General features: G+C 38.3%; 4 protein-coding genes across 5 annotated transcripts in view; 3 read left to right on the forward strand and 1 right to left on the reverse strand.

Annotated features, from left to right (window-relative positions):
- The window catches only part of LOC139151489 (ubiquitin domain-containing protein UBFD1-like), a 10,198-nt gene extending 8,629 nt beyond the window's left edge, over positions 1–1,569 (forward strand). Inside the window, exon 7 of the mRNA XM_070724321.1 lies at positions 1–1,569. This exon is cut by the window's left edge and continues 2,685 nt beyond it. The gene's annotated coding sequence lies outside the window, so the exon portion shown is untranslated.
- Positions 1,570–17,945: 16,376 nt separating this feature from the next.
- On the forward strand, positions 17,946–30,706 carry LOC139151494 (methionine-R-sulfoxide reductase B1-like). The gene is made up of 4 exons (XM_070724332.1): positions 17,946–18,171; positions 19,380–19,522; positions 25,765–25,879; positions 28,074–30,706. The coding sequence occupies exons 1-4, from the start codon at positions 18,117–18,119 to the stop codon at positions 28,106–28,108; spliced, it is 348 nt and encodes a 115-aa protein (XP_070580433.1). The 5' UTR covers positions 17,946–18,116; the 3' UTR covers positions 28,109–30,706.
- Positions 30,707–30,926: 220 nt separating this feature from the next.
- Positions 30,927–43,847, reverse strand: LOC139151493 (THUMP domain-containing protein 1-like). 2 transcript variants are annotated; one of them, XM_070724327.1, is made up of 4 exons: positions 43,590–43,847; positions 41,960–42,253; positions 33,322–33,458; positions 30,927–32,216 (listed from the first exon to the last, which is right to left on the reverse strand). In XM_070724327.1, exons 2-4 carry the CDS (start codon positions 42,222–42,224, stop codon positions 31,488–31,490), a joined length of 1,131 nt encoding a protein of 376 aa, XP_070580428.1. In that variant the 5' UTR covers positions 42,225–42,253; positions 43,590–43,847; the 3' UTR covers positions 30,927–31,487. The 2 variants fall into 2 exon arrangements, with proteins under 2 accessions (XP_070580428.1, XP_070580429.1); XM_070724328.1 differs by having other exon boundaries at positions 41,960–42,256; positions 43,590–43,843.
- A 198-nt stretch (positions 43,848–44,045) lies between these two features.
- On the forward strand, positions 44,046–58,228 carry LOC139151492 (polymerase delta-interacting protein 3-like). The gene is made up of 7 exons (XM_070724326.1): positions 44,046–44,137; positions 45,843–46,185; positions 47,941–48,090; positions 49,271–49,495; positions 49,828–49,923; positions 53,056–53,279; positions 54,326–58,228. Exons 1-7 carry the CDS (start codon positions 44,070–44,072, stop codon positions 54,456–54,458), a joined length of 1,239 nt encoding a protein of 412 aa, XP_070580427.1. The 5' UTR covers positions 44,046–44,069; the 3' UTR covers positions 54,459–58,228.
- Positions 58,229–62,624: the final 4,396 nt, after the last annotated feature.

Consider the following 62,624-nt stretch of genomic DNA (forward strand, 5'->3'; position numbering starts at 1 on the left):
CCAGGGACTGGCTTGATAACTGTATTCAGACCAACTTGAGACTTCCAATATTTCAATCCAAGTTGAACTGGATGGTGCATCTGCAATGTCGCCCTCGTGGGTCATATCAAGTAAAAAGTTGGTTGTTTCACAGACGTGATGGCTGTTTCAAAATACAGTGCTTAATTTTTGTCCGTCTGAAATATATTTCCCCCTGTTATTTTGCCATTTTGTCTTCTCTATGTGATTATAAGTTATGCAAATTCTGTCAGCCAGATTTTTAAAAGGATAGTTCCATTTCCATTTGTTGGCCTCTGTGTTGATGTGTTAAAATTTCACATTTTGAAAAGTTGAAAAGTAGGCAGTTACAAGCAATGTAATTACAAACTAGGTGCAGCCACAGACAGTGGAAAAAGGACTGTCTACCTTTGGAAGTCATGACAGGATGCACACAAAGATACTATCATCAGTTCTCTCATAGATGTATAGTGTAATGTCAATGTGTCCTCTTTGAACTTGAGTATCTTATGCTTATTTTGATGTTCAGCAGTCTGACTCTTATAGTGGCAAGTTTTTTATGGGTAGCAAGAACCTAGATACATTGCAAATGATAGTTGCATTTCTACATCATCCTCTGTACCTGGAAATGTTTCCTGACCCATAGATCCAAGATTCAGACTCATAGTGTTTTGTATTTGCTTAAATGAGTCAGCCATACTGTCACTCAACTGTTCACAACCAGGGATGAGCAAAATGCATGTCAAATTCAATGGTCCCAAGGACCTGTCTCTAAGAAAATCTAAAGTTCCTGCAACATGATATCCTGTGTCAGAGTTCCTGCCACATGATGTCCTGTGTTACAGTTCCTGCCACATGATGTCCTGTGTCAGAGTTGCTGCCACATGATATCCTGTGTCAGAGTTCCTGCCACATGATGTCCTGTGTCAGAGTTCCTGCCACATGATGTCCTGTGTCAGAGTTCCTGCCACATGATGTCCTGTGTCAGAGTTGCTGCCACATGATGTCCTGTGTCAGAATTCCTGCCACATGATGTCCTGTGTCAGAGTTGCTGCCACTTGATGTCCTGTGTCAGAGTTCCTGCCACATGATGTCCTGTGTCAGAGTTCCTGCCACATGATATCCTGTGTTTAATTTTTCATAAGCAATCAATACAAACTGATCAATCAAAGTAGAATCATGAAATATTAGGTAGAGAAAAAGAAAAAGATCACCAAAGGAAGGCTTGAACTGCAGACCACTAGCTCTTGCTCACCCCTGCAACCACTTCTTCTAAAGAAGTTCAGTATTGTTTTGCAGTTGGCTGCATGTGTACCGCACACTTTTATATTTAAACGATCAATATCATCATAACAAGTCATCAGCACACCTCGACCATTTCAATGATATTGTAGAGTTTTATCATCTTTTCATCTCAGGCTTTACAACATTAGAGAGAATTATGGTTTCTTTTTTTACACTTTGTGATTTTCTTCTTCGGTGATAGTGACACATTTAGAGTATAAAACTTCAATGTATGTTGGTTGGTCTTGGTGAAATAAATGTTCAGCAATTTTATGATTCTGCAGGAAAGATTGATGTGTGCTATATCACATAGCCCCCTCCCCGCTTCATCACAACAAAGATTGCCAGGCCCAGGCCCAAGCTTTGGGTTGTAGATTCAGCATGCAAATTAATAACAATCCCTACATATGAATACAATCTCTACAAAGGGGAAAGGCTTGTTGTTCTCATGATATGCAAATTCATCGTCATATTTTATGTTTAACCCTTTGAGTGCCAATTAAGTCAATTTTTACTGCCTTTATAAAATATACCCCTGTCAATTTTTGTCAGATCTTTGCCAAATTTTGATAAAAAAACTAGTCGAAATGTTATATCAATTTGGTCCAAAATAAAATTGCAGAAAATTCATAAAAATCAGTAAAATGTTGCACCAAAATTTTGATGGGAAAAATTACAGCACTCCAAGGGTTAAGCAATAAATCAAATCTGGCAACGGTATCACCAAATTTTGTTGTGTTCACAACATGTAACATTGAATGATCTGGTCAAAACCAAATGGTATACCCATTTTCTGAGGTGGTTTAAGCTTATTGCTATTATATTACAACATTACTAGTTTTATTGAAATTCTGGCGCTAAATGTCATAACAGGAATTTTTCTCCAGCGGAGAGCTCGCACTTGTCCCAACATAACATACTATATGGAGAATATAGCACAGTTTTTTCATGCCCTGACTAAATCAGGTCGTTTTATTTGCACCATCAATACACTAGTATGATGATACCTTTTGCAAGCTGAGCTAGAACATTGTAAAGGTTTCTACATACCAGCATATACAGTCTACATGCAAGGTGACTCTGATTTCACCTTGGTTAAAATTAGGGACAATTGGATTGTTCAGCAGATAAACGACCCTCTTTGTTTTGTTTGTTTCATGGCCATTGGATCTCTATTAGTAGCATCCATCTGCCTTCACAAGTCAACAGGGTAATATCTCTCGATACAGACTTTACTGCATGTTGTTTTGAAGGAAGCATATGCCACAGGTACAACAGGTGTGAACAATCTAAGAAACACTGTATTAAAATCACAATTTTGAAATATTATTATAAGATCATTAATAATAAACTTGTTTCGGTTTTATACATTAGGGTTGAGCTTCTTTTTTGCTCTGCAATACTTGAAAAATCACTGAACAAATATGAATTATGCTTGATAAGGTAGTCGCAGTGCATTCAGTATAGCAATATATTATATAGTCTAAAATTACACATAGTTTCTATTCGCATGGTTGTTCACCTTTGTTAGAGGACATACTGTGACCTGAATTTGTCACAGGAATGATTTAAGGGTGCGCTGCACTTTGTTGTAAATATTCACTCAATTTTAATTAATTTGCTGACCCAAATTAAAATATTGGTTGGGTTCACCTTTTAGCCTGTAAAGCAGTCGTAAGTTGCATGATAAAAAAGTTAATTTATGCAAATGTATGCAAATTACCTGATTTTCCAGCTTGTCTTTTCTCCAAATTTCAATATTTCCAAAGAATTTACCTCCACTGTGGCTGGGTCAAATTTTCTGAAATTTTGACATTTTGTTCTTTAAATGCTATTTAACAAAAATGCTATTTTGTTTGGCAATGAATTTCATACATTTTGAATAAGAGACATTTTTTCTTGCTAATCTCCTTTTTGAGTATCAGTCTTTCAACCATGCCATTTTATAATGAGGATAGATAATGCAAACTAAATCGTCGATTTTTACTACATATACTCTCGTTTCAAGTGAAATGTCACATTTCAGAAAATAGTGTCAAATTTTTGACTTAAATTAATTTTTATCATATATACCAAATTGAGGTTTTTTAACCCAAATATACACCCACTTCATCCCTCGAGAAAACTATTGCGGCTACCATACTAAACGTTAGATTCTCTGCTTTTTAAAAATATTTAGTTTGAGGGGGTTTCCTTGTCATCTAAGATGAGAAATATTCCTTTGAAAAAAAACTGTGTTGGCAACATACAAACTACCAACTAATTATCATATTGTCGTTTTCTGAAACCCGTTCGCTGACGAGAGCCGTACTTCTGTGCGAGCGACCTCCAGTGCAAGGCATGCTGCACGACCAATCTCAACGGTGACACTGTTTAAAAGTTAGAGTTCATCTGGGTCTCTTCACGAAAAAATTTCACAATAAACCTCATGTATGGAAATATAAACTAATCTCGAGATCTCGAGATACTCAAGTTCGTTTGGCGTAATCTAAATTTTTTTATCTTGAGATCTCGATATATTCAAGTTTATTTGGAGTAATCTAAAATGTGTAATCGAGATAACAAGTATGGCAAATACTGCTCCAAACAATTATTCAGTTATTCTCAGTGGTTTATGCTATTACATTGTTATTCAATTGTCACCATATTACAGCTACTGAGTTTGATAAGAATAGTCATCAATGATATATATATATATATATGATATATATATATATATATATATATATATATATAATATATATATATATATATATATATGATATATATATATATATATGTTCTTTTTCAAGAGAAAGAATCATCTTTAAAGTTTATTTGCTCAGTTTCAACAGCGTTTACAAGGCGTTTTAACAACACGCACGGATATATTGATCTGATTAATCTGGACAACCCAAATATCAAATTACTTACATCATATTTATCCCGACCAGTTGGAAATTAAAGAAACGACCGAGGGTAAGAACTCGGCTTCATATCTCGATCTGTTCCTACAAGTAGGTACTTATGGGTTACACACTAAGCTGTGTGACAAAAGGGGTGATTTCGATTTTAAAATTATAAATTATCCCAACTTGTCAAGTAATATTCGGTCTGCATGCACCTACTTATGGTGTGTACGTGTCTCAACTTCTCAGATATTGTAGAGTTTGTGATTCCTACGTTGATTTTCAAATGAGACACAGCTTATTGGCATCAAAATTTGTGAGACAGGGGTACACACCAAAAAGACTAGTGAGGACTTTCAAAAGCTCTATGGTCGATATGACGACATTGTGGCCAAATAGGACACCTAGGTCACTCAAATGATTAGCGACAGCATTCCCGGCTTTACAATTGAATTATTACAGTGATTCATATGCTGCGTCACTTCATACAATTTAGATAATTTTTGACCAATCCTGACGGGTGTAGCATACTAGCAGGGTACACTTACCCATTCCGGACACCTGGTACCACTGCTAACTATCAGTGGTTCAGGATGGTCCTACTTAACTTTGTAATTCACAAAGTCCAATGGACCTTGTAATGAATTACCTTGGATGAAAGTAATTATTGGACCAGTTTAATGTCGTATTGTGAATGTAAATTGTAACGCTGAGGACTCAGATGCACCTATATATCAGCACCTATATATATATATATATATATATATATATAATATATATATATATATATATATATATATATATATATATATATATATATATATATATATATATATATATATATATATATATATATATTCATGATATTCTTGAAGAAAGAGATGTTTTCAACCATGTGAGAAGTTCATTCTTTCCTTAGAAAGTAAAGCAACTAATTAATCTGTGTATTTTTAGAGGAGCTGTATTTTTCGTATTCATATAATCATAATCATCTAGTAATAAACACCCCTCTTTCATTTTAAAGAACACAATATCATTTGAAATAGAGAGAGACCACAGGGCCCTCGATCTCCTATGATGATGATGATGATGATGATGATGATGATGATGATGGTAGTGATGATGATGATGATGATTAATGAAGAAAAATAAAAATATTTTTGGACTCAGTAAAGTTGTTATTGTTGTTGTTAATGATAGTTTTGCAGACAACAACAAAGTATGCATTGCAAAATTCTATACAGCCTAATTATACACATGCGCTTCAGAAATTGGCTTCAGATTTCCATTTTACATTATCTAACAATTTACAAAAAAGAACTCTGAAAACAGCTCAAAAGATTATTAAACAAAGGAATACAAGTACTAAACGCTGTCCTTTAAATGAATAAACAATATTCAAATTGAATAGTTTTGCCAGTTCAGCTGCAAAGACTTAATTTTCCAGGGACTGGCTTGATAACTATATTCAGAGCAACTTGAGACTTCCAATATTTCCATCCAAGTTGAACTCAGTGGAGCATCTGCAATTTCGCCCTCGTGAGTCATATCAAGGAAAAATTCGGTTGTTTCACAGGCATAACTGTTTCAAATTCTAAATACAGTGCTTAATTTTTTTCCATCTGAAATATTTCCCCCTTGTTATTTTGCCATTATATCTGCTCTATGTGATTATTAGTTAGGTGAATTCTGTCAGCCAGATTTTTAAAATGATAGCTCTATTTCCATTTGTTGGCTTCCGTGTTGATGTGTTAAAATTTCACATTTTGAAAAGCTGAAAAGTAGGCAGTTACAAGCAATGTAATTACAGACTGGGTGTGCAGCAACAGACAGTGGAAAAGGACTGTCTACCTTTGGAAGTCATGACAGGATGCACACAAAGATACTATCATCAGTTCTCTCATAAATGTATAGTGTAATGTCAATGTGCCCTCTTTGAACTTGAGTATGTTATGCTTATTTTGATGTTCAGCAGTCTGACTTTTGTTGTGGCAAGTTTTTTATGAGTAGCAAGAATCTAGATAAAATACAAATGATAGTTGAATTTCTACACCAGCCTCTGTACCTGGGAAATGTTTCCCGACCCATAGATCCAAGATTCAGACTCAGTTTTTTGTATCTGCTTAAATAACTCAGCCGTAGTGTCACTCAATTGTTCACAACCAGGGATGAGCAAAATGCATGTCAAATTCAATGGTCCAAAGTCAAGGACCTGTCTCCAAGAAAATCTAAAGTTCCAGCAACATGATGTCCTGTGTCAGAGTTCCTGCCAAATAATATCCTGTGTTAAAGTTCCTGCCACATGATATCCTGTGTTAAATTTTTCATAGGACCATCCAATCAATATAAACTGATCAATCAAAGTAGAATCGTGAAATATTAGGTAGAGCAAATCAAAAAGATCACCAAAGGAAGGCTTGAACTGCAGACCACAAGCTCTTGCTAACCCCTGCAACCACTTCTTCTAAAGAAGTTCAGTATTGTTTTGTAGTTGACTTTTTGATTTGATTTGATTTGTTTTATTTCACCAGGGGAAAGGTTACAAGACACATCATACAGTGAAAGAATAGAAATGAATAATGGTAATAGCAAGTTACAACAGTGTTTGTCATCAAAATGTTTTAACATCCCTGGTGAGGACCATGGAAATAGTTCTTACAAACTAGTCAAGTCCATGGCCCAAATATACTAATAATGAGGAATAATACAACATGACTTTAAAGTGACGAAGCATTTAAGATAAATAAATGAAACAAGCACACAACAGAAATACATCGAGTGGCAGGGAGAAAAAAAAATTTGCATAGTGTTACGTGCAGAGAAACGAACAAAAGGGTGAACTCAGCAGTTAACGTTTAAACAAAATTTATTACGAAAAAAACTAATTGCTAAGTCAGGGATAGAGTACAAGCTTTAAAAGTGTACAGACTACTTATCTCAGCTGGGACGGCAAAGCTCCAGTCTCAGAGTTGTAACAGTCAGTTGGATGAATGAACAGTCCTTGCAGGCTTGAAGCTGCACAAAGTCCACAGTATAAATCCAGCGTTGGCAGTGAAGGTCTTGAAAAGTCTTGAGAATGACTACTGCTGGAGTTTAGTAACACACAAGAGACACGATCCCCAAAAGTCTGACTGGAAGCTGAGCGCGTCCCTTTTATAAAGGCATATAAGAACAATCTAGAACTTTATTGACATGCTAATTACAGTTCTAAAATTATCTCCCTTACACAACTAATCAACTTTCCAGAACATTCCAAACATGACTAATTGAATTCAAGGTTGTGAGGTCATCAAGGGCAGTGACCTTGGGAATGTTCTAGACTATTGAACTCAGGTCATGATGAGTGTGGGGGAAATGACCTACATAACACACCCCCTCTTCAAAAAAAAGAAAATTTTTCAAAGAAAAATCTTTCTTTTACAAATGTAATCTTGAAAAGGATTTAAGTACTCAAATTTTGTTTTACTCTAAAGTAAAATTTCTTGAAAGTGAACAACAATAAACTCTAAATACGAGAGAGACAGTCTGCAATTAAATTGTCTCTGCCTTTGATATGTCTAATGTCAAGATTAAACTCCTGTAACATTAAACTCCATCTTAGCAATCTCTGATTTTTGCCTTTAATTTCTGCAGAAAAACAAGAGGGTTGTGATCAATATAAACCACTATTGGCTGATTTGAAGAAGTAACATAAACTTCAAAATGCTGTAAAGCTAATATCAAAGATAAACACTCTTTTTCAATTGTAGAGTAGTTTCTCTGGGATTTGTTAAATTTGCGTGAAAATAGCAAACAGGATGATCTACACCATGACTATCCTCTTGCAATAAAACAGCACCAGCAGCCGTATCACTAGCATCTACAGCTAATTTGAATGGCAAAGTGAAATCTGGTGCAGACAACACTGGGGCACTTTGCAGTATGGCTTTAAGTGTATCAAATGCCTGTTGGCATTGCTCTGACCAAACAAACTGTACTTTCTTTTTAAGTAAGTTAGTCAAAGGCTCAGTAATTGTGGAGAAATTTGGACAGAATTTTCTGTAGTAACCAGCCATACCGAGAAAGCGCATCAGTTGTCGTTTGCAGTTTGGTATGGGAAAACTTGAAATGGCACTGATTTTGGCATCAACAGGTTTTACCTCACCCTGTCCTACAGTATGTCCGAGGTAAGTTACCCTTGCCCAACCAAACTCAGATTTGGCAAGGTGACAGTCAACATTGCTTTCTCAGTCTCTCAAAGAACTTCCGCATGAGCTTGATGTGTTCCTCCCAGGTGTCACTATACAGAATGACGTCGTCAACGTAAGCTGCACACCCGTCTAGCCCGGATATGACGTCGTTGATCATCCATTGGAACGTTGCCGGAGAGTTCTTCATTCCAAATGGCATCACCTTGTACTGGAACAATCCGTCTGGCGTAACAAAGGCGGATATTTCACGAGCACGATCTGTCAGAGGGACTTGCCAAAATCCCTTCAGTAGGTCAAATTTCGTCACATACTTGGCTTTTCCCACTCGGTCGATGCAGTCATCAATCCTCGGGATTGGGAAAGTGTCTGTCTTTGTTAAAGTGTTGACCTTCCTAAAGTCCGTGCACATACGATAACTGTGATCTGATTGGGAACAAGTATGCACGGCGAACTCCAGTTACTTTTACTGGTTCAATAAAGTCATTGTCCAGCAGGTATTTGACTTCTTCCTGGAGATATTTTGCTTTTGTTGGATTCAGTCTGTATGGATGTTTTTTTACAGGCTTACTGTCCCCAACATCAACGTCGTGATAGATGACGTTTGTCCTCGTTGGAATATCTTGAAACAGGTGTTTATATTCGTGGAGCAGTTCTTTCACCTGTTGTTGTTGTTCTGGCTGGAGGTGTGCCAACTTTGTAGACTCCAGCTTCTCCAGGATTTCTGAGTTCTGAAGCTTGACCGAGCCCAGCTTTGAGTTTAGAGTATTTTCACTCAAGTCAGTTTCAGTATCACTATCTTCATAATGGCCAGAACTGACTGCTACTGACAGGCTGAGTTATAGTAGGATTATCCCTATCCAAATATGGCTTAAGCATATTTATGTGACATAGCTGCTTTTGTTTTCGCCTGTCAGGTGTTATTATGATGTAATTTAAATCACTCAATTTCTTATCGATTAGATATGGCCCAAAGTAACGAGCATGGAGTGGTTTGCCAGGAATTGGAAGTAGAACAAGAACTTTTTGACCTGGTTCAAACTTCCGTTTTGAGGTGCTTTTATCATATTTGATTTTCATTGACTGCTGAGATGACTCAAGATTTTCTCTGGCTAATTCACATGCTTTAGAGAGTTTTCGTACGAAAATCTGAGACATATTGCAAAATATTCAGACAATCATCATCGTCTGATAGGAATTTCTCTTTAACGAGCTTAAGTGGGCCACGGACTGTATGTCCAAATACAAGCTCAAATGGGCTAAAACCAAGAGACTCCTGAATTGACTCTCTAACAGCAAAGAGCAAAAATGAATTCCTTCATCCCACTGTTTCTCTGTGTCAAAACAGTAGGTCCTAATCATGTTTTTCAAAGTTTGATGAAATCGCTCAAGAGCACCCTGACTTTCTGGATGTAGGCGGATGACCTATACTGTTTAATGCCTAGCTGATCCATTACTTGTTGAAAAATACCAGACATAAAGTTGGAGCCTTGATCGGATCTGGACACATTTAGGGAGGCCAAATAAAGTGAAAAATTTGACTAAAGCTCTCACTATAGTCTTTGTCTTTATGTTTCTCAGTGGTATGGCTTCTGGGAACCGAGTTGATGTACACATAATTGTCAACATGTACTCATTTCCTGATCTTGTTTTTGGTAGGGGCCCAACACAGTCTATTAGAATCCTACTAAATGGTTCTTGAAATGCAGGAATTGGCTGTAAAGGGGCCTTTGGAATGGTCTGATTTGGCTTTCCTACCATTTGACATGTGTGACAGGTTTTACAGAAATGTGCTACATCCTGCCTGAGATTAGGCCAATAAAAGTGACTGAGAATTTTGTGATAAGTTTTCCTTACTCCCAAATGACCAGCCCAGGGGGTTTCATGGGCTAGGCGCAATATTTCAGCACGATAGGGCTTTGGAACAACAATTTGATGTTTTATAGCCCAATCGTCATCAACCAAGACATCTGGAGGTCTCCATTTACGCATGAGAATACCAGATTTTGTATAATAGGAAACAGAGCTATCTGAAGTTTTACCTTCATCATCTACCCTGTCAAACAAAGACAAAATATCTGGGTCTTTGTGTTGTTCTGCAATGAGATTTGATCTAGAAAATGTCTGACTTTGGTCAGCAGAAGTTTTACTGGAAGTTTCAAATCCACGAGGGATAACGGAATGATCCGTGTCAAACACCTGACTGAGAAAGGTGTCATTTAAGTCAACATCTGTGACATTATTTTTGAGAGTATTTTGATTCTCGGAAGTTTTCTTTGACATGGCTCGAGTAATGGCACATGAAGGAAATAAATCGGGTATCTCTTGTTCAATTGGCTCTGGATCCTGATCTAAACTAGGATTATCAGTCACAAGTGGATTAGTAATGACCTTGTCCCCAGCAAGGTCGTTTCCAAGAAGAAGGTGAATCCCTTCAAAAGGCAAAAAAGGCCTAATACCTAAAGCACAGGTCCAGAAACAAAGTCCGAAGACAAATAGACATTATGGAGAGGAACAGGAATGTAGTCATTACAATCTACCCCTTAATAAGAACTTTAGAACCTGAAAATGACTTTTCAGAAAACGGCAGGGTATCTGCCAACAAAAGAGACTGGGAAGCCCCGGTATCTCTTAAAATTTTGACAGGGGTAGCGGAAGAGAAATCACTAAAAAGTGATATAAAACCATTATGAATAAATGGCTCGAAAATACCCATAATGCTATCTTGAGAAGAATTGACCTTGACCTCATTAATTGGGGATGAGAGGGGTTTAACCTCAGAAAATGTGTTGCACACATTATTAGACTCTAATTGAGTTGATGAAGAAATAAAGCCGGTTGGCTTAGATCCACTTTGACCACTTTGACCTTCACGTTTTCTTTTCAATTTGAAACACTCTGACATTAAATGCCGTCTTTCTTACATAATTACAAGAAAGTGTACCAAACTGTTTGTCAGAAGGAGATTGAGACTTGGGATCTGATGATGTGGGAGTGTTACTTGAATTTTGTGAACTGTTGTCATTTGATTTTCTACTCTCCTTTGAAAAATTCTTGGATGAAAAGGAGGAGTTAAATTTACCTGCATTGTTTCTGTATGAAAAGGACTGGGATGGTTTGCTGAGAAATGAAGATTTGTGGGTCAATGAATAATCATCGGCCAAACGTGCAGCAACCTCCAATGTATCTGCCTTTTGTTCATTGATAAACGTCTTGATGTCACTCCGGATGCACCTTTTAAATTCCTCAATCAAACAAGCTGTCGTAATTTGTCATAATTCTGACTGACCTTTTCAGAAGAACACCAGCGATCAAACAGTTGTTCTTTTGTTCGAGCAAATTCAACATAAGTTTGATCCTTCACCTTCTCACAATCCCTAAATTTCTGACGGTAAGCTTCAGGCACCAACTCATAGCCCTTGAGAATTAATTCCTTCACAGAATCATAATTTGAAGCCTGCTCTACTGACAACTGAATGTAAATTTCTCTGGCTTTACCCACCAAAGCACTCTGCAAAAGCATAGACCAGGACTCCTTAGGCCAATTCAGACTCTGAGCAATTTTCTCAAATGAAGGAAATATTTATCAACATCCTTTTCTTGGAAAGGGGGAACTAACCTGAAATGCTTAGTGATGTCAAACTTGTCTGAAGGGAAGAATTTTCCTGATTGTCCAAGCTCTAAACGTCTCATTTCTAACTGTAGTCGATGTTCTTCCAATTCTCTCTCCTTTTCTCTCTGTCTTTCTTCCATTTGTAATTCTTTGTCTTTCATTTGTAATTCTTTGTCTTTCATTTGTAATTTTTCCTGCCTTTCCCTTTCTTCCATTTGCAATTTTTCCTTTTCTAATTCCAATTTCTTAAGCTCCAAATCTGCCTGTATTTCTAATTCTAATTTTTTGAGTTCGAAGGAAGACTCAGGCTCATAATCTTTAAGGCAGACTCCTCAAAATGGCCAGAATTAACTAAATGTTTTGCAATCTTGAACTGAATTTCTCGCTTGCGCATAGATCTTTTGACATCTACTTTAAGGAATTTGCCAGTGCTATGAGGTTGTCTTTTCTGAGGGAATTAAATGTGTCCTGATCAAGGTCATCCATAAATTCGTCTGGCTTGAATTCCGCCATGATTGAATTTCGCTGAGTTCACAGTATACAGTAGTTTTGAAAAGGCTGTCAAAATGTTGTCAAACGGCTCAAAATATTCGTATCCCGGACAAGCCCCCAATTTGTTACGTGCAGAGAAAACGAACAAAAGGTGAACTCAGCAGTTAACGTTTAAACAAAATTTATTACGAAAAAAACTAATTGCTAAGTCAGGGATAGAGTACAAGCTTTAAAAGTGTACAGACTACTTATCTCAGCTGGGACGGCAAGCTCCAGTCTCAGAGTTGTAACAGTCAGTTGGATGAATGAACAGTCCTTGCAGGCTTGAAGCTGCACAAAGTCCACAGTATAAATCCAGCGTTGGCAGTGAAGGTCTTGAAAAGTCTTGAGAATGACTACTGCTGGAGTTTAGTAACACACAAGAGACACGATCCCAAAAGTCTGACTGGAAGCTGAGCGCGTCCCTTTATAAAGGCATATAAGAACAATCTAGAACTTTTATTGACATGCTAATTACAGTTCTAAATTATCTCCCTTACACAACTAATCAACTTTCCAGAACATTCCAAACATGACTAATTGAATTCAAGGTTGTGAGGTCATCAAGGGCAGTGACCTTGGAATGTTCTAGACTAATTGAACTCAGGTCATGATGAGTGTGGGGGAAATGACCTACATAACAATAGAAATAAAAGTCAAGGTAAAGGAGTACAGAGTCGAAAATAAGTGAGACTATGTATTGTCAATTCATGTCTAGTAGATATTTCTTGAGTTGCGTCTTGAAGGAATGCCGATTTGTTAAGTTTTTGATGGTATGTGGAAGGGAATTCCAATGTTTTACTGCAGCATACTTGATATTATGTTGACTAATGGTAAGCTTCACTTTGGGTATAGGGAGATTTTCCTTAATCTTAGAGCGGGTATGATAGCTATGGGGTACCTGATCTTCAATATAATTATTTAAAGTACGAGCAAAACGGTTATTTTTAAGATCATAGAAAAAAATGCACATTTGATATTTACATAGTTTGAGAACATTTAGGATGTTGAATTGCTTGAAGAGAGGGGATGAGGGAGCATTATAAGTTGAAAAAGAAATAAGTCGGACAATTTTCTTTTGTAGACGAAGAAGGGGTTCAAGAATAGTGTAATAGGTGCTACCCAAGATTTCAATGCAATAGCTCAAATGAGGGAGAATTAAAGTATTGTAGAGCAAAAGAAGAACACATTTTGGCACATAGTGTCGTAGCCGCGAGATGATGCCAACCAATGGGCTAATCTTTTTGCATACTTTATCTATGTGCGATTTCCAAGTCAAAGAAGGGTCAATAGCAACCCCAAGATAAATAGCAGAAGACACTGCCTCTATAGGTGTGCTACCGACACCCAATCTGCCATCAACAGTAACAGATCTTTGGGGAGTTTTAATTATCATATAATTAGTTTTCTCTACGCTAATTGTAAGTTTGTTAGCATTACACCAATGACATACTTTTTCAAAGTCGTCATGTAAGTTATCAAGGTTTATATTATTAGTGTTAACGGATTTGAAAAGGTTCGTATCATCTGCAAAGAGGCGGAAATCAAATACATCAGTAGAATTGGTAATGTCGTTGATATAGAGAAGGAAAAGGATGGGTCCGAGTATGGATCCCTGAGGAACACCACATAAAACTCGTCTTGGATTTGATGAGGTGCCATCGATGCTGACTGCCTGTTGACGGTTATTGAGGTAGCTTTGGAACCACTGCAGGGGTAGTCCTCGAACACCATAATGCGACAATTTTTGTAACATAATACCATGGTCTATTGTATCGAACGCTTTTTTAAGATCTATAAAAATACCAAAGGTGATGAGACCCTGATCCATGTTATCGAAAAATGTGTACTGCACACTTTTATATTAAACGATCAATATCATCATAACAAGTCACCAATCCACTGGAGGTAAACGATATGTTATGTCCTTGTCTTTGTTATGATGATATTGATCGTTTAAATAAAATGTCACCAATCCACTGGTGGTATGCAAACCTGGAGGAATCGCGATTGAAATCTTGTTTTTTCAGATTCCCTTCAATACCCTCAAAAATTTTCAAGTCCCCCCATTTATATGATCAAGAAGTTCCAAGTCTTCCCCCACCCCCAATTATCACATAGCTGCATATATATTAGTGATGCACGTAAAGAAAAAATAAGCATGTATTTGGCGATTCTGCTTGCACATGTTTAACACTATCTCTTATTAGCAGTTTGTAGAGCCACATTACTAAGGCAAGTTCTTAAATTGATTCATTTTAAGACACATCAGTGGACATTTTTGATTTATGAGTTAAAAGCCAACTTGAGTTAATCAGTCTCGATCTGGCACGGCCAATTGGCACCTGCTGGAGATCACACAAAATGACGATCATGCATGAGAGAGTACGCAAATTGTGAATTCATGGCTACATTTTAAGTTTTACAAAATTTATTATACCGGAAGGTTAAAAGTTTCCATCAAATAAACGTTTTAACCTCTGAATTTTTGGTGTAATAATGGTAATTCTGAATTAGAATCTTTACTGTACAAAGTTTTACTTTTGCGTGTTATTATTTTACGATGAAAATGTGAAAATTTAGAAAATCAAGCATGGTCACCCCATCTTTTTTCTTTAATATTTGATTATCCTCATATGCCAGAATTAAAAAATCCCTGATAACTTTCAAGTCTACTGGTCTTCCATGTGTTGCTCTCTTGCCTGATCTTGTGTACAAGTATGTTTCACTGACATGAGTGTCACATCACCCGAACCCTTCAGCTACTTCATAGTCTGAGCTATCTCTGTCGCTGCCGGTATGCATTAACAGTAACACTGCCAGGGCTCGAAATTAACTTTTGACACTGGTAGTCCACTCGGGCTACCATTTTCTGAAGTTGGTAGCCCAGTGACAATGGCTGGTAGTCCATGAATGTTTTAGTTTAGGGATACTGTACTCGTCCGAGTACAAGCCCCGGTTCAGCAACACAAAATAGCAGTAAAACTAGGGGCTTCAACTCAAGAAACCCCATGTTATTTGTCACGAACGCTTAATTTATGCTAATTTATCTACATTTTAACACTTTCTATCACTTTCAATCGGCTTATATATCCAAAGAATTTGTAACTTGAGTAAAGAAAAACAGAAAAAAATATTCTCATGATCTTTATGAACTGGCATGGCTTGTTACACCCGTCTCTCTATACAGAACGTAATACATTGATACTGATCGACAACCATAGATAAAAGACAGCGAAACTCAGCCAAGCTTAACTGACACAGTGTTTTATATTACTATTTCAAATCAAATTGATTACACAATCTCTTGATATAGAAGTGAGTTTTGTGAAATTTCAGCATCAAAATCCCAAAACTTGACACAAGTACGTCTTGTATGCTGCCGATCAACAGCATAGATGAACTGGCATGCAAAGACTGCACACGGAAAAGCAACTCAACATTCTAACGCTCTGCATCTTGTGAAAACAACAACATAGCAGTGAAAATTGTAATAGTCACCCAAAAAAAATAACTCTTCACAGATGAAAGGATAATTGCTTGAAACAAATGAAACTGCATGTTGACTGCATTTAGCTCGTCCGAAAGTGACGGACATCGCACGCCACGTATTTCATGTCCCAGGCTTTGGTAGTCCGTGTGGGCTACCATTTCATGGACTTTGGTAGCCCAAGGGAAAAGTTGGTAGTCTGTGGACGCGGGACTACCGCTAATTTCGAGCCCTGACTGCCCATGGGCAGCAGCATGGCAGTAGCTGTATTAACTTTGATAATTTTGACAATAATTTTGTTCAGGTTTAGGCCTATACAACTGCATTCTTATTCTACTTAGGGCCTACTACAGCATGTTGAACTGTCCAGTATTCAGCTTGCCAACACAGCCAGCATTTGTATCATTGACAAATGACTTTCAGCCTTGACTCTTATTCGATTTTCACCCAATATTCATACATGCAAGCTTTTGTCGACGAACTGAATATTGTGTGTTTCAGCATGCTATAGGGAGACAGCAAGAAAACTGTATGAGATATAGGCCTACTGCATAGAAATATTGAAAAAAAAATATCAACAGTTGCAGCTTCTGCCCCGATACTGGGCCTCCTTGTTTGTTTATTTTTTTATCAAAATTCATACAGTTTTAGATTTTTTTGAGACAAAAGTAATGAAATGTGACAAAATGGTTCTAGATTTTGTTTAATTGTTAATAAAATTGCAACAATTGGATGACATTAAAATGTTATCAAATTTTCATTGAATTACCCCATCACAGCTTCGAATCGTAAAAAAGGGAACCAAAATATTTTCAGGTGCCCCCCATAGGCAGAGCAAAACTTTTAAGTCCCCCCCCTCTACTACCGCAGAAATTTTCAAATCCCCCTGAATTCCTCTACACCCCCGACTGTTTTTGTTGTGAACGCAGCCTAACCGTACGGACCCGTGCGAGCGGACGATGATTCACTACGATACTGAAGTTAGACTTGTTTTCGGATTCAAATTTAGTTTCGGATTCAAGTGACTGAAAGAAATTTTATATTTTCAGCCTATTTTGTAATACTGTCGAATAGTTTATTTTCACTTGGCATTTATTTACATTACTTTCGCTAGATCCTCTTTTCAGCGAAAATAAAATCCAATCAGACTAGACGAAGTGAAAATAATATCACAGTGAAGCAATGAAAATCTGTTTTCAGCTAAAATAAATTCCAGTGAAAATAAAATAGCCCACAGTACTTTAGTATGCAAATATAAATACTTGTCATCAAGAACAAGTTTTTACTGGGTTACCTGTCGGCATATGTAGTATAGCATAAATTGTGTGCATATATTCACAATTAAAAATTTAAAGAAATAGAAATTACAGAAAACTTCAAAGCACTGTAATTCGAAGTTGAAAGGAAGTGTCGATCAAGGAAAACAAAATTTATCAAAACATTTATACTTTAATTTGTTTATATGTCACAATGTGTGTCACATGGTGAAATGCTAATGTGTTGTATTACTTTGATGTTTTGGTTGATGTTGTTCTACAGGATTTCATTTTGAAAATACCATACTAAACTCCCTGACTAAAAATATGTTGTGTAATAAAGATTGCATTGAATGCATTTCTTTGAATTGTGCGTAGTACTGTTAGCTTGAATAGTCCGAACTGCATAATACCCATAATCCAGATGGACAGCTCATAAGTTGTAATTTTTGACTGATTTTTCAACAGTTTTGTCTTGTGTACTCATGCACCGTGACTAGTCTCTGCCTAAAGTGTTTTTTTTAACCGTATAAATTATGATTATGTGCGAAACATTTATGTCATGAAATACATGCTACATGTGCAGTAAGGTGGTCTAGTTAAAATATCTCCTTGTGCATCAGTAGTTATCGTATCCTTCGAAAAAATAATAATATAAGCTGGAAATATAAAACTATTCTCAGTTATTCGTACCCGTTCACGAATCCGAAAGCGAATCCGAAACTGAGTCCCACTTCAGCATCGTATATATTTACCTGAGCTGCTATTCAGACGCAAGTAGGTTCAGGACAGCACTGCGAGCTACTGCGACAACTTCGAAGATAATCAAGCACATATCAGTGACTGTGTGCCACCTTTTACCGCAGAAAGATGTCGTTCTGTTCATGGTTTGGAGGAGAGAAATATCGAGACCATTTTGAGTCGGGTATGTATCAAACTAACAGGCTGAGAATGTGGGCTACAGCCGAGGTTGGGCAAGTTGAAGGTCTGACTAAACACAGTGCGCTCTATGGGTTTGACGGTTTCATAATCTGTTATCTCGCTCGTACCAGCGGAAAAAAACAGGCTGTGAATATCGCTATGCATTGTCTTTTGCCATGGTATGTTCATAGATGTAGGCGAGTTTTGTCATAACATCTCGGTTGAAATTCAGATACGTTGTACTTTGTATGTGTTTTCTTTTTCATTTTCTGACTTTTTATGACTGACAGTAGTTAAAAAACAAACTTCGAATCGTTGATTTTGTACATTGCTGATATCTTATCCTACGAGAAGTCAAGCGTGGTTTCCATTAAAAATAGAGAGTGCAAGTGAGTCAGCATTACATATTTCCTGCAACTTCCTTGTACGTGATATTGTATAGATATTGCGTATTGTCAATCTTGAGACACGACTCGATTATTTTGTACCATACTACCAGGATATACAAATAACGACTTCCATTAAATTGCAGTATACATTTCTACTATTCGTTGAATTCTTTGTGACTTTAGTGCGGATCTCGATAAAGTCGTTAATCTCTGGGCCATTTACATTATAGAAAACAGATGCACGTCCGCCAAATTTGGAAAAAAACAAACAAAGGCCATTATTATAGCTTAAACTGAGAGTTTATATCTGTAACTAGCTGGTAAAAGGAATGGTACTGAGCTTTGTTGAACTAATGGCTCAGCCCAAAAGGTTATAAAAATAAACAAGCCAAATTTAATGTATTTCTTGAATTCTTACTGGTAAAAGGGGATGCAGGTAATATGCTGTGTTGCCACTGATCCTGGAACTCCGGGATCTAGTGTTTCACATTCTGAAAAATGGAGACATATAGTTTACATTATATAAATTCTGTATTGAGCCACATGTGTTTTGCCTTCTGGTGTCTTCACCAGCACTTTGACTTTCTTTCACTGACTTTAGGGTCTACTTCTTGTCAATAGGGTAATGGTTTTATCAACAGACGTGTATGGGATGCAATTTGTGATTCAAAGAAGTTTTATATCTGACGAGAATGCCCCTGTGACCAAAAATGTAAAGATCTATAATATCTACTATGTAAAGCCATTCCTCCTGCCTTGACTTGATTGTACTGAAATTTACATAATCTTTGTTTATTTGTTTTGTTTACCTGTGCGATTTCAGGAATGTACGTCTGTTCAAAATGTGGCTATGAGTTGTTCTCCAGCAAAACCAAGTACAATCACAACTCTCCTTGGCCAGCATTTACAGAGACTATCCACAAGGACAGTGTGTCCAGAAGACCGGAGAGTTCTACTGCTATTAAGGTAAACAACACTTCAGAGATTTCATGTAAGATTAAACACTGTGTCAGCCCCTTTGCTGACCAGTGAAGGCTTTTCTATGCTTGTGGTGTTGGTGAATGTATTCTAGGTAGCCAAATTATTGGCCATGAAATATCAGATGTAGAAAGTCATCATTCTCAGTCAGCTAAGATTTGCTCTAAGGGATGCTTCCAAAAATTCAAACTATGTTCAGCCATGGACCTAATTTTGTTTTAGTCCATGGTTCAGCTGCTCTATTGGAAAGGCAATGAATCACTTCTCTCTCTTTCAAAAAGGAAACTCACAGTGCCTTTATCCATGGACGTAAAAAAGAGGTCCATGCTTTATCGTACGTGTCCTTCATTTTCTAACACTACTGATATTACATGTAAACTGGTTTCAAATCAAAGGGTAGTTCCAACCTGGGGGATCACTACAGGCTCAAAGGTTACATTTGCATGCAGCTTATTTTGTTTTCTGCCGATAGGTCACATTTGCATGCAGTCCCTTTCCGGCCAATCATCTGCCTTTATTTTGTATTTTACATAAGTAAACACTAAGCTTGGCCTCAGCGGGATTTACAAATTACTGTAGCGTCATTCAGCACTTCTCTTGGCAAGCAGCAACAGCAGCCGCAAACTTTTCCCCACCCAGCCCTGCCTTTTCTCCTTGCCTTTAGCTTTATTATTGGGTTTGGGATAGCGATCCCTCTTGAGAATTTGTTCTTAGTAGACTTTGGCTTTGACTTGGTTTTGAATTTGTAATTTCTATTAAACAATTAAGACAACTCCGCTTTCGCTTTGCTATTTACCATTTGAGAGTCACTTTTGGTTTGACTTGTTTGTGAAAGCTGTTATTTAAAGGCAGAGCCTCCCTTCAAAAGGGCACGAAGCTATGGCGGCGTTCATTGTGTAAGTGGACACCAAACAGGCAACACGAGGGCACATGCTCCAGAAAATGCCATTTTTTAGTTTTTTCCGGTCACAAAAATGCAGACAGACTGCCAAGCAGTCAGCGCGAAGCTGCTGCCGATCAAACTCTGGTTATATTCAAATTTTAACACTACTGGAAGACGATTTTTCAGGAAATTTGAGCATTGGTGGTGGGGAATCAATGACCATTGGCGATTTGACCCAATCGTCAATCAAACACTTGTATAAACTCTGTTTGCAGGATTAGCAAAAAGTGCCAAAAGGTTGAGATCAGTTTGTGTAATTAATGTTATAGAAATCAAACATCGTACTGGCCAAGTGTTTGACTGGGAGGAGAACTCCACTAATGCGAGAACCTTGGATTGAAAATTGCACTTTAAAGTGCAGTGGTCGTCGTGCTGCGCATGCTCCTGAGGGGGTCCCCCCTTGTTGACAACATATCCGAGAATGCCGCATGATGTTACGGGTTGATTATTATGTTTGCGATATTACCGCTGATATGGCGGCTGATTTGTCACAAGCATAGCAACTTATCAAATCTAACACGCAATAAAAGGTCAATTAATCTAAGTTAAATATCTGCTGAATATTGAACAGTAATTACACGCTGGATTGAGATCACATTTGATCATGATTTTCTTGAATCAGTTGAATGGGGCTCGCTCGAGCCATGGAGCTAAACACTTGCCCTTACGCGTGTATATGCCAACATACTATCAATGTCTACGACATCGCTAGCAAGGACGAGAACTTTCATTTCAAGAGGCCCAACAGGAGTACAATTGACAAAAATGCAAGCTACAGAAATCTACAGCTCGCAGAGCAATGCCCGCTGCAGCAAGAAGCATCTATTCCGTGGTCTGCATGAACGTCGGTGTCAAGAGAACAACTCGGCTGTGGAGAATCCAACTCCACTACGAAGTTTACCCCGTTGGGGGTGCAAACGAGAATTCCGAGTACAGGTATCAAGTCAAGCGAAGGACCTTTCATAGGTCTTCTTGTTATGTAGGGTTAACTCATTTGAAAGAGGATTCAGACCTACCCGGCATGCGGCAATCAGGAGGTACAACAACGAAGTTTGCGTAGCACCGGTAGGCCTACACTAGCTAGCCGTTGGATCTCTGCCATGACCGTGCACAGGATCTCTCAATACGTCCCTATGTGTAGCCGTGCAATTTTCCTGCCAAATGCCGCGAAAACCCGCTCGTTTTGTCTATTGTGTCCTGTCATTTGACTATTTCTTGCCACGTATTACTAGAAGAAGTAAGAAATGGTGATCAACAGTGGGTCGTGGGCCAAGTCGTCGCGGGGCCGGTACGTTGTGCAGCTGGTTGTGGGACCGGATTCTCTTATATCCGTGTACGTCAACGCGGTGACCTTCTCCCTTATCGAAGCAACAGCATCTCCCGTGTCCTGCTCTGGCTTGCCGATCATGGTCTTGAGTGTAATTTTTGTGTTAGGCATTGTGCTTGTTGCTGGTCTACTTATATATATATACAATGTTGATCATTTTAGTGATGTATTTTTACTGTGCTGTACATAGCATTGTGTACAACCAGCGTGACCGCGCGCGATCAAACCCGTTTGTTCACTGTGACTGCATGCAGTAAACTCAGCGACATAATGTGCAGAGTGTCTCAATGTTCGTAGCCTTACATGAGTTTATAGAAAGAAATATACCGCTGAAGTTCGCTTCCGATCTTAATATTTTACTATTGCATGATGTTGAGTCTTACAAAGGCGTTAACAAAGTGAGGGACCGCTCCCATCTCACTCCGATTGAAGTTGAGAAGACTTATGTTTACAAACATTTATGTTTATCAACAAAAAAATCGCGCACGCGCAGCGCGACGACCACTGCGCTTTAAGTAAACTATTTAAACATCTCCACTTTGGCTTTGCTATTTTCTATTTGAGAGTCACTCTGTGCCGGTAATTTTACTTCAGTTACTTTGTACCTGTAATTTTAATGAGTCCCTAGTAACGCTTGTAATTTCCAGCGGTACTTTAGTCCTTAGTTAGTTTAGTTCTAGCATAGACTTTCAAGAAAAACTTGAGGGTCTATGGTTCTAGTTGTACTTTCTGTAGGTCACTAGTGTTTTCCCCATAAGCTAGCACTCTTCATTTACATAACAATATCCAGTCATTGCATTTCAATGGGGAAACATTGGACCTACAGTTTTTAGTAAATTTGTGATTAGTAATAAACAACCTCCCTACTGATCCAAGACACCTGTGAGTGAGTGAGTGTGCTTTGTTCTTGTCTGTGATCTCCCTCCTGTCAGCCGCCCTCCGTATACGTACCCATGATTTGAACCAGTAATACTGGAAATTCAAGTAAACTCCCTTTGTGTTTTTGTTCGCAAAACTATTTATTGGCACCTCTTCGAAAAGTCTGCCAGAAGCCAGTCATTTGCCTGTAAACCTCTCAAGTTTTTACACAGAAGTATGTAATTTCCACTTTTCCTACACAATATTTGGAAAGGCACTACAGCAATGTTTGTAGTGAGATGTGCAAATTTTTGCATATGTTGAAGAACTTGAAGTGATCACTTTTTTGTTTTGCGTCCCGGGTACATAGATGTTTGGAGGCTTTCATGAAAAAAACATCACAGTGTAGTTGAATAGGACTGTACCATGTAGTTTTTTCTGCCTTACATAACAATGCTTTGCTTACGTATTGTAAAATGTACACCTGCATGCTATTGCTTGCAGAATGTCACATTGTGGTGGAAATTATGGAGGTGATAAAGCAGTTGTAATTGCTCTGATTCTTGGATGGGCACTCATATTACTTGGAAACAATCAAGTTAATATATAACTTGAGAGTGTGAAATTCTCTGTGTCTGTTCTTGAACAGCTTACCCGCCTACTTTTCAAAATTTAGTGGATGCAAAACAAAGAATTTGATTACCGGTACTCTTGCTTTTGTCACCGTGACCCAAGAAAATATTCACATGAACTTGATGCATGAAGTGATCCCTCAGCCTAGTCCAGTTGGCAAATGAATGCTGACATTGATACCATGGTACTTCCGTGCCGCCACAATCATGGCTTCCTTCCATATTTGTGTTTTCCCTTTCCTCTCTACCCTACTTCCATGTGGTGAAGTCTAAACTTTGCCCATAATGCAGCTATGCTAAAGAAAAACACAATAGCAGCAATACCAGTTTTGTGCGGTGAACAGGCCTCCACAACGTCAATATTGTGAATAATGCTTTGACTATCACAAGGATTGATATCACTGTTACAGTCAACCATGCTTGTGCAGTTTCTTCTCTTTGACAGTGTGTCATGTTCACAGTGGTGAACAAGATTTTCATTCCTTTTCACAAAAAAATAGTAATATCTCGTTACATGTGTGGCTATTTTTTGCTGACTCACAGAGATTTCTAGAAATTTCTATCGATTGACTCAGAGAGGCCAGTTGTTTTCTTGCGGTTTAAGTACGTGCTGGTAATGTTTCACAGATCCTACATGATACAGTGTTTTGGTGTCCTCACATGACTCTGTGTGTATTCTGAGCACTGAGGTCAGGGTGTATCTGACGTGGCCAAATCAAAACACATGACGATACAGGAGTCTTTGAATTCTGATTGTATTCTGTGTTCTTGCGTTGTTTCTGAACCTCGTGATGAATAAATGAGTGCATTTACTGCGTACCGGTATGCAGTAGCAGAGGTGGATAGGTTTTGACTCACATCGTATATCATTGCTGCTTTTGTCTAGCGTCGCTAAAATTTAGAAAGTTTTAGACCACTGCAGAGGCACTCAGCTGAACAGGTGAATGGCATGTTTTGATCTGTGTGGTGACAGTGTCTTGTTGGCTACAGGTGACATAACTGTGTAGCTCTCCAGCAAAACCATTCTATATGTTGTTAAGACTTCTCCAAGCAACAAACAATCAGTGCAGCTCCTGAACAGCTTCATGTATCAAACTTTATGCCACAATGACCTATAAAGGTTTTTGGATTGTATACCACAGTATGTATATGCAATAATGGTTGATCTGTTATCTCACAGTGATATCTCAAACATTTGAAGTGGAGTCTGAATGGCATTGATAGAATCAGATTGCTGAGAAGTACCTTGACCCGTGAAATATGAGCTGGATGATATATATCAGTCATTCATTTGTTGACAGGAAATGGCAGATTTTAAGTACAACCAAAAGTTTTCAACTTTATTTCCTTTCATTTTCACAGTATCAGTAACATCATCCTAAGTGAACTCAATAAAGTAAATGAGACAAAGTCTCTTTTTGAGCTTTTTGCATGAATTTTGTTTTGATATGAAAAGTATAGTTTGTGTTATTTGAAACATCCTGCAATACTGGTCAACGGTGAACAACTAAACTCTGCTTACAGCAATGCAGCCAGACAAGATTACTCACTCAGTGGAATATTTTATAGTCGGTACAAAAAATTCGTGCAAAATCTGGTACTGATAAAACAAGTGACTGAATATTTACCGACACTTTGAAATTCAAAATGTCCACCATATCCCTGTGTTAACTCCGCAGGTGAAAATCAAATTTTTGAATTTCACAAAAACAAAGCAATGAAAATTCTATTTACTCCATGAGCTTCAAAAGGATTCCTCACATGTGGTTCATTTAAATTGTATTGTAAAGTTTGAGAGTCTAAATAACTGTCCCTGGGGTGCATTCCAGCTTAAAATCTGAGACAAAGGTAGTGTTTGATGAGTCATAGTTAGTTACTTGTCTTCCAGTTATCACAAATGAATGAATGAATCGATGGATGGATGAATTGCCTATATTAGCATGCAAGGAATTAAAATACAGTAGCTGCTTGCATCTTGTTTGTGCAATCATTACAGACTGTGTGTATAATAATCTTCCAAAATTTTATTTGATAACCATTTCAGTTAATGAAAGGTCTGTGGTTGTTTCAAATGGTAGAACATAAAGTAGTGCATTGTTTTTCAGCAAATAGCGCCGGAAATGTTGACTTTCCAAGTTCTGTAGCTGTCACAGCACACAAGTGGCTTGAATCTTGCTTTTGTTTCACTCCGTGGCAACTTTCCATCATGAGTAAGAATACCTAGAGCACATATTTTTACTGCATTTTTATTTACAGTGGCAAACAAAAGCCACTGAGTATCATTTGATGTTGTGTTAAAATGTTTCACAAAAAAAAAGATCATCTGAATGTCAGGTTTGTGTGCTAAAAGTAAAAATTTCACTCCGGGATTGGATTCTTGTGAAAATCACAAAGTCAGATTTCAAGCAGACATGTGTTCATACTTCAGTAGAAATTACTACCTCACATACCTCTTTTCTAATCTCTACAGGTGTCATGTGGAAAATGCGGTAACGGATTGGGACATGAATTCTTGGGTGATGGACCTAAAGCTGGCCAATCCAGATTTTGAATATTCTCTTCCTCATTGGAGTTCAAGGCCAAAGGTAATAGGACAAAAATTCACATCGAAATACTTCCTTAGATGATATGTAGACTTTCAAAGGGACAAAGTCACTGCCTTTTCAAACTATTTTGACTCTCTCTGTTTCATGTAAGAAGTTGTTTATGCTTTTCTTATCAATCCCCTGAGCTCTGGTAACACCTTGCATATACATGTGACATGTCAGTGTGATAATGACACTTTTTATTGACATCATTTCTAGTGTGTACTATACATGATGTAATTGAAGCAATTATTGTCAAATCTACATGCATGTAGGGAGAAGAGATCTTATGAATGACAGTTTAGCATATTTCAGTAAACAGAATGTCATGAGTGAAGCAAACATAAGCAAAATAACTTGAAAAGATAACGACTTTGTCCCTAAAATGATCCCAAGTACAAACACAATTAGTGTCAATAACAGTATAGTTGAATCTATAGGTGGGTTTACACGTGTATTTTTTTAAACCTGAGGGAATCTGATTAGTCGCTCTGTAAATATTCCTTATCAGCGATCTAAGCGATCTCACGTTTACACGTCATACACAAGGTATAAATCTAGTTCGGGTCAAGCGAAAGAAATAATGCCACCAACAATACAGTAGTCTTCATAACAACGTATAGCCCGTACATCGAAACGACAAAAATCAAGCAAGCCCTGACAAAAAACTGGAGTGAACTTGAAAAAGACAAAACACTAAAAAAACTGTTCCAAAATCAACCAATAATCGCATATAGAAGGAACAGAAATATAGGCGACACACTTATAAGCGCCAGACTTCACAAAAACTACAATAGCTCAAACTCAGGTTCACACGAACCTACACAAACACAACAAGACCACCTAGTAGACATTCTAGCTTCCCTACCAAACGTAAGTGTAATAACCTATTATAAAATAAAAACAATCAACCATTCAACACGTCTCACCAATCAAAAATGAATTTTAAGCGACTGATGAAAAAAACTCTGTTTTCGAAACGTAGCGCCCAAGGATCACAGTGTCAGTAGTCTCTCCGCTCCAGTGCGGATTAACACAAGACACGTAGATTACGGGTACTCTCGCCATGGCCAAGCAACATTTTACATAAAACAGTTAAACATGATATACACTTATATTATACACAATATCATACACAAAACGCAAACAACCCAAATATGAACGATGTGTGGAGTTGCTTTCCCTTTACTACCAGTTGCTTTCCCTTTACTACCTACAACTCATCGTAAACTGGCATCGGGCCACTACCACGGAACTGAGCTCGCAACCATTTGATTTTGTTGTGGCATTGTTCCCCTGTCCTCTCGAGTCCCTTCTCCCTGGCCTTGACAGCGACGACTTCATATAGTTGCCGATCCCTCGACGTGCTGTCCATCATAGGGATGACATTTTTGTCTCTCCAGATTGACATTAGTAGCCTGATCTCTTCCTGCGGCCAATTGTTGCCGCGATCGCGAGAGCTTACTTGAACACCGTCCATTGTGGTAATGACCGCAAGCCCGAAGACAGGATATAGTTCGGCGTTTAGTTCGGTGTTCTGGTCACACGTGTAAATAGGCCATTGTTTAGTACGGAGCACCGAACCTGGACCAGCCCTCCGACACCGAATTAATTTAGTTCTTTGTTAGTTCGGTGTTGTCTGTTCACACGTCCAACTGACACAGGTTTAAATTTATTCCGGTGTCAACTCCGGACTTAACTCACACGTGTAAACCCCCCTTATGTCTTCTATCATTAGTTTTTTTCATAACACCCTGTTTTAAAAAGTCTTAAACAAAGCACTTAAAACAAAGCCTGAAATTCATTTATGGATCTAACACAGACTAGACCACTGAATAGCGTGAGATGTTGGTACTTGAGCCACTGAATACAAATTAGTTAGCTTATCTGTGATGGCATAATTAAAAACCCTTGTGCTCTCTTTTAAACCATGCATGGCCACCGGACAGTACCAAAACCTATAAAACAGAAGTAGTGTAAAGTATGGAGACTCATTTGGCATTTTGACAAGTATTCAGCGTTGCAGTGCTTTGACCACAAAACAAGTATCTGAATACGTAAACTGCTTTGTTAGTAGAAGCTAGTACATTGTTTTCCTCCATGTATGTATTCACAAGAGGTCAGCTTTGCCTGTCACATGACTGTTAGATTCAGTGAATGCTAACTGTTTTTACGTCTCATGCTTGATTTGCAGGTACGGCCAATGGAACTATCAATGGGGCAAAGTAAAGAGTGAACTTTGCTACTACTCACAGCTGACATGAAACCAGAAAGAATACAATACCCGTTATTTTGAAGACAAGTGTGACTACAATCAACTGTAGAGGGCAGTCAACATTGTTCAGATTCACTTATCCACATCAGTAACCATTTATGTCTTCCATATAGATTAGGATCATTTAAGTTACTTGACTTGGCAAGACCTGGGAAATTTTTATAATACTTCTGATTTACGTGTCAGTTTTCATTCTAAGATTGTTTTAAGATTGTTTTTAAAAACCTATGGGTGTTATCTTTCTCAAGGCCCTCTTTATGCTAAACTAATTGGTGTAAACTTTGACCCTTGACCTCTGGCCTGGGTCTCTTCTATGGTGAAGTTCCCTTCATGTAACTTCGTAATTATGTAACTTCGTAATTATATTCCAACCATATATTGTAGAACTACATTCAACAGGGTAAAATCGAGAACTGTACAAAATAGATAGAGGGTTTACATGCTTGTCTTTGCTGCTATACGTTTGTTATCTAACATTTACAATATATTTCTTGGGGAAATTTTGGAGCCAAGTCAGACAGTATTTCAAGAAATTTATTTCAATTTTCATTAATTTTCCTTCCTGAGGTGTGTTCTCGAAAACGATCAAGTGGAGCCATGGTTTCATGTCAGCTGTGATTTTACTCTCTGTGTGTTTTGAGTTCATAGGCACTCAGTCGCAGCATACACAGTCTAGTCAATGAAGCATTCTGGCAAAAACCCAGCTGTAGGGAGGCCAGAATTGTGGATGGATATACCTGACATGCTGTGACAGACTTCCCATGGACTGTCATGACATACTATTACTATATTAATATATGTTGATTTCTTATTACACATACCCGTTTTAATTTAATATGACCTGGACATCATTCAAAAAATACAGGTATTTTAGCCATTTGAAATTCATGATTACCTATACTTTTCAGCCTGTCGACCTAAAGCAAGCAGTCCAGTAATTCTAGGTTATAAGGTGATTCTAAAGAATGCTGGATCCATTCTACATCATGAAATCAATAGGTTTTGTTAGTGGGCCTTCCCATGGCTTTGTGAAGCAGCTGGACCCCTTAGAATGATGTCAATGAGTAAAACTATTCAGGACAGATTCAGTATTCTTCAGTCGTGTCGATTATTTAATCTCACATCATGTAATGAAATGATCAGATTTATCTCAATTTTTTTTAAAACATACATTCCCAGGCTGAAATTTTACATCAAAAAAATTTGATGGGATCGGTATAAATAGAGGTTTACTTTGCCACATCTCAGTTTCAAGTAGTTGAGAAAGATGTTCAGAATCCAGTTGATGTGCTGCACTTTGCCTGTAAACATTGAATGACAAGAATGGACCACTGGATCTTTGATGGCAGTAGTCAAAATGGAAAAAATCTTGATGGCAGTAGTCAAAATGGAAAAAATATATACTGTAAAGAAATAAAAAAAAAAAGCCTGTACATGTGGCTTTTACAAAAGAGATACTGAATTGTATACACAGTCTCTCCAAAACAAAAACCTATATCAAAAAATTGTATGCATTATTCTGTGGTTCCATTCAAGATTCTGGTCCATCCTTATTGTTAGTCTCAATTTTATATTGTTTAGGTATCACAGCTACGAACAAATGAACTATGAGCATTGCAGGAAAATGTACACTGTGTGTCGGGTTGACTTTGTGAATATGTACTTGATGATGGTACGTAGGATGAGATGTTAGCAAGGATGAAATTTTCTTAGAGTGTGGGGGGTGGGGGTGAACAATTCAAAGCGATACAGTGTATCACAATGTATCAGCCAGTCTGTCTCTCTGTACTTGATTAGTATCAACTAAATGGAATAGAGGACAAAAATTCTGTAGGATACGTCAATAATTTGTTGTTATAGTGTTGGTGTAAAAAATTGTAAAATGCCAACAGGTATTTTTAACACAAGTAATGTCTTACAGCTATTCATAGTACTAGAATGGGAATGTAGTGCACACTGATGTGAATTGCATTTTTAAACAGAAATGATGAATTTATTGAGAAATTGTGTAATTTAAGCAAGGAATTAACATCAGAAGGCATACTAACGGCATTACACATGAATTTTACGCACAGAACTGTGAAATTTTTGAATAGCTTACAAAATATATGTACTCCACAAAATGTTTCTATTGTATAAGAAATTTATATATGAACCCCTTTGGCACGGCATAGTCTAAATTTAATATAATAGCGCAATTCTTGATTTTGACAAAGAGAATATGATGTACTTGTAGAAAAAATGGAAATATTTGAGCAAAAATTGTAGTAGTTTTTGACAAGTCCAAAGAGCAATGATGCTGAAATTATCAGAATCATGGACATTGTTTTGTAATTGTCTGTTAGATTGTAGTGTGCCACTCAATATGAGCAAACCAGTTTTACCGATAGTAACTTGCCAAATGTTATGCTGACCACAGTGTAATCCCTTTGTTGGAGAGACTGTTTGCCTACTGAGAGCATCATTTGGGGATCTTTGTATGTCAACGTCAGTGTTTTGATATGTAAATCTTTCAATTGTACAACAATAAAGTGTCTATACAGAAAGATGAACCAGGCGTATCTCGCTTCCCCTGTTTAACACAAATTTATCAACAGACCAGACTGGACACTGATCTTCTGCATAAAGCATATCATCTACGGTTGTTTCCCAGAACTGTTTCACTAGCACACTTGATCATCGAAACTGAAACCTGGTCAACTCAGAGATCCCAGTATGGCATATTCTTCCTAGTATTAGAATCATCAAGCAAGAACAATGATACAACCAGACTTTCTAATTTCAAAAAGATTTTTTATTGTAATGCATGATATTGATAAACTACTCCTGATTAAAATGTCCTGGACTTGCCATGTTGTATGAATAGTTGGGTTGTGAAAATAATTCCTATGATGTGAAATAAACAATGTATGTCAAAATCATCCATGAAGAAATTTGGCCATTTCTATATTTAAACCAAAAGAGAAATAACCAAGTCTTGTTCTGGGATATTTTGGGATAATATCCAGTGAAATGTTGTTTTGACCCAGAGCAACTTTTTTGTTGTACAATAGATATAGTTCATAGAGTTGACAGGCTGCAATGTAGAGTGTCTTCCAAACACTGCAGTGCATTCTGTATTTCCGCCTACATATCAGCCTATATGCTATTGTAAAATTTGAATTAATGAGTGTGGATTTAGCCTACGTAACATTGAATTCATGTGTGATCACATAGATCCCAAGGCTAAGGCCAAGGCTGATACATGGCCACTTAATACCTTGTGTAAAAAGCAGGGCAACACAAATGTGGTTAAACCTACTGCTTGAATCAAGGCATATGGTTTTGAAAGCATTACTGACGTTTGGTATAGACACTGCTGCATGCAACGTTCCAAATTTGATCATAAGACTTGTCGTCACTTGAACCGTGACCCTGTCCATCTTCTGATTTGGTCTGTTCGTCTTTGTCAGCATCATTGTCTGATGAGTATCCTGATATGGCTGCTAATGAACCAGCACCATCTACTGCTGGCTTCTCATTGTCAGCGTCTCTGACGACGTCCTCTGCGGTTTTCTGTACATCTTTGTTGTCACGGTTCCGCTGGTCCTTTTCCTCACTTTGTTTCTTCTCTTGCTTTTCAATCTCCCATTCAAAAGTATCTCTGTAACCTTCGGCGACCGCTTGGAGGTTGTACTTCCTCAGTTCATAAAAGTCCTTCACAACGCTCATGCAGCAGATCTTCTGAACAATTTCCACGACAATTGTCAGCTCTGGGCTGTTCAAATCGACCCAGTGATAATTTTGAGATTTCACAATCTTGACTATGTCTGGCAACACATCATCCCTGTGCAAATGGGTATTGTTCCTCGCCCTGAACGACACACAGAAGGATTTACCTGGTACGCCCTCAGCATGGAAATACGGAGGAAGCAATTTCTCGGCTAACTCATTGATATCTTCAGCGTATGCCTTGCAGGTTCCTCCCACTGGGATTAATCTATGGATGTGTCTAGCCACATTCATTTTCTTGTCGGCAACGTCTGAAAAGATGCTGTAGGCAAGATCACTTGGATTATCTACCTGTAATATCATCAGAGGAAAGCAGCAATTTAAAATGAAAACTTACAAAGAGTTGCAATATGCAGATGAAATAAGTACAAGAGATTCAACATGGGTTTGTTTCACTTCACTGTAGTCTGTGAATAGGATAGCCTCAGGCCCTGTGACAAGAAGCTATACCTTACCTTGTTTTGCATTCTCAGCACATTGTCTATTATCAATTATTGATTATTTATCTATTATTATTTGAGCAGGACTGATGTCAACTCACTTCAGATATGCACTGGTCATTGCAGTCTTTCATTTGACAAAGGTAGTGAGAAAGTACTGTAGACACGAAAATGTAGAAACCTATCATGAACAACTGTTCTGTATATAAATCACATTAATACATTTCTCTATAACAAATTATTTGGATTCCCATCACCCAGATGCTGGGCAACATTACTGATTTGATACGAGGTGATTAAAAGTCACACATATGTACTTGTCCATGACTGATTAACTGTTTACTTCATAGGTAATTAGTATTATATATTATGGCCCAAACAAGGGATTTTGAGCTTGAGGGTAAGTGACCATTTGTCCAAAGTCAGGAGGGAAAAAATGGTCTCCTGCCTCGAGGGTATACAGTCCTTTGTTTGGGCTATAATGTTTTTATTACACGCCTCCCTTACATAGTTATCACTCAAAATGTTTGGTTTTATTTGCAAATGACAATCGTATGCTTAATTTCCATGTTAGGTGATGATCCATTAAAAATAGAACAATTTCATTGTCACATGGCACATTAATATATTTAAACACTGTTGTGCAGTTTATTAATTTTTCATGCATAATTTTCTAACAACTGTATTTCCTGTGTAGAACATGTATTTTTGAACGTTTTCTAATCCCAAACTTGTCAAGCTGAAAATATTTCCGGTTCACTTTCAGTCAAATGATGACTATGTGTCCCGCAACCTCATCAACAAGTCACCATTGAGCATGTGACATTTGATGTACGAGGCATGTAATAAATGTACTTGTGCATGACTGATTACTTGTTGACTTCATAGTTGATTAGTATCTTGAGTTACCGCATGATACCGACTGAATTGAGCAATCACAGCTTTTTCAATCTTACCCAGGATTTGATGAACACAAGTTTGTGAACTCCAGTGTGCAGAGCTTGGAATCTCCTCCCTTTTTTCTCTTCAACATCTTTCAAGGCTTGTGTTTCCTTCTTCAAGGATGTTTCAATGTCTTCATCACCGCTACCATCTGAAAGATAAAATATAAGGCGTGCATTTGATGCAAAGACATTGTTACAAGGCCACTAGGAAAGAATTAGATGATGAGCTACAGCTATATATTGGGTAATTGGTAGATTAGGTGTGGTACTTTGTTACTGGCTTGACCCCATTAGTCGCAGACATCACCGAATCAGTCACTCTCGGAACCAGAGTTCTTATTGCGCGTACGCTAATAAGTATCTCTGGCACAGGCAGATTAATATTCATATGACCCCAAGGTCATTGGAACATCAATGAATTACTTTTTTACCTGTCTCGCACTGTAGCTATGGTATTGCCACAGTAACGCCCGGCAGTTCGAATTCGTTCCAGCACGCGCGCACAGTTATCTACAAATTCAAATAAAAACGCCATTTTCTCTTTTCAGTGTTTATTTATTGTTCTTTCTTGAGTATTCATATATACGGCCTTGGTAAATAACTTCGAGTGCAGGAGGGGTCACAATTCAAGAAAATACATCATCAGCAGACGATACACAGGGGATTTGCCCAAAGGTCAGAACAAGTCAAAGCCTTGTTTCTTCCCGAATAATTACACTACTTAAAAGTAGTTCCAATGTAATTATATTTTTCCAGTTCGTGTTTTGCTATAAACTTATCTTATAGTAATTAGTTTTCAAACCGATGAACATTTTTGCATCGAGGATGGACTTTGTATTTTCGGCAAGTTTGTCTCGGTGTCGGTTTTCGAGCTGACTTCCGGTTTGCGGATCGGTATGTGGTGATTTACCACGTAAACAAGACACCTGTGGCAGAGTCATTATCGGCGACAGCGCAAGGAATTGTGGGAAAGACACGCCGATAAGAACTCTGCGGTGGAGATTGTGAATCAGTGTCACTGTCTCAGTCTAAAACAGCCACAGAATCATATTGATGTCTGGATGCTTTGCCTAATCAGTCACAGACATCACTGAATCAGTGTCACTGTCTCAGTCTAAAGCAGCCACAGAATCATATTGATGTCTGGATGCTTTGCCTAATCAGTCGCAGACATCACTGAATCAGTGTCACTGTCTCAGTCTAAAACAGCCACAGAATCATATTGATGTCTGGATGCTTTGCCTAATCAGCACTAAAATTCAGCCTCATTGGTGAAATGATTCACACACTGAGAATAATGCAGAGCAGCCACAAGATGAATCAGCAGTGGCAGTTTGTTGACATAAATTACACAGAAAATGTTATTTACCAGGGATAGAAATACTTTTTTATTTCTTGTGGCAAAAGTTTGCCACCGGATTTAAAATCAGGTGGCAATTATGAAAAATCTGGTGGCAGTTTGTGATCGGTATACTACAACATTTTGTCATTGCCACATACTCATTCTAATTTATAAATTCTTGAAAATATGGTGAGTACACATCACAAAAAATCAACCCATACTGCAGGCCTCGAAAAAAATTTTCAAACTTACCAACCGTGGGACACGTGAATTTCATTTTTACTTGCCCGACAGGAAAAATTACTTGCCCTAAATTTCTAATAACTGTACTAGTAATTTGAACAGAAAGCAAGAGTTTGGCCATATGAAGTGAATTCAAAGAGGGAAAAAACAGATTCAAACATGAACTACATTCTTGTTAAAATGAAGAACTATTACCATATCTGAAATGTCGCAGAAGTAATGTGAGAATACTTTAGTTTTTTTCTGTAGATTTGGCCATCTAGAAAACATCTTTGAATTTGGAATTTTTCCACAACCTAATCCAAATTAAAATCTTTGCATAAGAGTAATTAGATTGTGTGATTTACAATGTGCATAGCTGGCTGCTGCTCTTTATTATCAAGCTGAGATCACAAACAACTGCTCTGCTAGTGTTTATCTGCCAATGCATACGCACATGTACATCTGCAAGCCTTTTTGTTTACATGTTTACTCACTGAGCACAGCCGTCTTTCAAAGTTTTATTTTGATAAATGTATTCGTCAAGAGAGCAGATTAAAGTTTCGTTTTCGTTACTCTTCAGTGCAGATTTGTTTTCTGTAACTGAGAGCCGATCCCTAACAACCAAGGTCACGTAATTTGAAACTGTCTGCATCTCACGCACTACGTAGCTGCAATATGTGGCCTCCTTGGTTGACTGAGCCCGTTTCGACTACGATGTAAACTTGTACTTTTTCATTTGGGTGTTGATTTACGTTGAACAGTAAGCATTGCCGAGATCCATGGCTTCGAATAAGTTTACATCCATTTACCAAGCACAGGGTGCAATTACACTATCGCGTGAAGCCGATCGACTGTCATACAACTCATGCTGCACTTGCACAAAGAGAATGGCAACCACTGTCAAGAGCATACCACTTTACGGCACACATACAAAACAGTGAGTTCACTCCGTGTCGTCGGAGAGAACATGTCGCAAAACTGTATTTTTACGACTTTTTGTGTTTTACAACAGCAAGAACGATTATTTTGCGATGTCTGGCGGATTTTCAAGGGTTTTCAGAAAAAACTTTTGAGAGTTGAAGGACTTACAATGATTGTAGGCGTGTACAGACCTAATGAAATACGTTTTCAAGCTTGAATTGTCCAGAGCTTAGTAATTAGTTAATTCAACCGCTGGTGCACTTGCCCATCGGACGGGAAGCATATTGATTTTACTTGCCCGAACGCAAAATTCACTAGCCACGGGCGTTGGGCGATAGGAATTTTTGAGCCCTGTACTGACTAATGAATTGCAAGTATTTATTGTTATTTAATTCATGCAGGCTGCAGTTTGGCTTTGTTTTCAAAATGTCACAACATGCTTTTATCTTGTGTCGTATGACTGCATATGCGGCTATCACAGAGGGCAACAACATGTCCAGTGTACAAAAGCTGCTGTCATCGATATGGAGATTAGCCAATCACAAGTTTGGATTCACGCTGTGTTTTCATTCATGCCAAAATGTCGCAATTAGTTTGGGTTTTTTTTTGGCTAATGAGTTTTTCCACTGTCAGACAACGCGTGTTCCTTCAGACTAGTGTTCCTTCATTCAAGCTGTAGGATCGATGACAAGATGACCCAAAATTTAGTGGCAGAAAAATACCACCAGGAAAAAATTTTGGTGGCAGATTGACAGTTTTTGGTGGCAAATGCCACCATTGCCACCGATTATTTCGATCACTGTATTTACTGATAAAATTACATCAAAACATAGAAATGATTGAATGAGACTGCTGTACTTCACATGTAATCACTTTTAAAATGACAATCCACTTCAGAAATCTGCACTGTTCATGTAATACAATTGAATGTCAAGTTCATTTACAGACTTACACACACACATGAAATAACATTTACCTTCAATTTTCTAGCAAGTGCATGTTACTATTAATCACATTAATGTCATCTTGAACAAGTCATTGACAATGACATAGTCCCCACTTGTAATAGGAGTATTAGTCTTGATGGGGCAGGGAAATGTGGTCATTAAGAAGTATCACTGGAGTGTATAGGTTGAGATCTATGGGTACATAGGTCTATGTCGTTGTTCCCAATTTGAAACACATGAGGCATGTCTAAGTTATGGTTCTAAATTGAGAACAAGCGACCTAGCGGCCGATATAGCTCCGCTGTGTTTATATAGAGAATAACTATTTTTGACACATGTTGATGAAGAAGGTGGAAATCTTTGATAGCTCAATGCAGTGGCCAGAAAAAATGGCTAAAATAAGCTGCAAAAATATACAATAGAAGATTTCATCATACTTTGAATGTATCACATAGGATCATCCCTAAGAATATGTCAACCAAAGCTATCTGATGAGTAATTTTTGAGAATAAATTTTTTGACAAAAATGGGAAAAATTGCCCCAAAAATTCAAAATTGCAGATTTCATCATTATTTCAATAAATATCATTTAGTTCATCAGAAATTCTATATATATTACTTAGCTCATCTTTAGAAACCTGTATACCAAATTTCAAAGCTATCAGACCAGTACTTTTTGAGAAACACATGTTTTGACCAAAAATGGCAAAAATTGCCCCAAAATTACAAAATTGCAGATTTCATCATAATTTCAATAACTATCATTTAGTTCATCTGTAGAAACCTGTACACCAAATTTCAAAGCTATCAGATGAGTAGTTTTGGAAATACACATTTTTTGACCAAAAATGGCAAAAATTGCCCCAAAAATACAAAATTACAGATTTCATCAGAAATTCAATACATATTACTTGGTTTATCAATAGAAACCTGTGTACCAAATTTCAAAAATATCAGACCAGTACTTTTAGAGAAATACATTTTTTGACCAAAAATGGCAAAAATTGCCTTAAAAATGCAAATTTGCATATTTCTGCACAATTTGAACAAATTTGAAATAGATCATCCCTAGGGACCTATGTACCAAATATCAAAGCTATCTGACCGGTAGTTTTGAAGAAGAAGATTTTTAAAGATTTTTTTACCAAAAATGACAAAAATTGCCTTAAAAATACAAATATGCAAATTTCACCACAATTTGAACAAATCTGACTGAAGTCACCCTAAGCAAACTGCATATCAAATTTCAAAGCAATCGGACGAGCGATTTCAGAGAAGAAGATTTTTTTTACCAAAAACACCAAAAAATGCCCCAAAAATACAAATATGCAAATTTCACCACAATTCGCACAAACTGAAGTGAGGTCACCTCAAGTGAACTGCACATAAAATTTCACAGCAATTGGACTTGCGGTTTTAGAGGAGAAGGCAATTGTTGACGGACGACGGACGACGACGACGACGACGACGACGGAAAATCAACCTATTTGATAAGCTCCGCGTCGCTGACAGCGGAGCTAAAATCAGACCTCTAGCTCGTATTGGCTCGCTCAAAATAGATATGCACTAATTAATGAGGTACAATATGTGGCGTCATAAGGTGTCCTATCATACCAATATGAAGGGTGTAGCACTTGTGGTTACTGAGTATGGACAAATATGTATATTTGAGGTCAAAGGTCATCGAGGTTACGTGACATTTTGGGAAAAAATTGTATTGCTAATTAATCCCTATATGCCAAAAATCAGACCTCTAGCTCTATTCGCTTGCCCAGAATTAGATATGTGCATAATTAATTAGGTAAAGCGTGGTTTGTCATAAGGTCTCCCATCCTACTAAATTTAACCCTTTTCCTGCCAAGTCGGTGAAAATCCGCTTGAAATTCGGTGTAGCCAGAATCTAAGCACTGGTGACCGTTATTCTCCCAACCCGGTGGAAATAGGGCCCTTTTTGGGTACCCCCTTTCCTGCCAAGTCGACGGCACTACGTTTTGCTATCCCCTGTGCGTTTAGGGGTCATCCAAGGACAGGTTTTCTGACAAGGAACGCCTTTTCCCCTCGAAATGGGTTCGCAGGGAGTCGATAGACAGGGAAAGGTGCAGAAACCTGTCCGCCAGTCCCCCACACCCGAGGGGGGCAGGTTTTTTTTTTACCGCTTTTAAGCGGACTTGGCAGGATAGCATGGTGACGTTTTCTGGCGGAGTTGGACGTACTTGGCTGCCTGGCACTATAGAGATTGCTGCCGAACTTGACCAACTCGGCAATGCTAATCTAGAAGGCTACCTCTTGCAAACGACTTGGCAGATATGCCGATGGTGCGAGACGAAAGTCACTTATTCAGTTGTGCGTGACTGAAAATGAGAACGTATTTTTGACGGGACGGCTCGACTTGTTCCTCCGATGGAACGGATATGAACGACTCGGAAATACCATTACAAACTGGTGTCCGACGTACTAAGCTGGGCTTCAGCTCTGCAAGTTCAAGCCAGCAACGTCCTTCACCGCCTTGGCCGTGCCATTCAATGGACGTAGCTTTGGATTTTTTATTTATTCCATCGTCGAAGTATTGGCTCTGGTTTGCAGGCAAACGTATCCTCTTGCCGACGCATTAGTAACTACGTACGCTGTTTGCGTACAGAGAATTCAAAAGGTGACATAAGGTCAATATGCTACGGGGATACCGTCTGCAGTTAGCAGGGACTGCTTTTGTTATGCAAACCAGCTAGCAGTACAATATGGCTGCCAGGCATGTGGACACGTCGATGGCTAGAACAATGGAAGCATATTGCGTTGCACACCGTGCATCGCAAAAGTGAACTGAAGACTTGGGGGTAGTGACTGGTTATCACTGGTTAGCTGCAGCCCAAGCCATGTCGGTACAAACCCGTACCTGACTGAGACACTCGATTAAGTCAGTAATGAACGGTAACACTCGTAAGCCAACTCCCAACTGAGCTGGCAAAACTACGTAAAGCTGTGCTTCAATGGCTCAGCCATGTCGTTAATACAACGGCAAAAACGTAGTTTTTTGTGCTACACTGCCAAGTCGTTGGAGGTACGTATTCAATTGACCCTACCCTGGGGAAACAGGACAGGTTTGACGGTGCTGCTGCACCCCTAGCACGACCCTCAGGGTCTCTGACTAACAGACGAGTGAGGTGATGTTTGTGCCTAGCGGACGTACGTAATACTGAAGGAGTTTATTTCCGAAAAAATAAACATGAAACGGCAATAAAATGACGCACTCCCAGGGGCAAACAAAGCCGGTGACCTCAATTTTTTTCTGCAGCAACCCTTGAGCTCCTTCCCCTGTCTACGGGCATGTAGAAATTATTGAAGTCTAACACGTATAAGTACGGCTAAAACTACCCTGAAAATGGGCGATTTCTGCCAAAATGCCTGGCAGGATAACATGCAGGAGAGCCAATCTTTTGCAGGCACATATTATGGGGCGGTTTTCTACTGACTTGGGAGAATAACGGACAAGGGCCCTCGGCAGGAAAAGGGATAAAGGACATAGCACTTGTGGTTACTTATTTATGCCCATAAACGTATATTTTAGGTAAAAGGTCATCGAGGTCACATGGACATTTGGTCAAAAAATTTCTATCCTATAGTTATCCCTATTAACCAAAAATCAGATATTCAGCTCTATTGGCTTGCTCAGAATTAGATATGCACATAATTAATGATGTTCAGTATGTGGCGTCATAAGGTATTCCATCATACCAAATATGAAGGGTGTACCACTTGTGGTTACTGAGTTATGGACAAATATGTATATTTCAGGTCAAAGGTCATTGAGGTCATGTGACATTTGTACAAAAAATTGTATTGCTAAGTTATCCCTATATTCCAAAAATCAGCCCTCTAGCTCTATTGGCTCGCTCAAAATTAGATATGTGCATAATTAATGAGGTACAATATGTGGCTTCATAAGGGGTTCCATTATACTATACATGAAGGGTGTAGCACTTGTGGTTACTAAGTTATGGACAAATATGTATATTTGAGGTCAAAGGTCACCGAGGTCACGTGACATTTGGTCAAAAAAATTGTATTGCTAAGTTATCCCTATATACCAAAAATCAGACCTCTAGCTCTATTGGCTCACTCAAAATTAGATATGCACATAATTAATGAGGTACAATATGTGGCGTCATAAGGTGTCCCATCATACCAAACATGAAGGGTGTAACACTTGTGGTTACTGAGTTATGGACAAATATGTATATTTGAGGTCAAAGGTCACTGAGGTCACGTGACATTTTGTCAAAATATCTGAGATATCTGCGTGAAGGGACGGACATGACCCAATCTATAAGCCCCCTGGACTTCATCCGTGGGAACTAAAAACTGTGTCACTGCATCCTTTTTGCAATATGAATACGATGAGAAACTAAATTTTTATTTTTCTTGGCCTTATACATGGGAGTCTATGGAGAACTGACTTATACATGGGAGTCTATGGAGAACTGCCTTATACATTGGAGTCTATGGAGAACTGCCTTATACATGGGAGTCTATGGAGGTGTAAACTAAAAAGTACTCTAACACGGCCAAATTTGATCGCATTGTGAAACAAATCGACATGCATCTGTATGAGGTAGGGTACTATCCTTGTGCAAAGTTTGAAAGAAATTGACCTGGGCATGTCTGAGATATCTGCGTGAACGGATGGATGCACGCACAGACGCACGCACGGACATGACCAAACCTATAAGTCCCCCTGGACGGTGTCCGTGGGGACTAACAATCTCTGTTGTTGCCATATTGTAGTGGAAAGGTGACCTTTCCAAAGGTTTTACTCTAGGGGTGTGACTACTGGCATTATGATCACTGTCATTATCATTACTTCCACGTCACATAGTATAGCATGTTTATAATTTCTGGCCATACGAGGAATTATTAACTTGACTTTGGCTTTGGCTCAGAAACATAGGCACAAAGCTTACCAAACAGAGATGAATGCTCTTGGAACCCTGGTGCTATTTCTGTTATCTCTGTACAGTATGTGATGGCATAACATACTAAGGGTAAACCCCAGTCATATGACTGGGTAGACTGGAAGATCTGTCGCTTGAGGGCGCACTCCATGGGGAGGGGAGCTTAGGAAGCGTCCTTGAGGGACGGATCTTTCAGTCTATTATTAAATGACCGGGGAACCCTGAAAAAATTTTGCCAACTGACCACCCTCAAAGCGAATGCATCTTACCATTTGAAGGATCTGCTTGGCTCTGAGCATCACCATCTGGTTTACACTCAGGTCCGTACAACTCATCTGCATACTGTGTCAGCAACTTGTATCCCTCCAAGACGCACTGTCTCTCATCTTTGTTGCAACTCAACAGGAAACCTTTCATTCCGGCTTCTACCAAGCCATGGCCGAATTTTGGTTTCTTGTTCGTTGATCTCACATAGTATCCTTTCTTCCTCTTCTTTCCTCTGAAAGATTCCTTTTTGGATCGTGGCGAGGACATGACCTTGGGAATCAACTTGTCTTTCTCTGCTGCTGAAAAAGAATTCAGATGTTTTTACTAAAATCATGGAGGTGGTACATGTAGCAGGGTAGTCACAACAAACTCAATATCAACAGGATGATAACAGCTGTTTGACCAAAATTAACAATAATCTGTAGATTTTAGTTTTTGCATGCTTTTGCTGGTGCATGGTTTCGAAAGCTCATGATTTGGCAATGGGGTGGTAACAAAGGAATTAAATTATTTTGAAACAAAAAAGTTTCAAGAAGAGACGTTGGTTTGGTTCCTTGCACCTCCCTCTCCATGGTACTAGTACAACAATTGCCTCAGAATCTGCTGGCTTTTCTTACTGGCGATGCTGACAACTCTTTAGCCGCAAACAAAGTCTCAACGAGTAACAATATGATGCCTTATTTATCACAACAAAGGATGCATTGATATAACAGGAGCAGGTCACCTCGACCCCTGTCCGTTTCTACCCCACTAATTCACATTGGTTGTAGTCACCTCAACCCCGGTACCCAAATCATTTTGAACTGGTCATGCTTTTCATGTTATATGACCAAAAGTCGCATTTTACTGAATATCTAATGCAACTTGCCTGCAACAAATGATGGTGTTTCTGTGAGAAATCTGCATTCTTTGAAATAATTTTTGCCATTTTGATATGCAAAATGAAGGCACCACGCCCAAGCACCTGTGCATACACTGCGATGATTGGCTGTGTACACCTATACAATGCATCTGCAAACTTTTGGCCATGGAGGTTTTTGGTATAGTGTCCCTGGCTTTACTAGCTTCCACTAAAGCCCTTCAAAGTGATATGAACATGAAATAAAACTGACGACATGCTTTTGAGGTAATAATAATAGTTTGTCTCCTCAATATTGAAGGAAAGGTATGAGGGGGTTGAGGTGACTTAGGTTGAGGGTTCAAGGCAACAAGGGCTGATGGGGCCGAAAGGGTCAGGAGTCGAAGTGACTAGAAGCCGATATAACTGCTATTGATAGTATGTCACCCTTTACAAAACTGTTATAATGAAATATTCCTGATAAATAGTTTGTCATTCAGTATTATTTATTGCTAAAAGCTAGTAACACCCGGTACATGGATATAGATACTAAGTTTGATGTATCCTTGAACATTATAACACTTTCAAACTTCAAAGTGGTACATTTAAGGAATGCGGTAAATGTACTTCTAAGGCCTGTGTACAGTGTAGGTTCATTTTCTGAGTAACATAAAATCTTGTTATGAACCAATACATAAAGCTTGCGCCAATATAACCTTTACTATTACAGTATTAGGAACACAAGTTTGCTTTAATTCCGGGTGCTATCTGAGCTAGGAACAGTGAGAGTGTACCTGTGGTTATTTGAGGGCGCTCTCTCCGCCGACGTCCTAAATGCTTGATCCAGCTCGCATGCAGCCCTCGGTATTAACGAATAACGTATTACAGCTTGCAAAAACACGGTATTAGCAGGATCGAGGCAAAAGTAAATGCTAATGAGAGTTCGAATTCCGGCACCAAAAACGCTGAACAATACGTCGGTTCGCACACTATCTAAAAATCTCTCTGGACGGTACTACAAGCACATAATGACTTGTGTAGGTTGTTTGTATTCAGTTCCTCCAGTAACAATTTGAAATTGAAGCGTATAAATCATCGGAATTTAGGAGCGCTTTTTGTCCTATTTGAAAAAAACATTGGCTAAATTTTTTACAGGTCTGTTAAATATGCCAGAAATTGAATAGATGAAATGAAATCGAGCAGAAATCGATAAAAAGATGATTAAATGTTTTGGAGTAAAGTTTGTGGAAGCTAACAATCAATTCAGCATCAAAATGGCGGACTTTTCTTTGGACGAAGTCATAGCTCGTCGTCAACTGAAGTGGTCTGGCGGTCGTGGAAGGTAAGCTAAACGGTGCAATCACTGTATTTCAGTCGTCGAATGAGCAAGTATACAGAGATTGGTGCGTTTAGATATCGCACGTGCACACACAAAAATTAAAGCCGGGGCAGTGACAGCCCCTCTGCAGATATCCATACCCCGTTTTCATCACTACACAGTACACAGTATAGCTTCCGTCCTCGAAACCGAAAGTTACTCATTTTGCTACGTACGACCATGGACCTTTATATATAGGTCCTTATACAACAAAATTCAGTGTCTTGGAATTCTTTTTTGGCAGACAATAATGACGCGCAAGAACAAACTGTCAGGTAATGAATATATCGATATGCATATGGCTGAGGTCAATTTTGGCGTAGTTGTTATGTAATGACTGATGTATCACCTCAAGGCAGAGATGGGCCGAATAATAAAATTAGCTCAGATGTGAAAGTAGACACTGTGACTTATAGTATCTCCCTCCCCTCTAATATTTAGTACATTGGGAACGACGGTAAGGATAAAGATAATTGTAAACAGTAGTAGAGACTCAGAAAGTCATCAGAGTGAAGGCAAGGAGGTAGGAAGGGACTACCTCCTTTGTTAGGGCATCTTTTTATCCCATGGTGAGGGATGGAGCCAGCGTACAAACCAGATGCCCAAGGAAACCTTTCACAATTTGTATCAAAATATTTGTATCCAGTTGCACCTTTTATTCTTGTGCTGGAAAGACTTCCTTGAGACCCCCTCCCAAACCTGCTTTTTCTGATAGGGTTCACTGTTTTTATTACTATAAAAGGGCTTTTCGCAAATTACGTCATTGTTCTTTCATTAATATGTTAACAGAAATATTTTTTCCGCATATTTAGAATACACTTTTGGAGTTACTCATTCAAGAACAGCAAAAATACAACTTAAGGCGACAGCTAATATTACAACAACATACACTTCACTACATATTGACACAGCTGAGACTATAAGCTGCAACACTGACAAAATTTGTCCGCATTTCAAGCATCAGTGTCTGATGTATTGCACATGAAGCTGAATCTAATAACAAACCTGATCAGTGCTATGAGCAAACAGCACTACTGCCATGCATAGAATAGTAATATTGCAATGGTAATATAAACTACAAACTAGTAACGATATACATCACCTTTAATGCCGTCCAACTCTAATTTTAAGCGTTGACAACCACAAATGTTTCATCATGAATTTCTATATCAGTTAACATGTTGCAAAAATGCTTCAGCATGCTTGACAATATATGACATTAAAACTCAAGGAAATTCGAATCATTTGTACTGGTTCTGCATTGTGAACATTTAAGCTTTTGGCTTTATGCAAGCTCGTGTTGACATCAACGGAAGTGTGCAACATGTTGGCAATGGAGTTTAGGTGGAGATAATATGATATACTAAAAAAATGGTCAGTTCTTGTTTTTGTCAAATATGATGTGGATAGCTCACTTTTTGTGTTAGTTACTATGTTTCCTTTGCAGCAAATTGAATCATCTTTATCAATTCTTGATTTTAGGGGGATTTGAAAGAGGAAGGGGAGAGGTTAAGAGGGGAGAGGGCATTACCTAATAATATGAACAGCATTGTACTGTCAGGGAACCTTGTTGCCAAATACGATATTCATAGCTCCTGTACTTTCTGTGATAGTTACCTCATCTCTTTTGAAGCAAAGTGAATCATCTTTATCTGTTCTTGATTTTCAGGGGAATCGGAAGAGGAAGGGGGAGAGGTCGAGGGAGGGGGAGAGGGCAACCTCAAAATGTAAACTACAATGTACCGTCACGGAACCTTGTCACCAGAACATTTGCCCCAAGAGGCAGACCTGGTCCCCAGCAGTACGGACAGGTCAGAATAGCAGACGCCAGACAAAAAATTGGCATGACAGATGCTAGGCAGAGGATTTTGCAAAATATGAGAAGGACTGATGCCAGGGAAAGGCTGAACCAAAAAGCAAGAAAGACAGATGCCAGGTTAAAGTTAAATGCCAAAAGAAATGTGGAAGATCAAACTGATCAGACTCAGCAAGGAGGTACAATCAATATGGATGTGAGTATGAATACCTGTGGTTTGTCTTCACATGTATACATTAAACACAGATACACATGTATGGACAAGTGCATACATTTAAACATAGCATAAGTTATAGATACTACTGAATAACACGTAACAAGTTTTTTTTGCAGCAGTAAGTGCAGCTTTGTCATGACACTAAAAGGCATGCATTACTGAGTGCAAGCTAGCATGACACATACATGATATGTCTGTGAGGTAGTGTTGTAGCAAAAACTATCATTTGGTTTGAAATTGCCAAGGTGGGTTTGAAATTGCTAAGGTGGTCCAAAGATAACATTACTGGAAGCTGAATAATTAACGTAAGAGAACAGTGCTATGGACTCTAGTGGTTGTTTCAGGTTTTTGTTGAGGAAAAAGCCTGTTCAAGCCCTGATTGTTTCAAATGAAGACTAAAATGTTCATAAAATGTTATTTCTTTGTCACTTATGTTTTTGACCATTTAGGTAGTATGTGCCTTGAAAGTGAAAGACTTACACTTTTATTTAAACTTTCCTTAATAGAATTTCCAACCATACTCTTACCAAATCAAGAATAAAAATCAGGGATCACCTTGCAAAGTATATTACTAGATAAACACATTACCTACCGGTAGTATTTACGGATATTTGAAATTCAAAATTACCGCCATGTGTCTATCGGGAAACAAAATTAGCCGATTTTCGAAAGTTTAAAACAGTGTAAATTATTCAAACTCCAAGTTTTAAAATGAGACCCCACACGGGGTAGATCAGCAAAGAATTCTGAGTCTGAATATCTGTCCCTATTCTTAAAGGAGAATTCTGCCTCAATGACCACTGCTCTTCATGAATTATTTAAATAATAACACATGAGAGCTAGGGCAATATCACGATTTATTGCCTGCCCAAGGGATGGTGGTCATGATTGATGATGCCCGAGCTGTAGGCAAGGGCATCATCAATATTTCGATCATGACCACCAGCCTGAGGGCAGGCAAAAAATCGTGATATTGCCCTAGCTCTCATATGTTATTATTTTTATTACACCGAACAAGCAAACATGCAAAGAAACAAAAACACAATGACTTCTTCGAGTACAGTTTGCCTTCTGAGTCCGGACCTCCGCGTAAAATGTTGTCAGTGCCGAGTCTAGGGTTGCCGCTAAAGTTTGCAGATCTCCTCGGCGGCGTATCCAAATTTGTTGCTTGCATAGTCGCTGAACACAGAAATTGCATTCCTTGTTGCCATTTTTGTTCGTTTGCTGTTTACTTGCATCAAAATATCGTCTAACTGTGCCGGTGACAGCTCTGCATGACGTTTCGCAGCCATAAGTTGCCGACTGCAAAGTACAACAAGCGAACGACAATTTGTTTTGCGCAGAAAGGATGCGCAGTACGTAAAATGCCGTCATCCATGTAATATCAAATGCAGAGGGCATCATCACATTCGCAGAGGGCATCATCACGTTCTTTTACATGTCACGTGAGTCGTGTTTAACCAATGGCAGTGCACGCTGAATGAGTGAGGTGTAATAATGGAACAATAATTCATATCGTTCATCTCTCATACCATCGACAAGATTTTACTTAGTAACCTTTTTTCACCACAATATTACCTCACGAAATTAGTTACGAAGGTATTTTATCAAATCACAAATGTGACCTTTCAAGTGTTTTAAAGCCAGTGGTTTTGATAAAACAATCTTTTGAGAAGTAGTTTTTGTAGCTTCTGCATTTCTAACCATCATACTTGGTTTTTTCTTCTCCGGTAGGCTGGCACACCAAAGGTGACGATACAGAATCCACAGGCAACAGTGCTTGAAGTCAACAATGCCCAGTCTGTTGTGAAAAGACTCAGTAACAAAGTCACTACCAACAGTGGTGACTTGAAAATTACAACTGTCAATGACATGGCCAGAAAGGTACGTGTATGTACATGTGGATCATTATTCTATGTGAGCCAGTATGATATGGCATTCATGTACGAGAGTTTTCCCAATATAATCAAATTTGGCTGTGGGTTGATGAGAAGTTTCTGGAAGTATTTAAATGGAATCACGGAATGAAGAACTCATGTGAGTTAGCAGGCATAAAGATATGGTTAACCAGTCCTGTGTCAATCATGTATTCATCAGCCTAAGCCTCCAGTTTCCACTTTTAAATTTGTATGTACACATTCACACTTTCACTCTGTTTCCATGTACATAGTACAACTTAACCCATTGCAAACAGTGAAAGTGTACCTTAGAATCTCCAGTGTTTTCTCGGCATGTTCATTGAAAGGGGCACTTTGTGCCCCATTCATCAAAATAAGGAGGCAGGCTTGGTAATTTAGGGGGCAGTCACTATGCTAACGCTGTAATTTTCCATAATTCAATCATAGATACAGTATTTGAAGTTCTGCTTTCAAACTTTATTACTATCAAAATATGAACATCTAATTGTACTCGTATCCATGGAGACAGAACCGCAACTACGTCGTTGGCTGTTACTTTTCAATGCATACCATGTCATGCACGTCACCAAAGCTGAATGACAGGTGATATTTTGTCATTCAGAGAGAGTATCATGAGAAACAACAGTAAATGCACAGGTCTCTACACTGTGTGCTTTGTACACAGTAATATATTGGACTCTTTGCTTGCTGTGTTTTATGCGCAGTTTCCGCGCTGTCAGTAACTTTTTAAGGGCAGACAATGGCTTGAAATGTGCAATTTGCGCAATTGCGCAGTCGCAAGAAAACCCTCAATCTCGTGAATAAGTTAAACAGAGACTTATATTTACTAGATATTATCTGTATGGTTGTTACACTGTGAGGGTGACATTTTGCATTTTTAGGACAGCACCCTACGTGTCCATTTACAGTAGTTAAAAAATACTTCTCTGCAAAGGGATTTGAGGTTTCCATTCATATGTTAATTTCCACATGCAAAAACACATTTCCACAACAAAAGAATATGTAAAATTAGCCATACCTCGGTTTTTACAAGCTGTTGAAAACACTTGGTATATCAGTGAGTCATTCTGATATTTGTGAGTGCATATACTTTTGTAGGTTGCATGTAAATACATTGCAAATTTTTGTTCTGCTATGGCTTGCAGAGAAAGCAAAGCCCAGCACAGAGTCTATCATCAACACCACAGTACAGTACATTTATCCTTGGTCGAGGGTTTGTTGAAGAAGTGGAAGAAGACAACCCAGAAGAATTCGATGAGTTCTTTGAAGAAAAAGCCGAATATCAACAGTTTTCTTATGAACCGCCACCTCAAAAAATAACGAGAATATTACAGAAACCAGTGGCAGCACCAAAGCCAAGAGCAAATGAGGTACAGTCAATGCTCAAAGCACTTCCTGTTTAAATAGTATTATTACAGTAAGTGCCTTGTGTCAGGGTTCATATGTATGTGATTTACTCTAAGATTTTTGTTATTTTGCAAAGTAGTGAAAGAGGTTGCTCAAAAGAATATGTAATTACAAAAAGATGAGATACTGTAAACATTTATTTATGAATTAGTTCTCTTAATTTCATTACAATGCATACTTTTTCCTATTCATTGTGTGTTTTGGTTTGTGTCTTGTCTTTTGCATTCTCTGTTGTAATTGAGTGAGTTACGATCAGAAATTAGAATTAATACAAAATTCAAATTTCTTTTTTCAGTTACTAACAGCCACAGGGAGTGGTATCAGTCCCTTACAAGGTACCAGGATGCACATTACCAACCTACATCCAACTGTCACAGAAGAAGATATTGAGGTAAGTATAGCGATTTATATGCTCGTACAAAGGATCTTTGGACTCTACAGGGTTTTCAGTAGAAATTTGCCCAGGCGGAGAAATGTAAATTATAGGTGGAGAAGGAAGCCGAGGTTGGGGTGGGGACGTCGTGTCGCGGCGGCGGCAGCATAACATTGGCAAGGTATTTTGAACAGCAATTTATCCAGTGTAAAAAAGTCTGTATTTTAAAAACAAAAACTGTTGTGGTTTTTTGTGTTAAGTAGAAACAATGTACCATCTTACTCATATCATTTGTTTTGTTTGTCCTTTCTTCACTGTGTCACTGTCTGATGACATTTTCCATGAGAACACAAACAGTTACAGAGATGGTCAGTGCCCTAAGTTATCATCCTATGTGTTGATATTACACTGTACTAGAATACAGGGAAGCAACAGTAACTTTTGTTATATTCAATAAAGAGTACTACAACTACTGGCAGATATTCCATGAATTTGGCGAAAAACTTTTTTGTGATTAATGCCAAACTGAATGTAGTATCGAATTTACATTTCAATTAAAAGAATATGTTGTTCATATTAAAACATGTCACACTAAATTATACAGGAGTCATTAGAAAATCCCAGGTAAGTAGTTCCTTTTCTCTTTCAGTTTAAAGGGACAAAGTCAGTTTTTACTTTTTTGATATCAAGAATACAGGGAATACTTGCATAATAATTACACTCAGTATGCACAATGATGTCAATGCAGAAACTCAAAGTGATGAAAAGTGTGAGATACAACCCCTTTATTTACCAATTCAATGAAACAAAAAAGTTAGCTGCTCTAGCAGTAAAACAACTTGACGTACAGCCTCAGGGTTGGCATTGGAGTTTGTTTTTTATTTTTCACCTGCAGTTCACAAAAGGCCTCTAAAAAGTTTGTGAATACACATTTCAGTTAGATGCAACAAAATGACAATAGAAAAGTGTTTGCAGTATCAGTAACAACTATAATGGGCTTCCTACCTCTATGACTGACCTTTTAAGTGCAGTACACTGAAACTTGTGAAAGAAAAATATTCTCTTTTTTCCATAAGCATATGCTGTGTCAAAGAAAATACACAAGTCCTGAAAAATATTGTGTTGCTTTCTTTTCCCCCAGCAGTCACGCACTAGTACATGTATCAATAGCAAAAAAGAAAAACATTGCATCGCCACCAAAACAAATGAGGGGAAGTCTCCAGCTGGCTGTGATGTATCTAATGAACTACGTGAATAATATTTACATATATTATAAATTTGCCTACCGTCTGCAAATGCTACAAAATTGGATATTTTTTACAGAGAAAATTAACAGAGTTCACGCGGGGCAAAACACGTTATTTATTACTAGATTCAAAACTTAGTCGATAAAATTCAGACACTTTTTCCAGCATTGAAAGGTTTCATGATCGGGCCATTTACCTACAAATGTACATGAAAGCATGGATCGCGTGCTAAATTTAGAGCAGGCGACAGATACAGTAGAGCGTGCCCATTCCACTTTCCTTTGAGTTGAAATCACAAGAAATATACGTGAAAAGCCAGCCCTGAGACGTACAATATTTCTCAAAATTTTGTACAACGCCAAATTACCGTTTTCGGGGGTAAAATATCGAATTGCAACCACAACCGCGAGTTCATAACTGACCACTCTCAGGATTTTAGCATTTTAACGTAGATGGTTGATCACGTAATTCTACTTTCTAGAACAGTGCTACTGCTATAAACAAATCCCTTGCTCTGGCGTCATAGTCGCGTACGCGTACTTAGCGCACGTAATACAACATGTTGGCGATGCATGATTTTGATTTCGCTCTCTGAAGAACACCTCACCAAAATACTGAAAAAATTATATTGATACATTCATTGGACGGCTGCACTCGGCTCATTACCACATCAAAACGTGATCGCTGACAGCTACACGCTTTCCTATGGCCCGTCGCTATTGTTTTGACTCGTAGCAGAATATTAATGAGGTCAGGGAAATATACCCAATGATATTGCCGCTTACAGAGGACAGGCGTACTTTCACTCAATGATATAAGATATTAGAACAGTACACTGACCTAGTCTGACCTCGCGTAAAAAGACGTTGTATGTATACATAGCCCAAGTTGTACACTATGCGTACGGAGCCTGGCCTACTATACGTGTGCACGTTCGTCCTTTTTTGGCTCGTTTGTCGCACCAAGCCCAAACGTCGTGTACTTTTGTCACTCAGTCGATGGTCATAATTTGTGAAGTATTAACCATTTTATAATATTTTCCCCCAAATTACAGCCGGCGAAAGTGCTGTCACAGACGTACAATTTCGCCGGCTGCCGGCTTCTAATGAAAACACTGCTCTAAGAGTAAAATGCAACCCGTTATCTCTGTTTTGATTTTAGCTTTCCCAATACAAGAGTCTTTCATGAATCTGGAGATCCCACTTTCAAATTAAAAAATTCCAAAAGATAAACAGGGTCTGTACGCTCCTTGAAAGTCCATGAATTTTAAAGCTCCTTGAAGAATCCTTGAAGATGAAATTAAGTCCTGGAAAATGATGAGTCACCTAGAATTTTGAAAAGTGACAAGATGATCTGTTGTTGTATTGTAAAAATGTTATGTTAAATGTAATGATGTAAAAGTGATACCTTGAAAATGGTATTTTGGAAAGTTGTTGAAATTCCTTGAAATTTTAGTGACCTTGAGTGTATGGATGGGCTTCAATCAGGTTTATAAATCAGGTTTATAATAAACCTGAAAGACCACCATGCACAATATCGTATTTATTCATACACACATGGATAAACACATTCTATTAACATGTTTACGTTTGAGCATTTAGATGTCCACTGGCCTTACATCCAATATTATGTACATGTATGTCATTTACCTTCATCTGATAACTAATTACACTAGCATGTACACATACAGATGATAGATAAGCAAATAGCACTTCTGTCCATAACTACTCATGGCCAAAATAATTATGCTGAAACATTGTGTTCTGGATGCAGACATGTTCATACGTACACATAGCTACACTTGTACACAGTGGCATGCATGTATTACCAAGACTGTCATACCATTGTCATGACTTTTGTGGACTTTTTTCAAGAAGCATGAAGAGTTTGCCTGTCATTGCAGGAATTGTTTGGCGCGGTGGGTGCACTGAAGAGGGCGCGGCTCTTGAAGCAGGGTACAGCAGAGGTCGTGTTCGTGCGACACGAGGATGCGTGCGAAGCCTTCAAAGCCTATAACAACAGAGAGCTGGACGGCCAACCAATGCAGTGTAAGCTAGAATCCATAGGGACATCACCAGCCACAGTGTCGTCCAGGCCGGTGTCGTCAGCTTCATTGCTGGCATCCAGGTGAGTGGATATCATAGTAGTGGTAATCATGGATGGGTTCATGGCAAACTTACATGGAATCTATCAAAGATTAATGATGAAAGATGCCTAGCATTTCTGTGTTAAGGTAGTTCAGGCCTTTTTGCTCTAACTTTCTGTAAGCAAACTTTAACCCATTCCCTTTTGAAATCGAGAATAAAATTGGGGGATCACCATGCAAAATTTGCTGCTAGAGAAACAAATTACTGAATATTTGCTGACACTTGAAATTCAAAACAGCTGCCAGCCCTGTGTTAACTCTATGGGAAAAATTAAATTGTCGATTTTCACAAAAATAAGCATGTGAAAACTTTACAAACTTCAAGAGGTTCAAAATGTGCCCCCCCCCCCCACAAGTGGTAGACCAAAACAGGATTGCAAAAGTTTTAGAGCCTGAATACCTGTCCCCATGGTGCATTCACCTTAATTAAATTTCTTGTGGAATTCAGGTGATCTATTAAATTCTACTCTTTCATTTTACAACAGTGAGATTACTTCTCTTCTCCAAAAACAAAATGTTTCATCAGTTTCATTAATCCATATGTGTAGCAATTAATCTTGTTGTTTGCGGTTCAAATGAAAACGATCACATATTGACAAGTGTTTTATCAAACAACACTTGGTCCAGACAATTGTATCAAAGTTTACTACAAATTTGTTTCTTCACAGTTGCAATTGTCCTCACAAATTTACGAGAACTGATGATAGCGAAAGAGTTGGGTGGTAAAAGCATGTGATAGTGGGAAAGTACACCATACACATTAAATTACAGTATGTATCTGTGCAGAAAGAAAGTTTGTCTGATTTTTGCCACAGCACAAGAAAAATACAGTGCAACAACTGGTACTGTCAATTTCAGGACAACCTCCCTAATAATATAATTGTATTAGTTAGATAAAATTAACTTGTAAAACAAATTTTGGATTTTAAAATAAACGGGACTAAGTTTCTTTTATTATTATTGCATAAAGATATGTAGCAACAGTGATTTTCATATTGTTCAACTTCATATTCTTTTTCCAATGCAGAGTGAAGCAAGAAATTGGCAAGAAGGGACCAGGACCAGATATAGACCCATCTCTCATCCAAAGGGCACTCTTCAAAAGTACACCTGTCAGTGGTGCACCAGCGAGGCCAGTCACTTTCACTGTCAAGTTGTAGTGACAAGCTCACAGGACACTGCCCTCTTACGTTTGATTAGAAACATTCTTTTGTTTAAAGCTACCCGGTTACAGTTGCCATGTAGCAACTACATTGTTTATGCCCTTGATTTGAATATATCCAACATCTGTCATTGCTCCAGGTCTTTTTGAAAACCTGTATGAAAGTACTCAATTTCCGGACTGTACTTGAAGACAATAAGCTGGTATTGGATGGACTAACACGTAGTCAACTTTTCAGATAATGTGTGTACGGAGATATACACAGTAAGGTTGTATTTCCCCTGTTAGGCAACACATGTCTCTGGTACACAGAGTATTCTGTGGTGTAAGAACAATTTTCCCAGCTTGTGTCATTTGCTTCTATCAGTTCACGTATTGATTTTATAAAAAACATATTTTTTTCAGAAATTCCGAAAGTCACTGAAAGAGCTCAGAAATTTTGTGTGACATCCTGTTTGGTTCATTGGTGAATACTTGACTGGTGACACCAAACATGCTACGTTGTATGTGCATAGACAGGTGATCTAGTCAAATGCCGAGAGTTTCCAGTACTACTTAATTAGGCCATTTAAATAAAATTCTTCGTTTGCCGTCCTTGGATTTTTGAAAAACCTACCAGCCAGCCAGGGAAAAAACAAACACAGAGAAAAAACACAATGTATTAACATTAGCTCAATTTTTATTTGGTTTCTTTTGGAAAAATAATATTTTTGTTTGTAATAGTGTTAACGCTGTGTTTGTTTTCTTAATTTATTCTGGAAACCTACCAGCACGAGGACGGCAAACAAAGAATTTTATTTAAAGCGCCTTATGAAACAAGCATGGTGTGTCTTTGAACTTTAATGATTTCTGAACTCTGATTTCTGAACTCTTTCGTATAAGATTTAGGATTTCCCAAAAATTGTTTTTCATCAGTCCTACATCAATACACAAAACATGTGCCAGTGCCTGGGATCAAAGGTGAATCTCTGAACAGTTTGAGGTCAAAGGGTTCTAGAAATGTCACTGCACAGCAGCTTTCTTCATTTGAAGGATACAGCTTCTTGAAGCCATTTTCTTGACATTTGTTGCATGACCTTAACGCCTTATATGTCCTTCATTAATATGATTGTTTTACTTAATTGCTATTTTAACGAGTCATCAATAAAAAAATTTCCTGTTTCCGAGAGTTTACAAAAAAGGCTGAAAACTCAAATATTTAATGACTTCACACAAACAAAAACACAATGTATAAGGTCATACATTTGTTATGCTCATCATTATGGCCTGCTGTGCTGCAATCGGCGAAAGGAAATTCGCAAAAAAATTCTTGTACTCAAAATGTAATGAAAGTTCATAACACTGACTTCTTACCATTATAAAGGTACATTGCACCGTGGTAAACAATTCCTACTTTGTTGAATTGAAAGCAAAAAACTTTTTTAAGATACAAAGCTTCCTCTCAGCGTAGCTGTTTTCTTTTAAGATTAATCCACTGATCAACTATCTTTCGGGCAAGACCACTGTGACATCACCGGGGTTATGATGGTGTTGTCGATCACTCAGTGGAAAAACCAGAGGCAGCATGTACTTTCATTCTAGTATGCTACTTTATTCTTACAAGAGCTAGAAGGTAGACTAGAAAACTGGAGACGTGTTAAGTCCCTATAATAACTTTGCATCAGATATTGCCATCAAGTACAAGTTCAGGTCATATACAAATAGGTTGACCTACGTCATTTTACATAGGATGAACCTATGTGCATGTGATCATGTAATTTTCTCATCGTGTACTGGAGTAATATTTTCATACTCTGGACATAAAACCAAGCTATCATTTGCTTTACAGCTAGCCTAAGTTATTCTATACCGTGGAATTGGTGAATTCCATCGTGCTTTTGCTTCAAACATTTCCAGAAATATTCATCTCTACAGTATTTCTATTTTGAGACAATAGTAATTATAAAGTTTAGATAAGAAGCAGCTACGGTAATCATGAATTTTTTCATATCGCTGTTGTGGACATCCCAGTTACTATACCTCAGTTTGATTTTCACGAAGTTATTGTAAGCTAAATAGATTTTTTACGGGGATGTAGCAAATTTTGGTTACAGCTGGCAAAACTAACAGTATAGGCTGCTACAAGCAGTGTGTCGGCAAATTACATTTGTGCAAAATCCCCATGAATTTTTAAAAAACTGCAGTGCTGTAATAACTTTCACAGCAGGCAAATTTTAGCTGACATCTGGTTGGTTTTGCCAGCTGCCGGGTATTTTCTACAGTCCTTGTTTTAGATTAAAATGTTGCACGTAAAGGGGAACTGTAGCAGGGCTGGTTGGGGTTTAGCTTTAGCTTTTGTGGTCAGGACAATCAGAAAAAGTTCGAGCATTCATGCACTGTGGGTTTCTGTGAAATATAGGACCATAGGACCTTGCTCCTAGAGGGCTTCCACAGATGTGAAATTTAAAGGGGCAGGGCCGTGCATGTAGTATGTATACTGTCCATAGCTTTAGGGAGTTCCTGGAGGGTCACTGTTGCTAGAATCACATGTAACCCTTATCCTGCCAAGTTCATATGTCATCGTCAGGTCAAGTTGGTTAAAATAATGTGGCATAACATGTTCCCATATGGTGCATTTTTAACAAAAACTTGAACATCTGAAGGCTTCTGAAAACAGATATACTGTAAACATGCTTTGTACTGACTAAAGCTGTTGCAACCTGTGAGCAGGTGAAAATTGTGTGTAAGTTCTGGCTCAATACTGCTTTTTACTGACTTGACGACAGATGGGCAAGTGACAAGCCTTGTGGGACAAGGGTTAGAAATGGTTCTCAAGCCTTCACTACTGAGAAACAGAATCTGTGTACAGGAGGTGTAAAAGAAAATGTGAAAAATGTGAGTTCCATACCCTGTATTCCCTGACAAGCCTTACGAGTCACTTTGAAATCATAGTGCATGATCACATCATAGTTCAATCTGACCCAGATATACAAAGCTATAAAAGAAAACCAGCCTCAACGAAAGTTCCTTTTTTTGTGCATCATCTTTCAAATGGGGATCCAAGTAGTTGATCCAATGTCCATTTTCTGTCATTCTCTTGCTGAAGACACTCAAGTTCTTCCCAACATCGCCCTCTACAGTTCAATCGACAAGAATCTTACATTTGAGTCTGTGGTCAGCCTTTTGAGACATGTCTGTGCCAAGCATTGCCCTTTATAGTTAGATTGGCAAAAAATCTGACACGTGGTTGCTGTGCAGTCTATAGAAAAGTCTTGCAAAGTCACATGTGTCACAAGCATGATGCTCAAGCCCATCTAAATTCGTCAATTTCATTTTGTCATCAGCGTTGGCAATTTGACACATTATGATATTTCAAGACTATGCCTAAGGGACATGTGCTGATCATTGCTATGCTCGGTGCAGTGTATCAGCGTTCAATAATCTAATCAAGAAGCATGCTTGATCAATTCTCAACAGTATTGACCACTGATGTCAGGTTAAATTGGATCTTTTTTGTGACAAATTTCAGTCCCCACTATCGTCCTGTATCCTCCCCATAGAAATGCTTTTTCCATATGTGGAAACCAAGTACCTGTCATGTTAAATTTGTCCATATCTGAGAGCTTAATGCTCAACTTTTGATGTTACTTGTTTTTAAAGAAATCATTTTGAATTGTAATTTTATAGTTTCTCAATGTGGATGTCATTGTAAACGTGAACTCACAGAATAAGTCCCGATTGTAGAGATTTTGAGACCTGTTATTCAATAGAATCCTTTTTCAAACTCTTCTCCCTGTCTCATTCTTGTATTATTTCCACTAAAAACTACTTCTTTTGCTATGGTAAAAACCAACCCAACATAGTGTGTTGACTTGGCTTCACTCGGATCAAAATGTGCGGTATTTTTATAGAACAGACAACAGGAGGCTGTGACTTTCCAATTTTGGCACTCGGTTGCTTACGAGTGTGTATGCAGTAGTTGTGTGTCCTGCATGTGTATGTGTATTTGTCCATGTTTGTGTGTTGGTATGTGATAGAGATGTGAACGCTGCAAATACGTGCCACACTCTTGTTGAATTCAGGAAGGGGTTGGGGTATGGGAGGGGAGGGGTAGTCTCCATGTTTTTATTAGGTGGGGGGGGGGTGCCGTCCAAGTTGAAAATAGCTACCCATGAGTATTCCAAAATATGACCCATTGGACCAATACTAGGGATTTTCTTGACAAATTGGAAGTGGAGGAGGGGGTTAGAATTATGGGGGTATTTCCTTATTACTGACCCATATTAAGGGTTTATTTTGGAGGATACATTACCCATGTTCAGGAATGTTTTCATGAAAAAAGGACCCTTCGGACAGCACATACCAATACACCTTTTAGGGGAGTACTCCCAGGGTTCAATTCTCAAAGTATACAATGGTGAACTTACAAAATGTCATACAGATTTATATGATTGTGTTACAAATCCAATCAAATCAGTAAGAGGACCATTTCATTATAATTAAGCTGAGTTTAACTTCTTTATGTCAGAGAGGCACCCAGGATCATTTTGTCATTGTCTACTTTGTGTAGGGTATAAGTATATTGTAAAGATGTCATGTAGCATCTGCCATACTGGCAGCACCATGCATTTCAAGTTTGTGCAAATTTGTATTTTGTAGTACTTTTGACTTTCAGGGGTTACGAACACCATCCATTGGTGCGTGATGGGAAATGATTACCATGCAAAGTGATGTGATTTGTGATTGCGCAAAATATGATTATTAGCCCCCCGAGAGTTCCAGTGTCTGGCTACAAATACACGGCATACTGTTTGCAACCTCAGCATCATATGACAAATACAACTGTTGAATATCAAAACTAGTGAGAGTTAACCATGTTGTGAAGGTGAGAATTTAGTTGCACAACCAATCAAATTTTAAGTTTCAGTTTTTAATTCACCAATTACCTCACTGAGTCTTTTAGTTGAGAGTATAAACCCTTCCTTTAGCCAATCAGGTAGCTTGACTCTTGCTTTGCAACTGTAAAGTCGGTTAATACCAATATTTAGCTGCTTGCAAACAGTTGCTTGGGAAGGTTACAAGGTTTGTCTGCTACTGCTGAAAAACTTGTTCTTCAAAATGAGTGCTAGACTGACGTAACGAAGCTTTTAGTTTGTTATTTGATGTCGATACATTTAAGAAACAAGGTATTCCTAGGGAAGATGATGTTAAAATTCTTCAGAAAATGTCTCTGATGTTGAGTCCGTTAGAGGGTCTTTGTTAGTGTGGTTGACAAGGTTTTTTCCAGGAGTCATACTGTACGTCACTGCTGTTGACAGCTACGCCATGTGATAGGCTGTTGAGAGCCCTTACTTAATCTGTGTTATGCGTGAAGTTGTTTTTGAATATGCATATTCTGTACAAACTGAAATGTTCAAATTATTCATTAATAAAATGAAATAGTGGGCAGCTCGTCCGCTGATAGCGTCCAAGCTTGGATACATACGTCATACGCGTCATAGGCTGTGAAAGTGTCATTTTGGCTGTTTCTAAGTTGTGACCGTAGAGGGCACTACTGTCCAAGCTAACCTTGCTGTCAATCACAGCACACATTTGGTATTATTTATGGCTATTTACAATCTTGAGCAGCTATCAATGTCTCCTATTGACTCTATTTTTTGTACAATGAAAAAAATATTGATACTGTAAAATTTTCATAAGCAAAAGAGTTCATCTTCAAGGTGCATGTCCTAGTTTGTCTGTTTGGTTTTTTTGTTATTTTGTTAGCCAGGAGAACTTTTTGTTAAAAGTTCCAAGAGACAGTACTCAATTTTCACGATTAGTGTATCTAATGAACACTTTAATGAACTATTTGACCAAAAGAGAAGGAGTTTGAATGAATGAATGAATGAATGAATGAATGAATGAATGAAAGCAATGTTTCTTTTCAAAACGGTATATTTACTTAGTCATTTGAATCATGATGCCATTACTGCATTTCAGCTCATCGGTTCTGTCCATTGAGACAGAACGAGATCGTTCAGCCTCAGTCAAGCACTCCGTCTATGGTATATTTATGGTGAATGACCCTCCCATTTATTTTGTAACATTAACAGAATTTGATAGTATTCTTGATTATCTTAACAAAATGGGAGCTTAAATGGTTTTGTCTTATCAGGATTATGAACGTAGAGTCAATGTTTCACTTTACATTTTTCAGAAAGATCATGACTAAAGAGCGTGAAGCACCTACAGTTACTGCGTCAGTATTTTAGGCAAAGAAGGCACGAGAGACTGTTGACAGTCTATTGGAATGTTTTCAGCTGGAGTTTTACTCAATTTTTGGCAGGATGTGAGTCTTGAATACTATTGTATTGCCTTTATGCCGACCTTTGCCTGAGCAACGAATGTTTAAGGTAGTGTGCGCCTCAAAACTTAAACTTTTGCCCAAACTTTCCAAAATGAAGCCTTCTGCCATTCTCTTACCAAATCACTAATAAAAACCGAGGGTCACCGTGCAAAGTTTGAACTAGCAAAACAGTTTACTCAACATTTTGCGGTTTTTGAAATTCAAAATGGCCGCCATCCTTGTGTTAACTTAATTGGGTAAAAATAACACTTTGGATTTTCGAAAAACTAAGACGGCGAAAGTTTTTCTTTCTCCAAGAGTTTTAAAATAAGCCCCCACAAGTGGTACATTAGAAAAGAATTGTAGAAATTTGAGAGTCCGACTATCTGTCCCCGAGACGCATTCTACCTTAATGGCCAAATCTCAAAAAATTTCAAAAAAAACCCAAACAAAATGCCCGGTTGGAACGCAAGACATTTTCAGAACGTGTCTTTACCGTATGTACAAGATGAGCATATTTGCAGATTTTCCATGATGGTTCGTCGTTAACAAATCAGACATACATTTGAATCCAAAGGTTACTCAGATGACAACTATACGCCTAAAAGGAGCAAGTTTTTCCGTCAAATGAACACGAGTTTTTCCGGTAATTCTCTTTACATAGGGCAGTTAGTTGATTCAGTCTAAAGAAGACGTTTGCATAAACGTTGAACTTTATATATTAGTCACGCGTACTGTCCATGACAACAGATTAGCAGGCCGTCAAGAATCGCAACATTGCCTTTAATTTGATCGTATACGTACTGTCTTACTTCCTTCCAATGTGCTGGAATAAAGCTTCATGGAACCATAGAAGCCAGAGTTACAGTCAATGCCCAACGGCAATTTCTCAAATATCAACTCTGAAAACAATTTCCTCTTCTCTGTTAGTTTTTCCCTGTTGAATGTTCACCGCTCTGTTAGTCACGGTTTTATTGCAGAGTATCGTAAAACCTGTAATTTTAAATTGGGTTCCACGAGATACTTCAGTTTGAAGTCTTGGGCAAATGGGCCTCATGCTGTATTGTGTACGGCGTGTGACTGATACTGGAAGCAGAGGTGCCTTTACGACGGTATATACATGCTCTCGGTCAGAAATGCTAAAAGAAGTTGTACATTGACATTCTATGTTTCAGCCCAGTAGCTTCACATATAGGAAGGACAGTGGTTTTAGTTTAAGATCCCGCACATGTCGGAACAACATAGGATTGCAATAATGCGGATAGTACAAATATCAGGCAGATTCAAGTTGGGTATAACTGTTTTATTATATTCCTCGTTTGTCTGTTTATTTTATTATCACCATCAACAACGAAGTTGTTACGACACGCTCAGAGAAATACCGATTTGACGCGAAATTTAAAGCTATCAAACTTCGCTCAAGAGCGCAAACGTCAATGAGAATATGCCGGCGTTAGTGAAAACACGGAAACCCATGTTTCTTTAACTCACGTTTTAGGGTTGTGAGAAGGAGCTCAAAATTTGTCTTTGAGAAGGGAGATTTCAGACACAGACACGCTTGCGCAACAGACGCGAATACATGAAGTCAAGGCACCTTGTATCTCATCCGCGCGTACACACAATGTAGTTACATACGCACGTAGAAGCGAGTTCTCCCAAACTGTGTATCCGCGAACATCAACTGCTGATCCAGTGATAGAAAACTTTTGAAATTAATTTTCTATTCCCTGGCAAATACGTTAGCATTTCCACGAAGCTACCCATATCCATGGAGAAATCATACCGCTGGATCGCTTGCCATTGGCAACCTGTTATGAAATTGATAAAACCTCGCAGCTCAGCGACAGAAATATTTCA

Source organism: Ptychodera flava, chromosome 15 (assembly GCF_041260155.1).
Source record: "Ptychodera flava strain L36383 chromosome 15, AS_Pfla_20210202, whole genome shotgun sequence".
NCBI classification, from domain to species: domain Eukaryota; kingdom Metazoa; phylum Hemichordata; class Enteropneusta; family Ptychoderidae; genus Ptychodera; species Ptychodera flava.

Excerpts from the sequence above, each read along its gene's own strand:
- LOC139151492 (XM_070724326.1), top strand. The coding sequence starts at position 44,070 with ATGGCGGACTTTTCTTTGGACGAAGTCATAGCTCGTCGTCAACTGAAG. Across the intron at positions 46,186-47,940 it reads GAGGTACAATCAATATGGAT|GCTGGCACACCAAAGGTGAC; the intron begins GTGAGTATGAAT and ends CTTCTCCGGTAG. Across the intron at positions 49,924-53,055 it reads TCACAGAAGAAGATATTGAG|GAATTGTTTGGCGCGGTGGG; the intron begins GTAAGTATAGCG and ends CTGTCATTGCAG.
- LOC139151493 (XM_070724327.1), bottom strand. The coding sequence starts at position 42,224 with ATGTCCTCGCCACGATCCAAAAAGGAATCTTTCAGAGGAAAGAAGAGG. Across the intron at positions 33,459-41,959 it reads CCAAGCAGATCCTTCAAATG|ATGGTAGCGGTGATGAAGAC; the intron begins GTAAGATGCATT and ends TTTATCTTTCAG. Across the intron at positions 32,217-33,321 it reads TTGTGTTCATCAAATCCTGG|GTAGATAATCCAAGTGATCT; the intron begins GTAAGATTGAAA and ends ATGATATTACAG.